Source organism: Protomyctophum parallelum (genome assembly GCF_964188405.1).
Source record: "Protomyctophum parallelum genome assembly, chromosome: 14".
NCBI lineage: Eukaryota > Metazoa > Chordata > Actinopteri > Myctophiformes > Myctophidae > Protomyctophum > Protomyctophum parallelum.
In genome coordinates this window covers 10,897,455-10,952,224 of record NC_139709.1, presented here as the reverse complement: position 1 = coordinate 10,952,224, position 54,770 = coordinate 10,897,455, and the positions used below count along the sequence as shown (strand labels likewise).

The window sequence follows — 54,770 nt, the reverse complement described above, 5'->3', positions numbered from 1 at the left end:
ATTTCTCATTTGTATTGTTCAGTCTTATGTATCACGCCTTTCTCTTGACAATACAACCTAGATTCTCTGTGGGGTTCAGGTCAGGCCAGTTGGCTGGTACGTTAAGCACAGTAATACCATGGTCAGTACACCAATTACTAGTAGTTTTGGCTCTGTGGGCAGGTGCCAAATCCAGCTGGAAAGTAAAAACCTGCACCTCTATAAAGCTTGTCAACATACTGAAGCACAAAGTGCTCTAAAACATCCTGATAGGTGTCTGTGTGGACTCTGGACTTGATACAACAGTGGACCAACACCAGCAGATATATTTAATTGTTTCATTATAAATGCATACATGAATTATGTGGAGCAGGCCAGGGCCAGGCCCACCCAAAACCTCAGGTCTGGCTTCTCGCCAATGATGACAAGGCAACCCAAATTGTCACTGACTGACTGTCAAGAGGAAGGCGTGAGACATAAGACTGAACAATACCATTTAATTCACGGCTGTTATCAAAGCAAACCTGAGCTCAACAGTGCCACACCCCATTGATACAATGGGCTACTTTGTTCAAAAGTAGCCCAGACCAAGTATTGACTGCATACATTAATATACTTTTCAGATTGTTTGAGATTTCTGGATTAAAACATTAAACAACTTTCTTTTAGTGCTCCTGTGAAATATTCTAATATTTTGATAGGATTTTGATTTCCATGAGCTGTAGCCTATGCCATAATCATCAAGATTAAAACAGGTTTTAAATACTTCACTTTATGCACAATGAATCGAGAATATATGAAAGTTTCACAACTGTTTTCTTTAATTTTGCACTGACCACCCATAGTTTCCTATCTAGGACAATAAAGTTTACCTTACTTGACATCAAATAAAATCAGTAGCTTATGACCTTTGGATAGTCCACACCTTAGACACACACACTCCATCTGTCTAATGTCATAGCTGTCAGAGCTGCACACAATGGGTGCTTTTAGAGAAATGAGTGGGTCAGGAGATCTGTCAGACATTTTCTAGCAGTTCAGACTAAGAATCAACACAAACTGATGCAAGGTGAGAAAGATCTCTTCATAAAAAGGTGCTTTTATTGTGACATGTCTGGAAGGAAATATGCAGCAAAATCTTGAATAACTCTGTAAAGATAAACTGCAAACAGGGCACAGTAACATCCCTCTCATGTCATTTATAGTACACAGCGAAGGATTCATGAAACTAATAACCGTGTAAGCCATGGTACAATGACCAGCGAACATCTGTATAAGCCATGGTACAATGACCAGCGAACATCTGTAGCCGATATACAAGTTCAGATTCACAGTCACATTGTGGTGCATTCTTGCGCTTGTAGATTATCCATTTCTGAAGAAATACAAAATAAATAAGAGATTTTGAAGATTTGCCCCCAAAATAGGGACGCAAGAGTGAATGTGGTTAATAATCACAGCAGCCTAGTGACGATCCTTTGGCCACAAAACAATAATTCACTACATGCATACAGTACAAAGCATGGTTTAAATGAACCCTTTTATTATGGTTGAAATAGAGCAGAGAAAGAAAGTGAAACTGGGAGGTCTGGGATGAAAACCTGAAGTCTGCATTTACAGTAAACAAAAGAGAACCAACAGAGAAAATAAAAGTTATGGAGAATAACTGCAATATGCAGGAAGACTCAAACACTTCGGTGTTAAAGTCACTACGTCTGATTATGAGTGGGGGGAGTAAAGGCTCATACATAATCTGGACTTTCGGTGGTTAGGTGACCACTGAACTACAACATGACGTCACGAGCCGCGGTGAAGAGCAAACCACCGCCACCGCTCCAGCCCTTCTCTCTGTTTTTACTCACCACCGCGCAACATTATTTCAGCTCCGGTGGTCAGCTCACCTCCGGAGCGGTGGTCACCTCACCACCGGAAATTCAGGCCTTAAAAAGAACACCCCAAACTGATCATGTTAGGGGAAACAGACACACATACTGCAAAAGGTCAAGTGGGCAGCATGGGACATATGGGCACCTTGATGTAAAATTGGATATGTTATCCAAAATGTTAAAAAGCTTTAATATTTGAAAAATTGTCTCAAGTAAAATAAAGTACACATGGTCAATATATGCTTAAAACATTCGACAATTAAGGTCTAACATTTCTACGATTGCTACAAATTGCTACAAAACCTGTATATCCATGTGTGTCATTTTGGGGCATAAAGTTGAAGGATAAAATTAAGTCTGATAATGAGGTATTGTGCAAGTTCACATCATGTATACATTACATTACTTAGGACTAAATGTCACATATTGTTTTAACATTTTGGACAAAATACCCAATTTTACATGAAGGTGGCCAGATGTCCAAGGTGACACTTGACCCGTGTCCACACATACACGTATACAAAAGCGTGCGCACGCACAGACACACCTAACAGGAAAGATGAGACCTGAATGAAAATTGCATTTTTTTTTGTAAGATTTTCTTTTTTTATCAAAAAGTTCAGTGAGAGGGACGTTACTGAGCTGAAAGAAAGAAAAAACACCAATCGGATACAATGGGTAATATGCAACTTTTCAAAACCAAATACTGACAAAGGTAACTAGAAAAATATCACAATACAAACAATGTCTTCAGAGAAAGGTTGTCAGAGAGGTTGAGAAGAGCAGGCCAAACGCTTCTTATAAAAAATGACATTGCATCAATTCCGTCACCATGAGATTAACGCTCACCCAAAAACAAATATTTTTTTAAAACATGTACGTATGTACTGTACGACGTCTGCCAAAGACACAAACTAAGTATGCATGAAAAGGAGCAGCAACATTATGTCTAAAAGAGCATCTTTGGAAGCATTCTTCCATGGAGCAATATTAGGCCTCTTTTTCTTTAGCTTCGTGATAATCAAAACAATAAAGCATGGAAAGTTCGTTGGACAACTTCCTAAAGGACTGCAGCCAAGCAGACTTTGTTTCATTACTTAATCACAAAGCCACAGCCAAAAACCCTCTGTGGTCATTTTACTGTGTGTACAAATGATGGAACATGGATATCTATTAGGGCTGTGAATCTTTGGGTGTCCCACCATTCGATTCAGATTCTTGGGGTCACGATTCGATTCAAAATGCAAAAACGTTTTTTAAATTCTAAAGATTTTTTTTCCCAGATTCAAAACGATTCTCTATTCAAAATTATTCTCGATTTTAATACATAGGATTTCATCACAATCTACTCCAGTCTTGAACTGAAGTGACTTGAGAATGACTGAAGACATGTCTACTCCAGTAGACTCCAGTCTTGAACTGAACTTGAAAATTACTGAAGACATGTTTACTGTGATTAGGGTAAGCTTCCATTTCATATCACAAACACCATGTAGTGAAAACCCCTGTAACTGTAACCAGAATTTCTTTTTGAGGAAATTATGAATCGATTTTGAATCGTTCATAACGGGAATTCGCGATTCTAATTCGAATCGAACATTTGTACACTAACAGTAAACTCAGCACTCAGGGTTTTAGTGTTCTGCACTGGATCCTATAGGGTTGTAAGAATAGGATGTCGCCACAGGCAGTAATAAGGCATCATTGCCGTGATGATGAGGTGACATTCGGTCGGTACGCGGTGCCCAACCGGGGCTGGCCCACACCGTTTCATTCACCAACACCGCCAATTAACTCTTAAAATGGCTGAAAAGGGGCCAGCCCTAGTTTGAACCAAACCTGTATAGCTAGCTAGGCATTATGAAGTGCTCCAGACTCCTAAAACTAAAAACTCAATACTGGGAATCTCCCCATGATCCGAACAAAGGTTATTGCCATGGTAACTAATGCTGCAGCGCTGTGCGTGCCCCTCTCAACATAATGATGCCTAATTTATGCTTCATTGTATGGCGGTGCCGCGCAATGAAAATGGCAGATCTACAAGATCACTGCGCGTCGCATCAAAGACGCGGTGAGCTCGTAGACGGGCTGTTTTCGGCATGCGACACCGACGTACTGTACAGCGAATTATAAATCAGGCTTTAGGCACTGAGGTGAAGAGCAGATAGGAGAGACTAGTACATGTTCCACTGGTGTTACACTAGACTGGCCGAGGCCAGGTCATCGCTGGTATTACCACTGGTATTACACTAGACTGGCCGAGGCCAGGTCATCGCTGTGAGGGTGTGTAAAATCAGAAACTCAGTCCATTACTATGCTATTCTATAGACTAAAATCAATTATAATTGGAAAAACTAAAACATGGCACTCTATCCATTTAGCTGTAAGATTCCACGCCATTTGAATCAACGAAAGGGATACCTTTGCAACCGTGTACAATGAACGAGTGACATTTGGAGGGAGATCACCCCCAACAGGTGAGATGACGACAACCTGCAACACTTGGAAAAGTGCCCGGCTAGAAAATGCTTCGCATACTGGCTAAAACAAGGATGAATAAAGAATTAGGACCTAGTCAGTCACATGAAAAAGAAGGCTTAATTTGATATCTAAAATCATAAAAACCCATACATTTCTATTACATTATACCTCTAATGAAAGCATTTAAAAATAAGACTTTTTGGGGGCTGAATTACATAAAAAATGTTGGGACTACCAAAACTGAAAGATCTAATTTGGCATATAATAACATGAGGAACAAAATAAATGGCACAATTTTATCAAATTAATTAATATCACAGATATGAACTTACTTGCAACGGGGGGCCAAACTTACACAATTGCAAACATATTCCTTTGCTTACACTATTCTATGTATAATGAATTCTGGCTAAAGAAAATTAAAAGAAAAAAACACTTCTAAAATGGCACAAGCAAAACTGGAAAAAAAACCCAATGGAGACGTGTACCCAGCATTTGATGAAAAAGAAAAAAAGATAAAATTAAACAGCCTTTCGATAAAGAGACCTCTGTGTGTGTTCACTTTAAAGCATACGATTTTGAAAAGTCTGAAGTAGTCCAGAAATATGCCATGTACAAAAGTTCTCTCCGTTTAAAAACGACATTCACACAAAGGCACTTCATTCAATATGAGAACAGAAGAGTCACAGTCCTTTTCCACTACCAGAAAACTGCCTGCATAGCAACAATACCAGGAACTAAATCTTCTCACTTTTGTGTTTAAAATCACAAAAGAAATTTCAAACAGTGAAAGAAATGTTGGGTTTATATATATATATATATTTTGGTTTTAAAATAAGCACTTCACCAAATAGTAAAACGGTTCTTTTTTTTTTAGTTTTTTAGTTTTTTGGGGGGGAGGGGGAAATAAAGACGAGCTCATTCCTCTTTGCATTTTGTCCCCCAAAATATTGCAACGCTCTGTACATTATTTCTGTTCGGTCGGTGCGGGTGATTTAATTTATTCCTTTTTTTTTGGTGAAACACAGTGACAGTGCTCCTGGGATATGGAGTGCCTTCTCTTCCCTCCTCTCCACTCCACCACTGTGGTCCGAAGGCTAGCCAGTCACCGGGCGTTCGGTGTGTGTGTGTGTGTGTGTGTGTGGGGGGGGGTGATACTTGGAAGGACGTTTCCACAGTGAGACTCCAAGACGCTGGAGGTTGAGGGAGGTTCTGCCTGAGTCCGAGAGATGTGGTCGTAAGAGGGGAGCGGAGAGCGATGTGGGAGAGGAGAGAGAGAACCGAGGCCACGGATTAGCAGCGGTGCTGCCGCTGCGTTCACTGCTACCTGCCTCTGAGGTTCTGCAGGACACCGTAGACCTCTTCCTCCTTGCTCAGTCCCTCAAAGAAAGGCAGCAGGTCGAGGAGCTCCGTGTCATTCATGTCGTCGAACCAGGACTGCACGGGGACCTACGTAATGGGGTCAGAGTGTCAATGATCTACCGGTTAAGTAACGGCTTCGGTAAGACTTCATCACCAGCATTGACGACACACCATATTCAAGTGTCGTCGAGTAATAATCGTTACAGCCTAAAAGGGCCTTACAAACTGGTAGAGATAAAACGCGCCTATAGTTCATTTTCAATGAGACCTGCGTTTTTGCTCTGAGAAGTCGCAGTGCGACAACGCAAGCGTATTTACGTGAGCGCGGACCCGTGAATTTGTTGCGAGCGTGCTCGTTACGTGCACTGCACACTACCCGCGACTCACCAGACTTGGATTCGGTTTAGCTTTTTTTTTTACGCTTGCGTTGTCGCGCCCCTCTTGAGCAGACCTGTAGCAGACCTGTCATTGATCCAGGCAACAACGTGTGCATTCCTCGCTCGCTGTTTGCAAGGCCCTTAAGATTCAAGACTTTATTGCCATGTCAACAGAGTTGATTGGAATTTGTACAAAAAGTACAAACATCATATGAGGGGGACCAATAAATAAGAAGAATGCAAAACTTTACAATTCATGTTGAATAAATAAATAGCAATTCATCGCAGTTCATCGTTTTACAACAGACAAATTAAAGCAAAGAGGCTCGGATACAAATGACTAATCTCACCTGACGTCATCTCTACACATTTTCTCAGTAAACTTACAGCATTTTCAGGGTGGAAAATGTAGGATGCCGGCGAGTTGTCAACGATGATGACGTTGTTGAGTTCTCTTCCCAGCCGGCTGAGGTCTTTGACGTAGTTCCCTCTGTGGAAAACGCAGGATTCTCGGAAAAGCCGGGCCCGGAACACCCCCCACTGGTCCAGCAGGTCGGCCACAGGGTCAGCATACTGTTCGGATCCACACGTTATAGACTTATATGATACTACCCGAATAGCCATGTCATACTATGGTCCACTATGAACAAACTAGAGATGTCCCGATACTGTATCGGTATCGGGAAAAGTATTATTTGTCATATCGGTATCAGCGAATATGCCAGTCTAACCACAGATCCAACACAGGGGTAAGGGGTTGACACTATGGCAGGTAAATACAATGTTGGGACATGTGGAGTTTGCTTTGGAGTTGCCCAAACTGCAAGTGCACATTTTAGTGAGGAGTCTGCTATAAACACAACACGAGATATAGCTATAAACACAACGCGAGATATAGCTATCGGGACATCCCTACTACAAACAATGCTTTAGATGTATCATGGCACATGATATCAATTAGAACAAATGCAACATGTTTGAACACTTGACATCTAGGTAGCTATCAAAACAATGTGCACGCAAACTAAAAACTACACAGGAGGAAGAGCACAGTTGATTGACCTAGAAGCAGAAATGCCGTGGGAACTAACAACTACAGGACATCACTTACTGCTAGCCTTTAGCTCACATGGACATCACTTACTGCTAGCCTCTAGCTCACATGGCAGTCTTCAAAATATTGGGGGCTTTAACATAACTACGGTTTTCTCTTCAGTCCGACTTACCCATGTTATCTGGGGTTTACTATGAAAAAGACAAGGGCGTGCGCCAGAACAGAAGGAAGTTGTGACATGTTAGCATAGCAAGACCACCAGACAACAGACCATGAACAAAATGCTACCTATTATGGCTGCCGAGGTGACCAGCGGCGTGTAGCCCAGTGTTGTTTTTTGGCAGCAAATTTTTATTTTAGTTTTAGTCATAGTCTCTTGAATAGTAATGTTTTAGTGTTACGTCTAGTTATAGTCGACTAAATATCATAAGATTTTAGTCGACTAAATCTACAGGTGATTTAGTCGAGGGCCTTGATGTCGTCGTAATGACTGTTTTTACACTTGCTGAAAATAGCCGATCTACAAGCTCGTGCTTGTAGATCTGCTATTTTCAGCATGCAACCAATTGTAAAATTAGTTATACTGGATTTCTTATCCACTAGCAGGGTTCCCCAATTAATTTTACTCAAGGGCCATATTTTGACTAGCGTACCAGGCTGGGGGCCGAGTCTGCACGCACGAGGTCGAGGTCTTGCCCTGAAAATTAATTTTCAGGGCAAGACCCCATTTGAAAAGGATGCCCAGTTTGACATGCATAGGCTACTGACCCCCATTTAATGCCATTTATATCTGGGACACTTAAAAAAACATTAAAAAAAACAAACATTTTTTTCTTTTTTTTTTGGAAATTATTTCATAGGCCACAAGGGTGCGCTCTGTGGGCCGCAAATGGCCCGCGGGCCGCCTATTGGGGAACCCTGCACTAGTCCCTTCCTAACATTTTAATCTAGTTTATATTTCTTGACGAAATTGTCAATATATTTAGTCTTAGTTTTAGTCATCATAGCTTCGTTTTCATTTAGTTTTCATCAGTGGAAAAAGGTAGTCGACGAACATTTTTCGTCTTAGTTTTAGTCGACGAAATCAACACTGGTGTAGCCAACGTGAATGCCAGAAGAGAAATTGCGTTAGACTTCAACAAACCTTGGCGAGGCTAGCCGTGAAGAGCACACATTCAAACAGCTCGCCCATCTTCTGAAGAAACTCGTCCACGAAGGGTCTCTTCAGCACATACACCTGGAGCAACGCAACAGGTTTTAGTTCAGGAAGCATAGAAAATAATAATAATAATAATAATAAAGCTTTATTTATATAGCACCTTTTAAGAACAAGGTCACAAAGAGCATAGAACATATCATACATCCAAAGGCAACAGCAAAAACACAGAACAATGACGTTAGAGACCAGTGGTTCTCAACCCGTTTTCCTTTTCTTACATCTGATAAACAGAGACCCTGCACACAGGTGCATCCACGCCGTTTTAAAATGAAAGCTTGCATGCGGTAAAACTTACCGCTAAATTAAAACACAGCACACAAGTGTCTTTCTTTTTCTATATGCACCAGTCGCGGTTGGTGCTGAGAAACGTGCTCTCTTGTGATTATAAAATAAAAACGAAGAAATGCCCAACGTCATGGACATGCGTTGTCTTTTTCCTCTGAGGTCCACGGCTGCCACCCAGTGCAAGTAATCATGAATAGGCCAACAGGGAATGCACACAGCCTATCCTGGATTACTTGAACAGGGTCACAGCCCAGTCGTCACTCTTCTAAATTCTAAAATATCATGACAGTTTTCAGATAAACCTACGTTTCTATGTCAGTGGTGCTCAACCTTTTTCCATGTCAAGAACCCCCAGAATTATATGTAATTGGCCCCCGGACCCCAATCTCAAAATATGTTGTTCCAGGGACCCCCAGAAACAAAGATTTTAGTTAAAAATGTTCGCTCTGAAATAATATAATATATATATTCAAAAGATTTGTGCCACATTCTCACGATTTTTCAAAAATAGCAGATCTACAAGGTTGCGTGGCACTCGGTGCCGCGCTATGAGCTTGTAGATCTGCTATTTTTTTCAAAAGCTAAAGTATAACATAATGCTTTAAACAAACAAACAAACAAACAAACAAAAGGGGTTCCCGTCCTGAATCATGGGTTTAAAAAAAAAAACATAACATAACCCCACGGGGTTCAGTTAATACGTTCAAAATGTACCTGGTGAACAGTACCGTCGATCTCCACAGGAACTATGAAGTCAGCATTGCTGATGGGCTGTGTGAAGGAATAAAAACAAAACAAAAACAACATGTCTTGTCAGTGTTGTCTCACAGCACCCACTGGTCCCACAGATGGTGAAATGCTGCAGCCGAACAGCAGAGGGCGCACATGCGTCACTGGTCTCACAGATGGTGAAATGCTGCAGCTGAACAGCAGAGGGCGCACATGCGTTAACCCCATACAAACGGCATGTCAATCTCACAGGGAAAAGAAACAAAATAATCCTAGTCTTTTCACCACCAAAACAAACCCCTCCTCCTCCTCCTCCTTCTCCCCACTCAACCTTTCTAGTAATCCAACAAGATGGCAGCCCTCAGAGAGAGGAGGAACTGGATGGGGGGGTGGAGCAGAAAGGAGGAGAGAAGGAGAGGAGGAGGAGGAGAGAAGGAGGAGGAGGAGTGGCAGAGGGAGCACTAAAATGACTTTCTGAGAGTTGTGACCCCAACCATTCAGAGAACTTTCACGTTCATGTAACAAAACATGAGGGGGGGGGGGGGGGGGGGTCATGTCCGACCCCGCACACCCACCCAGGCCACAGTCTTTTTGCCCCCGGCTTCCCTCAGGCAGGAGGTTTGCGTTCCCTAAAGACTGTGAAGGTCCGACATTCAAACTGCTTTTTCCCCCACGGCTATCCGGCTCTTCAATGCTGCTGGTGGTGTGTGTACCTCCCCCCCCCCCTGACCCCAATCTATCCCACTCAGAGTGACTTGTGCTCTGAACTGAACTGACCTGAACACTTGAACTCTCTGCACATTATATTTATTCACTATTCATTGCACCATTGTGTTGTTTTTGCACTTGTCTTGTCCTTGTTTTGCACTTTGTCCTAATGTTGTAACTGTACTCTGCTGTCCACTAAACCAAATTCCTAACATGTTTACATGTCATGGCAATAAAGGCTTCTGATTCTGAAGGGAAAAAAGCAGGGGGGGAAGTAAACAGTTACACCAACATTAGTTGGTCCTTGTTGATGAAAAGAATATGTATTAAATAAAGAGTCTTAAATACATAATTTGGGTATTGCCTGTCATTAATCCACTAAATTGACTTTGTTTACACAATGATTTAATGGTTTCGCTCTCTTGTATTTAGTTCACAAGTGAGTGGCAAAGTGATTGGTGAAGTGAGTTTAATGTCATATAATGTTGTTTAATGCAATCAGATAGGACTTTTCTGTTTGGTCGTATGGGCTGTCAAGGCCATAAAGTAGTTTTCTGACACTCAGTAGGCGTTCCCGCATAACTTACAGGTATGATGAGGATGTCATACGGTGCATAGCCTCTATTGGTGGGTCAAACAAAGGCTTATTTGGATGTCAATTTGTCAAATGACATCTTTAACATGATTGCTTACACTCCAACCTAAAATTGAAAGCAGTAGACTTAAGTACGTGGACGTGTTGCGATTTTCTTTGAGCGATGCAATTCAATATTAAGTTCATGACATGTAAATGTGCAACACAAACAATGGGCTTGTTTTTTTCTCTCCTGGAGCAGTAAATTGGAACTTCACTTTCAACTCAAGTGATTTTTGGCAAGGTGAAGAGAGTGACAGCCAGTGTGTGTGTGTGTGTGTGTGTGGTAACATGGCTTCAAGTGAAACGGTTATAGCCTCACAGTGGCTAGACGAGAATCTGCCGCTGGCAAAAACAATTGTGATATGAGTCTGTCTGGCTTAGTATCCAGTTAGTCTGGTGTCAATGCGACAGAGCAACACATTTACCATGATTCAAGCAATATTTTTAATATGCTCATTTGTATTGTGTCCAGTGTGTGAATGTGCCTTTAGACTTCGGGTTGTTGTTCCTTTTTGAGTGGCGCAACCACTCCAAGGAACAGCAATGTCCGTGACTCTGTGTCCGCCTATGTGACGTTAATGAGCACGAGTATGACTATTAGTACCAGTAGGGGCGCTGTTGTGAGAGAGAGAGAGAGAGAGAGAGAGAGGAGGGGGGGGAAAGAGAGAGGAGAGTTGCACCACTCAGTTCACACGGGTGTGATTTTTTACCTTGAACGAGCTATGGACGAGGGTCTCATCCAAGTCGATCACAATACACTTCTTGCCATAGTCGGATATGTGCATCTCTGGTAGGAGGTATTTGGCTGGAGGCTGCGGGGGGGCAGACAGAGTATGTCAGGTCAGAGAGGGCCAGGGAAGAGAGGCAGATGGTACATATGAGAGAGAGAGAGAGAGAGAGAGAGAGAGAGAGAGAGAGAGAGAGAGAGAGAGAGAGAGAGAGAAAAGATAAAGAGTGATAGGGTGAGAGGCATCTGACAGAAAGAGTGAGACCATGAGCAAGAGAGAGCAATAACAACGACATAATTTGATCGTATGAATTAACGTGAAATGCAGAGCAAATAAGCAAGCACCGTGTTAACTTGGTTGACCTTTACCGTCAACAGGGAAAGCCCCTAACTGAAATGCCGTCTTTAATCCCTCAGATTATTATAATTTTTTTTGTCTAATCTGCAGAGATTAAATAAATCACACATTCTCAGACAGGCGCCATGCGTCAAAAGTTAGCAGCTACTGTGGCTTTGTGGATATTCCCCCTGAATTTAACAATAACTACGTACAAACTACAAGCTCATAGCACGGCCGCGCTATAAGGTTGTAGGTCTGCTATTTTTGAAAAATCGTGAAAATGTGCCTCAAATCTTTTTTTTTTATATATATATATTTTATCCCACGATTTTGTAACCCATTTTTCACCCCTGTGTCAATCATCTAATGTGATCCTGGGCTCTACACACCCTCCGCCAACCTGGGGAGAGCAACGGACTTAACTCATGCTTCCTTCATGCTTGAGTGTCCAAGTTGCTCTTTTACACCTGACAGGGGGGAGTTTCCCTGGTTGGACGTATCGCGTGGAAGGAACACGTTATTCCAACCAGTTCCTTTCCCCTCCATCAGGCGCCCCGGCTGGCCAGGGGGAGGCAGTTTAGAGACCAGGATTACTGCATGTTTTTGTGAGGGTACCTACCCTAGGGGACACGGGGAGAACATGCAAACTCCACACAGAAAGGCCCTTTCGCCAACCCCGCCTTCGGGTATGGGCACTGATGACGCGGAGGAGGAGTGCCTCAAATCTTTGAATATATATTATTACAGAGTGAACATTTTAACTCAAATCTTTGCTTCTGGGGGGGGGGGGGTCCCTGGAACAACATATTTTCAGATGGGGGGGCAGAGTCATATTACATATAATTTTTGGGGTTCTTGACATAGAGAAACATAAGGTTTTTCAGAAAACTGTCAGGATTTTGAAGACATTTTCTAAATTTCGACCTCAGGCCAAAATGGGTTAAAGACCTTTAAGCCCCAGACAACGACAACTGGGCATGGGATCATGACAAATCATGACAATGAACAAATAGTTAGAAAGAAGGGGAAAAAAGGGCAGGGTAAAACACTACTTGTTTTTGCGTTTCTCTTCCTTCCAATTATTTGTCCGGCCCAAAACATTGTGTTTACTGTCATGAGTTGTCAGGAGCCGAGTTGGCTTTGTCCGAGGCTTTAAATAAATACTCTTTGAAACGTCTATGGACAAATTAATGGGACGGGGGCGCGGGACTGTCTGTGACAAGATAATTACACTTTTATTAACATTTGTTCTCGTTCACATGATGATGACTTGTTTGGCATGCAATAAGTGGCTGGCAGAGTACCCAAACGTTCCAGGCAGAGGCTAAATGTACCACCCTTTCAGCAGTAGATGGTGCCAACTTCCTAGTGAGGTTTTCAGCTGAGCAGAGACCGCGTCGAAACCATTTTATTTCAGCTGTGGCTAGACGGGGCATATTCATTCATCGGCTTTGCTTCTCATTTGCAAAACGGCAAAACTTTTATCGGTACCGTTTTAGAGGACCCCCTCTAAAACGAGATGATACATCTCAAGGGGCTATCCTCTACTACTGTTAGTGCCGAGGCGTTTTCTATAAAGATCCAATAGAGCGTTATTAATTATGAGTCATGCAGCTGAGGCAACACCTGAGGCAACACCTCCCATATATGGCTAATTGCATATTTACACCCAGCTGAAAATTTGCTGAAGTATAGCAATGGACAGTGGTGGAAAGTAACTAAGTACCTTGTACTTTACTTGAGTATTTCTAATTTCCAATACTTTTTACTTCTACTCCACTACATCTCGGATCCAAATATTGTACTTTTTCCTCCACTACATTCATTTGAAAAAAGTTAATAGTTACTTTTAAGAACATTTTGATACAAATACTTTGGTACTAAATTTTGAATTCTGTACTTTTTTACTTGTAACGGAGTACTTCTACATTGCAGTATTGGTACTTCTGCTTAAGTAAAGAATGCGAGTACTTTTTCCACCACTGGCAATGGACTGGGTTAAGCCGGAGCACCAGAGCCCACGTCAGGCAGGATGTGAGCCCACCAGTGGCCCAGTCGGGCCTGCAATGCATGCAGAGCAACAGGAGGGAGGAAAAAAAACAAGGCAATACATACACAAGGGACAGGGATGACCTCAACCTGGTCACACTACAACACCAAGAGACACACACACACACACACCACACACCACACACCACACACACAAACACACAAAGGGTCAGGAGGAGAGAGATAGAACAAAACACAAAGAGTCAGGAGGAGAAAAAAACACAAAAGAAAAGTGTCCAAAAAGACACCATCATTCACACTCATGGACAATTTACAACAGATGAAAACGTATAGTTAAAAGTTAACAGAGGATAATATATTTTTTTTTAATGACGGATGATGATGATGTGTTAAACTGAGTTACAGGTGAATGTTGTAACATGCAATTATCTTTCCGAGTGTCACTGTGAAAACACAGCTTGTTATGTTGACTCTATTCACGTTCAACGGGGGTACGTTCATACGTTGTGTGTTCTTTGTGGGGGGGAAGGGGGTACTCACCTTGGGAGGGGATCCATTCTCTTCCACAGGTGGAGGCAGGGGGCTGCTGGAGGTGGTGTGGGAGGTCGGCGTGTCCACATTGTAGTTGCGGAAGCAGCAGAAGAACGAGCTGAAGATGCTCCGACTCCTCTGTTTCTTTAGACTGCTGTTGGACTGATGCGACGCTGTGACAAAACAAGAGGAGGACGGGGTGTTTAGACTGCAGTGAATATCGTCGTTGTCTGCCTACTATGTCCAAAACTGTTACTTCTCAAGAAATGGGGGGGGGACCTGTGTTCCAAAATATCCATTATCTCTTAATGCTTTTCGTTCGTCCATATTTATATAAAAGCCACAGGCACAATGTACGGTATCACTTTCACTCGCAAAATGTTAAAAATAGCTGTCTGATCTACATGCTTGCAGGCTTGTAGTGCGGATATTTCCACCTTGTACGACAAAGTATTATGAAGAAACAAAAAAAGTTGAAATGTGGAGATACAAGGTTTTTGCAACAAACAGCAACGATATGCAGACCTGCACTCTTAATTAGACTGTAGGAATGAGCAGGCTAAAGCTGGGGTACTTCAAACGGCTTCTATTCCGGGCTGTGTTTTTTGGCATACTGATATACCTGTGCAGACTGTACTGTGGCTGATATGATACCTGTGCAGACTGTACTGTGGCTGATATGATACCTGTGCAGACTGTACTGTGGCTGATAGTTACCTGTGCAGACTGCACTCAACAGTCCTGTATCATACTGTAACATACTGTACTGTGGCTGATACCTGTGCAGACTGCACTCAACAGTCCAAATAAAGGAAGGACTAAACCACTCACGGTCATGTCCTTAGCTGTCACGTGAACTGATAATTCCTGTGACGAGCCAGAAGAGATAGCAGTCTACATTTATCACTGCAATATATTTAGACCTGAGGCAATATGGAATAAATTCTCCTTCTACAACACGGCCACCCAGGCGTGGCCTGACACCCTCCCTCAAAAAAATGCAGATCACTTACATATTTTAAATCGGCCCTGAAAATCCACCTTTCAGCAGGCCCAAGGGAGAGGAAATTATCCTTCCCCGATAACCCCACTCCCCTTTCATTTTTCCCCACTCTGTATCTTAGAGTATATATATTAATACTAGACACGGCACCCAGGGGAAACCCTGAGGCGAAATGAACTCGAGCCAACCAGGTAATAACTTTGGTGTCAACTCCGGGAGTGCTTGAGGGCTGAAGCACCCACTGACACAATAGCAAGCAAAATAGCACCCACTGACTGAAGGCTGAAGCTCCCCTCCCCCTAATTTTGTCACGTAGGCACACACCTTTACGGTGTTCACAGAACAGGTATTCAAATGCTAATACGGTGGCTTTGTTCCAGTGACACTACACTGACAGTCTGACACTGACAGCGGAGAGGCTGCTGTCTGTGTGCCGTCGGCCCGTCTGTAAAGAGCCATGAGCCATGAGCCGGGAGGGAGGGAGGGAGGGAAGGGAGGGGCAGCAACACCGCCGGGTAATCTCTTACTTGACAGAGCCATCAGACAGACAGAGCCATCTCAGCCAAAATATCCCAAAACAATGTCCGGGGAACAGAACAATTCATTTTCCTCAGACTACTTTTACTTTAATTAAAAGGTAAGTGCTGTGGCTGTAATTGGGTCAAGGATCTTGCTTTCGTGAGAAATGGTGTACGAGATTGGTAATAAATTGGTCAAATCATGATATTGTTAGACCATCTGGGGGAAATAAATAAATAAATCTGCGTCGTCGTCCCATGCAATTCTAGCCTACCTAAAGGTAAAATCCACCCACCGCTTATGGCTGAAATAATTTAATTATTTACTGTTGATCATTGATTATGCTGAAATGTTGAAACAAGATGCTGAAACAATTTAATGTGTTCGTTGTGAACTGAAAGCGCACCACTGTGTTTATTAGCAAACTGTAAATAAAGTACAAAAAAAAAACCCCGCTGCGGCAGGGGGGTGGGGGGCACCCACTGTCGTTATAAGAACCTTCCGCCACTGTCACCGATCACCCATAGTTCACAGAGCCCCCCCCCCCCCTTCATTCCAGGGACATAGTGCAGAGCCTAAATCAGACACTGGGCTTTTATTAATAGTGACAAGTTGAAAGCTGAATGCTCCTCCTCTCATTGACTCTTGTCCGTTGATTGGTTCAGCGGCTGCCTCCCTTTTGGAAGGCCGGCCTACGTCTCTTCCCTGCCTGGCTGCCGTGTTCCGGCTGGCAGGTAAAGCGAGTGAAGCAGCCTGGACATTCACACAGGGGAGGGGGGTCTACTCTGGAGGCATCCGGACCCCCTCTCAGCCTATACAAGGGCTGCATTCCTCCCACTGACATGACCCACCCAAGGCTCACTTTACCCCCCTCAGAACACAAAACCAGGCAGGCCGGGCGGCCTCCAGAAGACAACCGAAGACCTTCGCGAAAAACACAAAAGGAAACGTGGGATCATGTCCTGGACTCCTGGGCTGCATGAAAAGCTCTCTCTCTTTCTCTCTTCATCGACTTCCGGACTATCAAATTAATTACGGCCTCTTGCCAGTCCAATGGCAGGCTCTGTGCGGCTATATCAAGGTCGGCTATTTGGAGAAGAATAGTTACAAAAGTCCTGGACTGGAAGTTGGCAGAAAGCACTGGACTCAGGCAATGATCTAATGATCTAAAATCCCTTTATTTTAGTAATAGTACAACATAAACAATAAACATTACAGACTTTAGTTGTCACCGTATAATACTTTAAACAGTTGTCATGTTGCACACATGCCTAAAGTTGCTGATTGAAAACAATGTATTTAAAACTCCACCTAGTCACTGTCCAGTGCTGCATGAACAGCGAGTGCTGTTTTCTGCCCCCTCAATGAGGCCACTCTAAGGTCTACACCACTCTGTATCTGATCAGAGTACAATCTATGCTCAGTTCCAGACAGACTCACTGAGATACTGTGATGAACTAAATAAATGTGAATTATGCAAGGAATGTATTAAAAAATAAAAAAGGAACAAAAACTTGAGTCTGACCTGCCTTTTCATTTTCACAATGAAGTGCTGAAAACATGAAACAATAATATTCTAACAGCAGATGAAAGTTGAGTTGTATGTCAAGTGCAACAAATAGTTGTTGATGGTCATGGCAAACACTTCAACGGTCAACATGTGCCTACTTCTACTACTTCTACTACTCCTACTTCTGCACACGCAGAGAAGGGGAATAAAACAGGAAGTGTAGGAAATTCCTGACGCTGCCAAACGTTTCCGCAGTATAAAAAGACCACCATCTGATCCAATCCATTGGAAAATACCTAACTTGACAGATACCTGCAACAGCGGGGCATCGCATGGACAAAATCAAGTGTGAGCCCTTTGATTAACACCAGGTTAGAACATTTTAAAATGGTACTGTATCCAACGAACAAAGCCTATGGTCCTTGATTTGTTTTAGTGGGCACAAAGATGATTATGCTGCTTGCTAGTCTAGTCTATGTATGTATGAATTAATTTTTCCACCGACCACACACCGACCGCTCGGTGCCGCGGTTCTTGTATTCTTTATTTTGTTTTACTGAGAATAAGGTTAGAAATAAGTTTAGGGTTAGGCATAGTTTTACTGGGGTTACGTTTAGGCATAGGGTTAGGTGTAGGCATAGTTTTACTGGGGTTAAGGTTAGGAATAAGGTTAGGTTTAAGCATAATTTACTTCGGTTACTTTAGGAATACCAGGCCGCACAGTTCCGCCGGAGGTACGCCCGGGGCGAGTTGGTAAAGGGACGACTCGTCTGGTATTCGTTTCTTGTACTGTTGCCGTTTGCTCTGTCCTATAATAAAACCAGGAGACATTGAGGCAGTTGCCATTATTAAATGACTCATCATTACTAGAACTGGCAGCGTCTTCTACGGTATGTTGTTGATTCTCACACAAAAGACCCTTAAAGTCACGGTGAGTCACCCCGTAACAAGTTACAGGACCTAACATCTGCGGTTCATGGCTACAATATATTGATAATAGGTCCAACCTTGCTAATGCTGTAGTACTATAAGCTCCATGCTTTAGTGAACAAAGGATTTCAGAATGATTTTTATAATTCACATACCTAATATTACCTACTGTAGGGATGCACCGAATATTCGGCCACCGAAACTATTCGGCCGAATAGTGGCAAAAAAAAAGCATATTCGGCAATTTGGCCAATTGCTGCATCCCTATAAATCTACTGCTGCAGATGTCAAGACTTCACTACTAGCTAATACTTGACAAATTAATAGGTGCTTCTTTAGCTAATGATTTGGCATTGCAAAAATCCCCCCGGTCCCCTTCATGGTCTTTAGGTGTATGCAAGTCTGGTCAACTTTATGCAGCAGCAGGCTGTGAACACATGCACACTGATAAATCATTAGGGAGTAGGTGTGACAACACAACAACTGCAGCATGGGTCTTAACCAGGAAAAATGTGTTATTCCAGAGGCTCACCAGCCTCCCTCCCTGGCACAGGATTGTGTGCTGCGGCCCAGACTCGTGGGTGGGTTTGTGGCCGTTGTTGACACATCGTATAATTGTGTGCTTGTGTAAGATTCGGGATGCACTCCTCCTTGTCCACACAAGCTGGTCTTGTATGGTTTTGGCTGGACTGTGACTTCAGCACAGCACAGTAGGAAGCCTCATGGCTCCTACACCCTTCTTGGTAATGTTTATGCGCACTGAGCAGTGCAAGTGTTTCCGTTGGTGAACACCATGGTAGACTTGAGCAGTTAAGAGATGGCAGTGGCATCCCCTGAAAATTCCTGGGTTGTTTTGAATTAGTTAATAGTGTATTGATTCACAGCACCAGTCAGTGTGAACACAGGAATGCACAAATACATCTTAATATCTTATAAAGTCATAGTGTCTCGCACGGGATACAACTTCATTAACAACTTAATTAATAATCTTTATTTCAAACATGCAGGGTAAATGGGGTGCCAATGGCCTACTACAACCTTGATGCGTGTAACTACCCGTTTCCTGTTCACTCTATCCAAATAAAGCAGAAAAGCTTTTAACCCATTTAGGGCGGGAACCCCTTTTGGTGTTTAAAGCATTATGTTGTACTTTAGCTATTGAAAAATAGCAGATCTACAAGCTCATAGCGCGGCACAGAGTGCCGCACTACGAGCTTGTAGGTCTGCTATTTTTGAAAAATCTTGAAAATGTGGCGCAAATCTTTGAATTATCTTCTTTCAGAGTGAACGTTTTGAACTCAAATCTTTGCTTCATGGGAGGGGTCCCTGGAACAACATATTTTCAGATGGGGGTCAGCAGCCAATTACAGATATATTTTGGGGGTCCTTGACATGTTTGAGATAGACTGACATAGAAACAGGTTTTTCAAGAAAACTGTCATGATTTAGAAGACATTTGTTGAATCGTCAGTAAATAAGTTTGGCCTCAGGCCAAACTCTTTCAAAGACAGTAGATGGTGGGCCAGAACACAATCAATGGCTAATTTAGGACCTGGAACCGTACATACAATAATTGTGACTGTAGGTTGCAGATTACTATGAAAACCTGCAAGACCCGTCTGTCCGAGTGTCCGTCCATCCGTCAAGTCACGCCACTATATATGGCCGTCAGCCCATTACGCCTCGTGACACGTCACATTCCATATATGGCCCTCTCCATACATGAAGATCGTGACACTGACCTCATCAAACCCTGGATAACTATACATGGAGAAGACTGGATCATCACCTAGATCTGCATATATGGAGCCGGACTGGATCTGTGGATCCGGATCTTCAAATAGTATCGAGTATCATTCAGGGCCCGACTCTATTTCACAATTTCAATTATAAATTAGTTAAGTTAAGAATAATTTTCATTTTACCAAAAGGGAATTCATAGACGTAACTAGTAAGTATATGGTTTCCTTGGAGTGGGGATCTTCCCTCCAAAATAAATTTACATTTCTAGACTGAGTAGTTTGTCCAAAGAGTGTTTCCAAATATATTTCACAATTTCAGAGTAATACATAAATATAAAAGTTCATAGAAGTAACTGGTATTAAAGTACCGGTACTAAGTATATGGTTTCCTCAAGGCTTGGTGTGGAGATTTTCCCTCCAAAATAAATAAATAAACTTCAGGAAGCTGGTAAGATACAGTAGAGAATCGAGATCAGTGGTTTGTGTGTGTCTTAACTCCGAGTGTTGCAACTCTCTTACAACAGACAGTAGACAGACATACGGATGTGCCGATAAGACATTTTGGTCGATATCGATATAATTAATTGCTGATATAACCGATATTACCAATGTTGATATGATCTCATTCTGTATTCAAAAATTATAAAGGTTTTGTTTATTATGAAAAATACACGTAACAGGATATCTGTGCTGCAGGCTTTCAAATCTTTGTTTGAATATAAATTCTTTCAGAGCGAACGATTTTTTAATTCGACGTCAGGCCTAAATGGGTTAATCCGCTGCCAGACACAAACGGGGAATAAGCAGCTGAGAACAAATAATCCACAGATTGTAGTAAATAAAGCTATATTGCAAATGAAGTTCATTTAAGTTCAAATAAGCATAATGTAGTCATAACGTCATAATGTAGTCATTGGTTAGACATGGGTTAAGGTTAGGTTCAGGTGTGCTGCCCCATGAGAGGTCAGGTTTAGGGTGAGGGTTTGAGATAGGTTGTAGTAGTAGGACTAATGACTGGTCTAACCAATGACTAGTCTGAACCAAAAACTGTCTAAACTAAGTACTGCACCCAGTGAAATAGTCCGCTCTGGGCTGTGACTTGCGACTTGCGCTCGCTCACGCCGTGGTGGGTTCAATAGAGCACCGAAGTCCTGACGTCACTCGCTCATCCCCTGATTCACGGAAGTAATTTCTGTCTCTGCGATATTGTCAGTGTCTTGCACCCTCAACCGATATTGACGTCAAGACTTCGGTGCTCTATTAATCAATATAGAAATAATCGTATCGTAATCGTATTCCTTGCCGATAATCGTACCATATCAATAGTACGGCAGGAAATGCTGTGTGTGACGCGACTTTAAAACAAACAAACATCAGAATCCAGAGAAAAGGAGGCACTGGAGCAACTCAGACAGTTTAAGCCCTTATTTTATTATCAGGGTTATCAGTAAAAGCACCCCGTTAATAAAATGAGGGCTTAAACTGTCTCCTTTTTTCCTGTCCTGCCTCTGAGATGCACCAGACTGGCCTGCCACAGGCTAGAGGCGTGGTTGGAACTCCCTTCTGCTTTAACATCAGGATCAGTTTGTCTGAAAGTTACAATATCTATGATTAAATCTGTTGCATTGCAAATCCCAAATTGATTTGGGAACTTTTAACATTTCTGACAATACATTTGTGAAAACTTCGGCAATCGATGATCTAGGACTCTAGTATCGTGATCGATGATGAGGTTGTTGTCAATACACAGCCCTAATGGTTATTATTTGGAATTAACGTATAATCGATATATATATCGTATTGTGGCCTCTGTATCGTGATACATATCTATCATGAGGTTGCAGGCAATACCCACCTCTAGCCCATTTAGGCCTGACGTCGAAATAAAAAACAAGTCTTCTGAAAGAACGTATATTTAAAGATTTGTGCCGCATTTTCACGATTTTTCAAAAATAGCAGATATACAAGCTCATAGCGCACCACCAAGTGGTGCGCTACGAGCTTGTAGAGTTAAAGTATAACAAAATGTTTAGTTAAAACAGAATGGGCTAGCTCACGGATGGTGTGAGCAGCCCACTGTAGGTGCAGACGGAGACTTGGTCGGAGGCGGAGAGGTCACTTTTCAATTCATAAATTTGTATTCTGTCAGTCATCCAACTATGTATTGATAAAAACAAAATTAGTTTGATGCAAGAATGTGGATGCCATACAAATATGAACTACATGTGTTTTATTCTAAAGTAATATGTAAATCACAGACATGTGCGACAGTGGCAACACTAAATGAGAAGCAAAAGCTGTCAGGTTGAAATAAAGTCAAGCCGAAACACTGACAACAGCGCCCATCACACACACACAGCACTCCCATAAAACATTGTTCTGAGGCTCCACAACAGAGCAGTGAGTCACCGGCAGAGGGTAAAAAATACCATGTAAGAGGAGCCCATTCATCTCCGTGTCTAAATCAAGGCCCTAGCCAGCCCGACCCCGAGTAGAGTAGCTGCTTTAAATAACTGAAATCCCACTTCATCCATAAGAGACTCTTGCAAGTGCCCAACCAAAAACAAACAAAAAAGCTGCCAGCGTGCCACTACACAAGACTACATGCAGTAAGAAATATCTGAATACAAGTCACTCTCCAGCTATGCTCAGTCTTTATAACAAAGAAGAAAGAACCTTTACCTACCACGAGAGCCACACATTATATCTGCTGTTCATACACACAGTCACTACACAACACAACACTTTCAGCAAATAAAAACATCCAAGAAACATGCTAAAGCCACTAGCCTCTCCTGACTTCGAAGTGACAGATTCACAAAATATATTGCAACATATACAACAGCATGAAATAGGGATGGGTCCGATGAATCGATTATAGTTAATAGGACCCGAAATCGATTATGAAAATTAATAATCGATAATCGTTTTTTATTTTTATTTTATTAAAATCTGTTGGACAGGACAGGGCTATAGGCCTACCAAAGTGTGCCTGGGATGTGTCTGTGTAGCTGCATGACTGAGAGGAGTGTGAGTGGAGATTGATTCCAATCAAGTTACAGGTTTGGAGGATTTAGCAGGTGTTGGGAATTTACCTAATCCTAATACACAGACACACACACACAAACAGGTACGAGGACATTGCAAGCTCGTTGAAGGAGTGGTTGCACCACTCAAAAACCTCACCTTAAGGCAAGTGCTCTACCGACTGAGCTACCCGGACACAAGGCTTACACACAATGCACTTTACAAACGGCAATACACAAACTAAACATGAAAGATAAACCATTACAGTTTAACTCAGTTGGACAACTACAAACTATTGCAGAGTTTCTAAGTGACTGACAGCCAATGATACTTTTTTGCATATGCAGTCCAGGCACCTAGGCTGGTAATCCAGCCCGACAGCATGTCACAGGTTCGAGTCCCCGATCCCGACAACCTTTCCTGCGAGTCAGTCTTCCACCATCTCTCTCTCCGGGTTTCCTGTCAACCTACTGTGATCAATCACTAAAAAGGCCCCAAAACAATGTAAAGATGCCATCTCTGGTACAGGTTACATAATATAGCAATCATTTCCTGACCACATAATCTTTTAACCCATTTTGGGCGGGAACCCCTTTTGGTGTTAGCATTATGTTGTGCTTTAGCTATTGAAAAATAGCAGATCTACAAGCTCATAGTGCGCCACCGAGTGGCGCGCTACAAGCTTTTTTTTATAGAAAAATCAAAGACCCACTGACATAGAAACATAGCTTTTTCAGAAAACATGTTGCTGTGATGACCAGCATTGAAGCCTTGAAGGGTACAATCCTCCGTAGTGGAAAACTAAATCAAGTGAGTCGAGTCGGTACCAAGCAGAAATCCAGTAAGATCCACTAGCAATTTTTCACCTGAAAGGTCATGATACCACACAGTCAAAAAACTCCACATTAGTTGGAGAGTACTGAAATACAGAAGGCAACTGTCAACTTTGCAAGTAGTTATCCTGGGCCATGAGGTCAACAGAGCTGTGGCCAGCAGGCCAGTGCGACTATATTTAGGCCGCTGCCTGCCTGGCGGCTCAAACAGTGTGAAATGCAGGCACATGCTGGAGGACAGCCAGCAGAGGTACACCGAGGGCAAAGGTGCTCAATTCCTCAGACACTTTGAAGCCTGTTCAAGCAACAGGAGCCTAGCTACCTGTTAACCACTACTACCTATATACTTTGTTGTACAACAACAAAATTAGCACAAAGAGGTGGTTTAGAGTTGTCGCGATATAATTTTTTTCAGACAGAGTACAAATACAAGTACTTATTTTTTATACCGAGTACCAATACGAGTACTTTATTTTTGTTGAGTAACTACTTATTTTACCGCCTTAGATGCCTTAGATGCAGATTATCTCCGATCTACACTTGTCAGTTGTCATTTATGCTTGTAGATCGGCTGTTTTTGGCATTTTGCTGCAGTATTGGGTTAGACTAGTGTCAAAAAATTGGATGTTTTGGTACTCGGGTAAAATTATCGGGGCGGGTTCAGAGTACCGAGTACGAGTACTTGAGGGTGGTATCGGCCCGAGTAACCGATACCAGTATCGGTATAGGAACAACTCTAGTGTGGTTGATTAAATGTTTTGAGGGGCAGCTGTTGGGACGGGTTGCATTGTAAAATGTTGGCAAAGTCAATGACTTTTACAGTGAATGGAAGATTATAATGATAGCATCATGCCACCTGCCCTTCGCCTCAGTGTAATGGTCAGTAGCTGGGCCAGTCGTTGCAAATACGTTTCCAATCCAGGGATCCATCCATCCATCCCTCACAGTCCGTCTTTGTTTCTTCTACCAAAATACCCAGTCGAATCATGGCAGGGAAAGAAAGGCTGCAGTGCAGACACTGTCACACTGCCATACCATTCTTGTAATCATCATCATGGTAATGTTTGCATTGGCCCTGAGAGGAAAACTCTGACTCATGTGAAGGAGACTGGAAGAGAGAATGGTTCAGAAACAAAACAGCGACGCTGACAGCCTGCCACTTTACACAAGACTACATGCAGTAAGAAATATCTGAATATATGTCACTCTCCAGCTATGCTCAGTCTTTATAACAAAGAAGAAAGAACCTTTACTTACTACCACGAGAGCCACAAATTATATCTGCCGTTTATACACACAGTCACTAAACACTTACAGCAAATAAAAGAATGTGTGTGGGCACTCTTTCATTCACAAGAGGTATTGGGCCAACAGTAACATTAACACCACGAGCAATTCACACAGAAGTAGCTGTCAGAACACCCTCTCATGTGTTCATTTTCAAGCTTTAGTTAAAACGTTTTAATAACACATGCGCAAATGACAGTCATGAGACCTTTGTTATCCTTGTCTAGGTGTGCGCAAATTACATTAAGAGTAATCACATGTTGCGTTCTTGCAATATTATGATTACTACTAAAGAAATAAGATTTTCCCTGAATACAACGTTGATGATGTCTCAGAGACTAAAGGACATGTGGGGTGTAAACATGTCAACAAGGATCCAACTACAGGCCTGGGCCGTGGCTCAGCGGTCCAGGCACCTTGGCTGGTAATCCAGCCTGGCAGTGTGCCGCGGGTTCGACTCCCGATCCGACGGCCCTTACTGCATGTCACTCGCCCATCTCCTGTCAGCCTACTGTCTGTCCCTACGGCGAAAGCCGCAAAACAGATATCTGCCGATGTTGATATGTGCAATTATGCAGAGGGGTCTTTTTTGCCTTTATTGAAAAATGACAACCGACAACCATATCACTATAAATAATCTTTCATGCTTCATTGCTTGTGCCACCCCCTCTATCATGGACTCTACCTGCGATGCACAATGAACAGAACGCTAGAGATCATGGGGGTGGCACAAACAATGCCAACCTCGCTCTCCTCAACACCATTTATTAATAGTGCCTTTTGGTTTACTGACAACTTTTTATTTATTTTTTACACTTACTCATGAAGCCACAACGCATACAAGGCCACAAGTATAAAAAATAGTTAGATCAAGCAAACTGAAAAAGGTTCTCTTCTTGTTAATACAGGTTAGTCTTCTTTGAACATGTAACAACAAGACTTGCTTACTTGTTGCTGTGGCTAAACCAATAATCAGATAAAATAGCCAGCACAGATGAAGTGTGTTGTTCTTATTAGAATCTTAGGCATCCATGTTGATATTTAAGAAGTCTAAAGCCAGAATCATAGCCATGTAGGTTTTAGGTTATGGTTCAAATGTAATGAAATTCTCCCTCGACACCCACATAGGTCGGTCCACCCCATACATACCAGACCATGCCTAGAGATTCCATGAGAGTTGCAGAGGATGGGATCCCTTTGCTCCTTTCAGAGGAAAAGGCATTGTTCAGGATGAGAGACTTAAGGTCTCACATTACTAATGGTTTGTGGGGTGTAGCTTGAGACGTGATATTGATACACTACCCGTGGGTCTGAATGACCCGAAAGCCAGCCGCAGCGGCCACAACGCAAGGGGGGACGGGACAATATTATTATTAGCCATGGACTTGCAGATGAGGTTTAGATAAGTAACAGAAGAGAGATCAAAAGGGGTGTGTGGGCGGCAGAGAAAGAGTTTGTATACCATTTAAATAATCTTGAGGAAAACAATGCTGTCATTTGTCCCAAAGTTACTGCAAAAATATTGCTGCCATTTGTTTAAAAAAAGCTTTATACCCTGAATAACATGTATATAAAGACGCAATGTGACATAGCTCTGTTTACAAAGTATCTGTTCCAATTGCATTTACTTTACCCATTTTCAACGTTTATGATATTTTTTTATTTACACACACTTGCTTTGGCAATGTAAACGTATGTTTTCCCATGCCAATTAATAAAGCTCCTTTGAATTGAGTCAAGAACTGAACTGATTCTGTTTTGACAAACCCAATAACCCATACCTGGCTTCAATTCAAGCACAAGTCTGGCTGTTAATCCGTTGCCCATTAAGTACTGAGTTTACTTGTCAAAACAGAGTATGGGCATGCCATTATCTGCAGAGTCTAGAATCAGACTCAGAATCAGATTTATGGTCACATACTCCACATACTTCAACCAATGAGGTCCAAATTTTTAATGCACTTCTTGCACATGACTTTGTGCAAGCAATTCAATTCATTGAGTGTTGTCATTTACTTAACTGAATAAATACTACAGTGGACACACTGTATGGTCACAGGCATGATGCAGAGTCAATACAAAAGGCTCGCGTCTAAAAATAGAATGCAACTACAAGTCAGCTGTACATTTTGCATGCCGCTTCCCACACACGCAGTTTTCCCCAGCATGTTGGTTCAGCCAAGGCAGCTCTCCTCCAGAACTTCTCACTACTACAACCTCCCACACACACCCTTGAACTGAAGAAAAATAGAACTTGTTGAATTTCTTAAAGTCCTCTTTATAATTCACGGCCAGTGTTTATGCTTTACATTCTTAAAGTACATGCATAGCCATATCGCATAAAGCATACAGGTACTGGACTGACAATGGGCAAAGATGTTACTCCTACACACTGGTTGACAGACACCACAACACAAAAGCAATAAGCGCTAAGCTGACAGAAGGCCTCCATCACCAATAAACTAGTTGGAGGCAGGAGACTGACTAATCTTTATCTATAGTGCTGTTTTAAGGCCCTATAACACTACAACATACACAGGCAACCAGTGTACTTAGTTACTAGCTAACCAGTTAGCACAAGGCTAAATGCTAGTTTAGAATATATACTTGGTCGAGCGACCCCGAGACACTCAAACAAAAATGACGTAGTAGTATGTGCCTAAATAAGTGTCGACGAGAGACTCATAACAACCAATGTGACAATGTTTTTTTATCTAAAATGATGGCACTGTTGTAGAAAACACGCCATGTGTGTTACTGACTGTGTATGCAAGAAAGCTAAAAGCTCCCGCGAGAAAGGGAAAAAAAACCCATTTAAAGAAAGTACAACTCTTAACACTATTGCCCCTTTAACTTACCTTTCTCCTGGTTAAAGGACAGAATTTCCTCCTCCTTGGGATTGGAAACTTGCGTTATTATGGACGTGTGGTCCATTTAGACAGATGGGGTTATTCCTCTTTGAGTTTCCCGACTTTGTTTGTATTCCTTCCTTCCACTGCCAGCGAAGCCTTTTGCTTGCTTCGTTGGCGAGCTTTAAAAAAACGTTCAGGTTACTATTAGCCCACAGAGCTAACAACGGCTAACGTCCGAGGAGGAGGAGGAGGAGGAGGGAGCCAGTTAAGGGTTGGCATTTAGGGCTTTGGGGGAAGAAAAAAATCAAAAAGGCAAAAAAAAACCCCCAATGCTATCGCTTTATCGCGATATCTGCACATTAATTAATCCAAGGACAAAGCGTAAAAACATAAAAGAAAAAAAACAATCCCAAAAAAACCAACGGCGAAATGATTCACAAGTTAGCCAGTTAGCCGCTAAGCTAGCTGCTACTAGCCAGAAGCTTTTTTAGCTAATGACCGATCTCCCCGCACACACACACAGAAATGTGACGAGCGCTCGAGCCGAAAGCACCGACGCTCGAGGAGGAGGAGAATTTCAATGGCTCTGAGAAGAAGCAGCCTACAGACAGGCAGGATCCCGCTCGCTCGCGCCGTACGTCGCTCGAGCGAGTCCCCCGTCCCCCCGCCCCCGAAAAATTACAAATAAAAAAATAAAATAAAATAAAACCCCAAAACAAATGGCTTTATTGTTTATACAACAAACCCGCCACGAGACATGTTGATTTATTATACCATGTTGTTATTGTTATTCTGTAATTCTGTATAGGCCTAACATACTATAATATATAACACGACTTTCCCCAAACAGGCAGACACTAGTCGAATCGAATTATTTATAATAATAATAATCATGGCTTATCCTGGGTGGGGGTCCTCCTCGGCCGCCGATGCATGCTCTCCCTCCCTCCCTGCTGTGCAACATGGACGCTTTATGTATTTGGACTCGGAGTCGGGTCGGAGACGCGGCACACACACACACACACACACACACACACACACACACACACACACACACACACACACACACACACACACACACACACACACACACACACACACACACACACACACACACACACACACACACACACACACACACACACACGCAAGTGAAAGTGGGAGGTGTCGCTGGCCAATAAGTACTGATCTACAAACGAACATTGATTGTAGCTTGTATTTTAATGTTTGTCTTTCAATATTTTTATTATAGTATTTTTGTTATTTTTTGTTTTTTTGCGAGCCACACCGCTAGCCTTATATAATATTTATATTTGGGTACATTCTTACTTGTTCCCTAATGTTCTTTATTCTATTAACATTGTGTATGTATATTCAGTTAATTAATAAGTAATAAAAAATGCACGAAATGTGTAATAACAAACAAATACGTCAAGGTAGTCCCTTCCTTTTGAGGAAAAAGATCGTTGACGCCATCTAGTGGTGGACGCGTGAAAAGAAATCTTCGAGCATGTCACGTCTTCACATTTGGCAATGCCCCCCAGTGCCCACACAGGGGACAGGCCAGACTCGAGAGTAGAAGAATTCAAATATAAAAGTTGAATTCTTTGGTTAAAATAAGTGTTAAAAAACTCTATATTGTGATAGTACTCGATCATTGCTATAGAGTGTTTGTTCTAGGAGTCTCCATGTCTCTCCAGCTTTTTATTAAACAGAAAATGCAGAAACTGAAACGGAAACTGGGATACCACTATTATCCATCCATCCATCTTCAACCGCTTATCTGTAGTCGGGTCGCGGGGGCAACAGGTCCACCAGACCAGAGAGCTCCAGACTTCCCTCTCCAGAGCATGCAACATTAGTGACTTCCTCCTGGGGGATCCGGAGACGTTCCAAGGCCAGTGAGTCGATGTAATCCCTCCATCTGCGCCTTGGTCTGCCCCGGGGTCTCCTCCCAGTGGGACGTGCTTCGAGGACCTCCCTATAGGGAGACGCCCGAGAGGCATCCTAACTAGATGCCCGAACCACCTAAGCTGGCTCCTTTCCAGGCGAAGGAGCAGCGGTTCTATTCTGAGTCTCTCTTGTGTGACTGAACTTCTCACCCTATCTCTAAGGGACAGCCACCCGTTGGAGAAAACTCATTTCGGCCGCTTTATTCACAACCTTATTCTTTCGGTCATGACCCACACTTCATGACCATAGATGAGAGCAGGAACGAAAATTGCTTGGTAGACGGAGAGCTTTGCCTTCTGGCTCAAGTTGCTCAACTCTCTTTTATCCACTTTTATCCATCAGGATAAAGAAGTCAGTCAGGATACAGATTAGATTAAACAAGTGGAATTGTACGTGATGACACAAAGAACTGAGCAGACAAAATTGGAACTGGAACACTATAAAGAATTAAGCTCATAAATACTCTCTCCTGATTGGCTGACATTTTCACCTACATGAAAATGAATTTTCTGTTTAATAAATAAAAATCACACCGTGTGAACTGAGGGTTGCAACTCCCCCCCCCCCCCCCCCCCCCTCTCTCTCTCTCATTAGCAGGCAACAGTGCAACACTATCTCTCTCTCTCTGTTTCTGGCACAACCGCGCCACTTTTGCTCCTACTGGTACTCAAACATAAACAAAATAATCACTATAGGTTGGGACGGACATTGCTGTTCTTTGGAGTGGTTGCACCACTCAAAAAGTGTGTATGTGTGCGCGTGTGTGCGTGCGTGTGTGTGTGTGTGTGTGTGTGTGTGTGTGTGTGTGTGTGTGTGTGTGTGTGTGTGTGTGTGTGTGTGTGTGTGTGTGTGTGTTTGTGTGTGTGTGTAAAGCCGTGCATATCCACGGAAGAAATGCCAGTTTTCAAATCAGCCTCATGGTGGCGCTACAACAGGCCAAGTTGTGTCTCACACACACACGACGAGTGTGTGTGTGTGTGTGTGTGTGTGTGTGTGTGTGTGTGTGTGTGTGTGTGTGTGTGTGTGTGTGTGTGTGTGTGTGTGTGTGTGTGTGTGCGTGCGTGCGTGCGTGCGTGCGTGCGTGTGTGCGTGTGCTCGCTCGCTCCTCTTTGGGAATCGAAGTTCTAATCTACTCACTCACTGAGTGAGTAGATTAGAACTACTCTTAAGGCTACTGTTAAGGCTACTGAGTGACACTCAGTAGCCTAACAGTAGCCTACACTGTTAATTAAAGGCTTATTAGTATTTGACAATTGACATAATTTGTTCAATGACACAATGTTGACAAGGTCCTATATCAATCTTTATATTTAGTATTACAACAAATATATAGCTGCAGTGTACAATACATGCACTGACTTTGTTCAAAAGGGTTTCAGGCGAAGATGTAATAATCCTCGTCCTAATTAAGATAACAGTAGTCAGTAACACCAACCTAACCAGTCGGAACAGTTATGATCAGGATTCAGGATGTAGCCTATTCTGCGAACGAGAATGGCGAGTCTGTCTGTGAAATGTGAGCTGAACACTATAGTACACAACAGCCTATAGATATTGGTGCACTGCAGAGGGTAGAACGAAGCTATAGCCTAGTGTAGGACCTGTAGGGTATTGATTTATATAAGAGCTTCATGCTCTTGTATCGATTTTAACCGTTTACATGCCGCAGCACTAAGTAGTCAGTCAGTGCCAAAAGTGTTTTGTCGCGCGTCAGTGTGTGTGCGTGTGTGTGTGCGTGTGTGTGTGTGCGTGTGTGTGTGTGTGTGTGTGTGTGTGTGTGTGTGTGTGTGTGTGTGTGTGTGTGTGTGTGTGTGTGTTTGTGCGCCACTGTGCGGCCGCGGAACAGAACGTCCATCGCTGTTTGATGGACACAACACACTGGACCGGGACGGGACCACCCCACCCCTCCTCAATGCGGATGAGGTCTTCACAGATAAATATATCTTGTGCCCCCCCCCCACCCCTTCCCCCCCCCTCCTCCTCCTCCTCCCCCCGTTGGGTTCCCAACATCCACCAACTGGCTGCAGCAGCAGCGCCAAGCCCACTGCACTGTATAGCAGGGAACGCGGATGAATTAGAAACCTGCCTGTCAATACAACTCCTTCTCTTTTCATTTTACATCTTTGAGGAGTGAGGAGGCTGCGAAAACTCTTTATATGTCCATCATCTTGACAGAGTGAAACGGATACGACACAAGGTTAGTGAACTGAAAAAAGCAAGTGCTTTCTTATTGAAACCATATTGGTTTGAGTAAGTAAACACACATCAAATCAAAGGCTCATTCATTTTTTTACTTTATTTTATTTTATTTTATTTATTTTAGTAAGGATTCTTCGCATGAACAATGCCCCGCAGCATCTAGCACTTAATTTGTATGCTATGCACACCGCTGGTGTTCTCCATATGGGCTTGACAACTTCTTGGCATGGGGGGGCGACCACTAGGATTGCTTGTTCAACTCCCAGAACTTCAAATGATACTGCGACAAACCTATACGGTAGACATTTCCACACTGTAAATGAACAAATGTGAAGTTATTCCGCGTCCAGAGTTGAGAGACTAATATAAAACTCAAGTGATTTTTATTGGTTATATACCGATGCACCATTCTTGGTCATTCCAGGCACTGCAGTCTGCAGGCCAGGCAGTGCAGCTAATTATGCTCTGAAGTGGGTCCCTGGACGTTTTTTGTGTAGATCACATAGCAGTGCAGCTGCCCCGCTAAGGCCAACCAACTGCACAGGCAGGGCTAAAATAGGAAGAAGAGGTTGGGTTGCGCAGCTGACGGTGGCGATTCCGAGGAGAGGGAGACGGAGCGTTGCAATCCTATATTTAAAGTCCCCATGCATGGCCGCCCTGTCGCTTAGAAATGTCACTCAATTAAAGAGTTTTGGGCCAGTTGCTCTAACTTTAATTAAGGCCATTAGGCCAACATATTCATGGGACTGTACTGTATAGGGGACATTGAAATCAAGCATGAAGAAAAGAAAACGTGTCATGCAGTGGGCTAAATTAATTGTTTGGGGACTTTATGATCTTTAAATTATATGTATATTGAAATATTTATTTTCCCTAGCAGACCCTATGGTGCATGATTTGTATACACATGGGTTAAGTAATTTGATTTAATAAATGTGTGGATACAACTATTTAGCAAAGCAATGAAGGCATGCAAGGCAACACAACAAAACACAACACAATCTTCAATGTAATATTATAATTTATTGTTGTATTGCTTTGCTTTATTAATCAAATGGATAGAGGCTATAAAGTAATTTATATTAAGTATAAACTAATGCCTAGATCCAAATAAAACCATTTGTTATGGACACAGAATGTCTGAACATATAGCTACAAAGTCAGTATCAAAAGGCTTTTTCTTAAACAATGATAATATAATGATAATGCAGTAACATTGTAAACATACTTTAATATTTAGTCATGTCTTACAGATTGTACAAACAGGTTCCTGTCTATACTACTAGTGTGTTTGTCCTGTGTGCCTAATACTACTGTGTGTATTCTGTCAGGCCTAATATTGGCTTTTCATCCCAGGGCTGCTGAATAGAGTTGGAGAGTCAAAATGGGGATCAAGGCTGCTCTCCCCAAATATGAGCTGTATCTCTACACGGCTGTACTCTTCGGGGCCTTGACATGGGCAGGGAGTTGGATATTGGAAGCCTCAAGTGGTGAGTGGATGACACACATATACAGAATTCCTTTATTCCTGAAAGACCTGTTCCGGTATAGTGCAACTTTTTAGTACAACTGTCACCTAAAGGAATAGTTTGGGGTGGGGGAGTACACCCCAAACCATGCCAAGCCTATAACCACAGTACAATGAAAGCTAATAATAACTGCCCGGTCCAATTAGTGGCTTATCATATAAGCCGCTTATATGATCATTCTATGAGAATGAAAACATTACTGGAGAATTAGTTTTAGAGAACGTGTTTCATAGGCTGCGGATCGCAAACAGTCCTATATTATATGTGGACTATACTCTACCCAGCATTTACCCACATTTCGCATAATTCTGACAGTAAAACACTGCATGCCGCCAGGCTCTTCAAGGACTGAATCTGATTTACATGAAAGATGAATTATGTAAGCCAGTAGGAGGTGGATCTGGTTGCCACAGACAGAGTGCTGACAGAGAGGCTTACAGCACTGCAGGGAGGATCAAATTGTCATTGGTTTTTACTATTATGTCATTGCCGTCCAGGGGAAACCTTGTATGTAAAACAATAATTGATCCAATGTAGTTATTATTTAACCCATTTTGGACTGAGGGCGATTAAAAAAAAGGCTTCTAAATCCTAAAAAGAAATCTGAAAAACCCATGTTTCTATGTCAGTGGTGCTCAACCTTTTTCATGTCAAGGACCCCCAGAATTATCTCTATTGGGCCACGGACCTCCATCTCAAAATATGTAGTTTCAGGGACCCCCAGAAGCCAATATTTTAGTTAAAAATGTTCTCTCTGAAATATATATTCAAAGATTTGCGCCACATTTTCACGACATTTCAAAAATAGCAGATCTACAAGCTTGTATATCTGCTATTTTTCAATAGCTAAAGTATAACATAATGCTTAAAACACCAACAGGGGTTCCCGTTCAGAATGGGTTAAATAAATATAACTGTAAATCATGCACTTACTATAGTGCCTTTAATCCAAAGCGCTTTACAGTGTGAATTATATTCACCCATTCACACTCCAGGGCAATCAACCTGCTCATTGCAGTTATACGCTATTTTGTGCCTTGCTCAAAGGCCACTTCGACAAGGACACTTCGACACTATACAGCCAGGGATCGGACCAGGGACTTTCCGATTCCCATGCAGAACAAGTGCTTTTGTATAGATTTATTATTTGGTATTGTGCTCTGTTTACAGTGTCTGGGTTAGTGAATAAAAATGTCACAACACAGTGGGAAGTAATATATGCGGTGCTTCACACACCCATTTGTTGCAAATACTGTGTGTTAAAGATCATGACATGGCTGCTGTCTCTATTCCTCTCAATTAAATTAGTGGAATTCGTTGCAGCTGTGTACAGCTGTCCATGCCATATACTGTACATGCATATACATAGTACATACATACATTACATACATACATACACACACACAAACAAACAAAGTCAGACGTAGAAGCGACTGGTGCATTTAGGAATCAGACTGCAGTCTAAATAGCCATTTGGGTTGCTATGAATGCATTTTCTGTACACAGTGCACACCTGTGGAAAGGTTGTACATAATGTACAGGGACAACAACACAAACCTAGGAATGTATTTGTCTCTCTAATTGCTGCCTTACCTGTTCCAGTAGCTTACAGTTCAATCAGTTCAGTAGGGGATGATATCGTGATGTCACTATATCACTGTTTTTTTCTTTGGCACGTTTGACTGTCAAGGTTTCAGCCTCCAGGAAGAAACCCTAAATACAAAGGGAAGACATCATTGCACATAACAACCACACCGAGGGCTCTAATGAAGTACTGTCACCTCATGAACACATGAAAAACTGGAAAAATATAAAAATCTTCTAAACCATCTTTAACATTAACACAAGAGTGTTGCCAAACATGAACATAGCAACTACTAAGCCTCACATCATCAATAGATCCTACTGCTATAAGTTAACAAATGATAACATTTTATTGACTGTACGTTTAATATTAATATATAATATTTGTTAGTTATTCTGTAAAATCTTTCTCCTTACAGAGAACCTAAACAGGAAGGCCTTCAAAGAGCACGTGAAACCAGGATGGCATTATTTTGGCAGAAAGATGGCATGTAGCTCTTTTACCTTGTTCGTGTTTCTCTTTGTACTTTTCAATTAATTCCCAATGTCTTTTACTTCTGTTGTCACGTATATTATATTATGCGACGTATGCCTTTCACAGGATGTGTCCGACTTCGAATGGGCGATGTGGTTCTCTACATTCCGCAATCATATCCTTTTCGCTCTCGCGGGTCATGTGATTTTTGCCAAGATCTTCAGCCTGATTGCTACCAAGGTACGTGTGTGCATGAGTGTGGGACTATTTATAACACACACACACACACACACACACACACACACACACACACACACACACACACACACACACACACAATAATATATATTGTATAATGTATCTATCTGCATGTCTGTACATTTCTCCAATGAAAGTTAAAACACAGGTTCTGTGTGATGTGTTGTGTGTTGCATAATGCATGCATTGTGAAGTAGTGGACTATAGTTTATATAGAAGCATCTTTATCAACATTAGGCCAAGGAGTGCACAATAAATCATGAGAAGAGTCTATGTTGTATACTGCAATCAGGACATTATTTGTGTTCCAAATTCCTAATGTATTTAAAAAGAAAAGTACTCCATAGGGTAATGAGTCAGAGTTACTGCATAGTATCGCTGGCCTTATGGATAAACATGTAATAAAGTATCCATATCCCAAATGATTTTGCATTAACAATGTTTGGTTAAATAATAATACAAAATTGTGCCGTCCTTGCCCTAACACCTTTTGACTTGACGCATGTCATAGAAATATTTAAATGCAAAATGTGTATGTTCTTATGCTTTAACCAGCTAGTCCGGCTAGTCTGGCTATACAAAGCAGGCTCTACTGTTGGCCGTTATTTAGATTATTGGGAGAATATTCACTCCCTGCCCTGACCTGTCTTCCTCTCTACTCCCTCAAAGCATATAGATGTCTAGATCCCAACTGCTGATTAGTGATTAGAAGTTAAGATAACTCTGAGGCAGAGTGTGATTATTGTGGACATACTTGTTTGTGGAGATAGAAAAAGTACACGCGAGAGAGATGGGAGAAAGGGAGTTCTTAGGAGGCCCTCAGAGAGGAACTTTTACAGTAGAAAATGTCATTTTTATATAACATGCACGAGTTTATGATATAGAGTTAATGATGTAGAATAGATCAGCGGTTCCCAAACCTTTTTGGCCGTGCACCCCCTGTTACCTCCCGACCTAGCTGACGCACCCCCCACATGGAAATATAAATTGCATAAGCTATATAGAGACATATATTTCCTATTTATCCACATATATGCACAAATATGAACCTCAATATGGCATATATGCAGCATAGGCTATATTCTGCACATACTTGCCATATATTGGCATAATATGTTAATATATTTAAAATAAAATCATAGCACCACCATTAGCCTTTTCAGGTCGCTCACCCCCTAGAAGGCGCTCGCGCACCACAAGGGGTGCACGCACAACAGTTTGGGAACCACTGATATAGATGATCTATATTGCTGAGTGTGCCAATAATAACCTTTCAATAAATATGTGTGCATATTTAAAACAGTTCAAAATGTTTTAAACGTGTTTTCTGTCTTGTTTCATGATTGCAATGAAGATATTCAATATTGATGGATGTAAGGTAACATCAATAAACGTCATATGCATTTCTGTAACCCATACCATGATACATTATCATCTTTCTAACTAAAGCATTGATACATGGAAGGTATATTACTTTGTAACATTACACTAATCTGCTGTTCATCCTGGACCGACTCATCGCAGTAGTTGTAGTACTAACATCACTCACTGTTTGTAGTTCTGCAGTATGGATATATATATTGTATGGTACAAACGATGATTGTTCAAACACTACATTGACGTCGGCTCCTACTCACCCACAGCACAGACCCTTGATCTTCGGTCTGTACGGCGCTCTGGCCGTCCTGGTCACGATGGGCTGGACGTACGTGGCCCTGGTGCTGTCTCACTGCATCATACTCTACAGCGTCGCCCTGGTCAAGTCCAAGTGGATGTGCTTCGCTGCAGGCATGGCCACTTTGGCTTCCATCAAGCTAGAGCCATATAACGCCTGGCAGGTAGGTTAGCTCCTTGTGGTGGAATCCCAGTAAGCCTACGCTGAGCGTCGCAGTCCTGCCCCCTTTCATGACAACACCAGGCCCAGGAAATGAATCCCAATGCATTTTTCCCATAGACATTTCAAAACGTATTTATTTAAAGACCTTTTAAGCGTCGTACGAAGCCAACTCTTGTCGTGACAAATCATGACAACACACACAATATTTTGGACCAAACAAATAATTACAAAGAAGAAAAACAACAAAAAAAGTGTTGTAACCTGCCGTTTTTTTCTATTTTCTAATTATTTGTTTGGCCCGAAAAATGGTGTTTGTGTCATGATTTGTGACGACAAGAGTTGGCTTTGTCCAGCGTAAGCGTAAACGTCTTTAAATAAATACTTTCTGAAAAGTCTATGAGGAAAATGAACGGGGATTTATTTTCCGGGTCTCTCGAGGGGGCTGGACTGCGACGCTCTATACTTATGAACAGATTGCTGTTGTTACCTTTTGAAATTAAAGACTGGAAGACCGAAGCAACAAATTAAGCTGCTAGCTGTAGCCTTTTAATAGCATCTGTCGGCTAGATGTGGGTTGAAACTCGAAGTTGAATTCTATCTAGAGTGTCTGTACGATAGACGTTGAACATCTTCCTGTTTGATGTCTCTGGATCCATCTGTAGGAAGCCTTGGTGACCGGTTCGTTTGGCCTGCAAGATGTCCTGTTCTATGGAGGTCTTGGTTTCTCCATCTTTCGCGGTATGAGCTTTGCTTTGGAGAACTGCGAGAAGAAGGACGGCAACTACACCCTGGGTGACCTGCTCAAGTACAACTTCTACCTCCCTTTCTTCTTCTTTGGGCCCATCATGACGTTTGACCAGTTCCACGCTCAGGTGAGTTTTCCCCTCAAGGATTATGTTGAGGAATTGAAACTCATGCCGTCACTTTTCCTCACATCATGATAAGATGACACTACTGTAATCCATGCTTAGTCGGCCGTGTGTTTTAGCTGTGAGGTCATTTTTAAGGCAGCTGGCCAATACAGTATTTATAACGTGGTGACGGCTGACACACATTAAGATACCGTCACATTCTCTGCTCATATAAAGTGCAAACGGAGTCAGAGGACCGATCTTTAAAATCTAAAGGGTAAATTTAACTTGGTTTAGAACTTTAGTACAAATAAATAAAAGTTTAATAGCATATGTTGGCTTCCATGCTCTCTCTCTCTCAATCTCACTCTCTACTCTGAATTCTCTATAGTCTACATTATGGTGAAATTGAGTAGATTTCTATTTGTTTTATTTATCAGAGCATAGATAAGTATAAAATTAGCAGTAATTCAACGTTCTTTGTCCTCCCAGACTAACGTCCCCAAGCTGGCTCGTAAGGACAGGGAATTGTGGAACATCACCTCCTCGGCCTTGTTGCACCTGGGAGTCATTCTGCTGGTGGACGTGTTCTTCCATTACCTCTACATCCTGACCATCCCCAGTGACATGAAGCTGGTCAAACAGCTGTCTGACTGGTCCCTGGGTCAGTGTGATGTTATTAACCCATTTAGACCATGGGTTTTCAACCACTGGTGGTCCGTGAAGGTATTGCATGTGGTCCCTGACCATGTATTTAGTAATGTAGGAAAGGGAAGATTTGTATTTTAATTTATTGTATTGACCACAAGTTGAGAAACAATGCAGTAAATGACGTGGTGACGCATACGATGACGCTTGATCGATGTTGTCAGTTACTGGGAAGTCGGACGTCAAGAACTTCCACAGAAAAGGGAGATAGAATCTCAAAGGAAACTGTACCGGTTTGCCTGGTTGAGTCACCATTATAAGGAAATGTGCCCATAATTAATTGCATGCGTCTGCTCGCTCATACATACAGTAAGTTACAATGAACAGCAACATGATTTTAATATGGAAGGTTAATTTTCCCCCCACACCACACCCATATCCCCCCTCCCAACACAACAGTGGTCCCCAGGTTGATTCTCAGTCAGGGTGGTGGTCCCTGGTTCATAATCAGTTGAAAACCCCTGATTTAGACCATCCCCAGTGACATGAAGCTGGTCAAACAGCTGTCTGACTGGTCCCTGGGTAGTGTGATGTTATTAACCCATATAGACCATGAAGCTGGTCAAACAGCTGTCTGACTGGTCCCTGGGTAGTGTGATGTTATTAACCCATATAGACCATGAAGCTGGTCAAACAGCTGTCTGACTGGTCCCTGGGTAGTGTGATGTTATTAACCCATATAGACCATGAAGCTGGTCAAACAGCTGTCTGACTGGTCCCTGGGTAGTGTGATGTTATTAACCCATATAGACCATGAAGCTGGTCAAACAGCTGTCTGACTGGTCCCTGGGTCAGTGTGAAATGTCTAGGAATAATTACTGTGTGGTTCTTAGCCACCGGACGTGTTTATGGCAGAATAGCAATCTTGACTTCCAAAACTAGGACTCAGGTTGTAATAGACTGTAAAAGTGTGCCGGGCCGTTACTTGTGACCCAGATGAAGCATCATGAGACTTGTAGGAACACAGAGAAGAGATAAAGGTGTTCATCATATCATAAATATTGTTGTTTCTATAGAATATAATAACTATCAACCGAACAGCACGTCAAAATCATGATATCTGTAAAAGTTTTATCAGGCATAGAATTTTACAGCTATAATATTGAAGTAAGGAAACACTATAAAGAGTGACGCTGTACCTTCCTTCATTAAGGTTTCATGGAGCAAAATAGAAAATTCAGGGCTTAAAGCCAAAAAAGAAATCCCATGACTGAACAAGATTTTTTGCAAATCTGCACTGATCTCGTTAAATGACCCCTATGAAATCCGTCCCCAGGACTGACAACTTTAAGCCCTGAAAATTACATGGATAAATTATTTAGATTTTTTAGAAATCACACTTGTGTGAAGTGAGGGGCGCTCTTACATCATCGTACAATACATCATCATACATCAAATTCCGTGCTCAGCCAATCAAATCATCTCAATTTACAATTTACAATTCAGGCATTTAGCAGACAGTCTTAATCCAGAGCGATTTACATTAAGCAAGAACAAAAAGCATGGCAATACATTACATAAATAAAAAGTTATCATGAAACATGCGTAAGCTAAGAACGTAACAGTGGAATATCTATATAATCAAACTATACATATAATAATAAACTATACATATATACTATACTATGCTATACATATGTACTATGAAGTGCTATATGACTACATACAAAGTACATACATACATGCTATAAGTCTGTATCAAATGCTATCTAAGTCTACAAAAAGTGCTATCTAAGGGGGTAGGGTAAGTGCTATGGGCCATGGTGGAGTCTGAAGAGGTGGGTTTTCTGACTACGGCGGAAGATTGGGATCAAATGTGGTACACTCGAACACACAAAGCTGGGCATAGGAGGGGCTGGCACTCCTCAAAAACAAAAAAGGTACAAAAGGAAGTTATGGTAAATAAAAAACAGCAACATAATTCAGTCTTTGTCTCATTATGACAGGTGGTCTGGCCTACTCCAACCTGGTGTATGACTGGGTGAAGGCGGCGGTCATGTTCGGCATCATTAACACCGTGTCCAGACTGGACCACCTAGACCCCCCTCAGCCTCCCAAGTGTATCACCATGCTCTACGTCTTCGCTGAAACGTAAGTGTCCATGGGAACCAATTAAGAGTAATTGATTTAGTATGATAATGGATCTGTTTTTTTTTACATATTTTCCGATGGGGGTTGCCCTACACATATAATTCTGTGGGTCCTTGACATGAAAATGTTTGAGAACCACTGACAGAGACATAGGGTTTTTCCGAAAACTGTCAGGATTTAGAAGACATTTGTAGAATCGTCCTCAGGTCTAAATGGGTTCTTAACTACTTTCAAACTGGTGTCCTTATTTCGGGTCATGTCATTGTAGGCGATAATGTTCAAAGGTTTTCAAAAATGTTCAAAGAAAAGTGGTTAAGAATACATGCTAACGCCGGTAGATGTTTTCCTGAATCCATAACACTGAAATTCTGTCATGACATTAACAACATTATGTGTTCCTCTTATAGGCACTTTGACAGGGGTATCAACGAGTGGCTGTGCAAGTGAGTGTTTGATTGAACTGAACAACAGATATTACATTCTCAAATTGACATTGAAAGCGAATAGTGATGCTTCTTCGTTAAATTGATTCCTCCCAGTTTGGTTGAGTATATGTTCCCTTGTTGTTTTGTTCAACAGATATGTCTACGATTACATCGGCGGTAATCATGACCAGATCTTCAAGGAGCTGCTGGCAACCATCGGAACATTTGCTGTCACCACCCTGTGGCTCGGACCGTGTGAACTGGTGTACCTCTGGTCCTTCTTCAACTGCTTTGGTCTCAACTTTGAGCTGTGGGTGGCCAAGCTTTTCTCCTTTCCTCCATTCTCCTCTATTGAGGTGAGCAATGCATCATAAAAAAATCAAATGAAAAAAGGCATATTTCGTGTGTGGGTGCGGGCAGGCGTGCATGTCTCTGTGTCTGTGAATCTGCAGCTAATCTTTCTAAACTGCTGCTGGACTGATCAGTCCAAAGTTCTTCAACATAATGTTTTATACTTTTTGAAATATTTATCTTACATTTTATAATGGAACATGTTCAACATGGAAGTCAATGGGACTCTGATCGGGCTGAAAACCTGCTTAGATTTGGGGCAATACGTCAACAATTATGTCATAGTAGATGTCTGTCGTCAAGATACATATAATTTGTTTAACTCTTGAAAGTGTAAAATGAAACCAAATGGACCCATAATGGTTTCCTTTTTCACTCTCAAGAATTAAACATCTAATAGGGTCCATTTGGTTACAAACTCTCCTTCCTTTAGCTGGGGGCCACTTGGAACCCCCTCAAGGACCACTGGTTGAAAACCACTGGAATCTATACACACTGTTCAATACAATGTATTCAATTCTCCTGTCTCTCATCTGTCTTCAGAATCTGATGGGTGAAGGCATGTCACGCAGAATCAGGGGTGTGTTCAACGCTGGCAACTTCTGGCTAATTATCCTGTTCAACGTACTGTCTCTCAACAGTCTGGAGTTTGCCAAATTAGTGGCAAAGAGGCTTCTTTTCAAAGGTGAGAAACTCGTTGGATATAGTGAACAGGGACAAGGTTTCTATTCAGAGTCAATGAAAGTTTATCGCCGGGTATTCAAGTTACTTGATTCAATACTTAGACGACGTGTCATATTGTTATATTGTCATATTGACACATCCCCTAATAGCTCCTATATAATTTCATTCAACTTCAAATTGCACAATTTCCAGTCTATAAGATTAACCATGTTAGATTCATTGAAAACATGTTCCTAGTTCTGGTGATTGATTGATTGATTGATTGACATTGTCGATCTAATACATGAGGACAATTCCATTTTGAGTGGTGCAACCACTCCTACAACCAGCAATGTCCGTGTCCGCCTATGTGTATCTGAGCACGAGTACTATGTGTATCTGAGCACGAGTATATGACTATTTAGTACCAGTAGGGGCGCTGTTTGCCAGAAACACAGAACAGTGCACAGATGGTTTAGTGCACTGTTCCGTGGAAGAAAATACAAACTCTTCACTTTGCTACATTACTAAATGCATGGTCAGGGACCACATGCAATACCTCCACGGACCACCAGTGGTCCACGGATCACCTGTTGAAAACCCCTGGACTAGATGCAAACATTACATGACAGAAATATTAACATAATAAAATAACGAATCAAGAAATGACGGTCTCCTCCTCGTTTTGCGGTAACGCTCACTGAGTGGCAAAAAACTACTTTCTGGCCTTGACAGCCCATTCATCCAAACAGAAAAGTCCTGTCTGATTGCAACAATGTTAAACTCACCAACATTGCAGCTGTACGAAAAGCTTGAATTATCCTCTATCTGCAAAGTTTTTGTTTCATAAAAATCCACCATAGAAACGTTATGAGCTACTTTCTGTCAAGAATTTCCCTGCATTTGATTATTATTTTTGTATCAGAGTTTGGAAGTGCTGTTTTCAATAACACAACATTTTGCTGCCTCCTGCATTATGTGACATTTAGAAACAGGTGGTACGCAAGACGGTTGAGTGATTTCCAACGAGCGCTTCCAAACTCCAACACTCCATCCATGCTGCTCAATGTTTTGCCACTCAGTCTAGATGAGGGGGGCGTGTCCTGATGGGAAAAGCATGCATGTGCATACTCTCTAACTCTATATCAGTCTCCAGAAGCCAGGGGCATGTCAATTAGCACTCAAAAGCCCAAATAAATGTCCTCATTGTCCTGAAATGCCACCACCTCTTCGGTTCCACCCAGGGTCGGACCTTACATAAGGGCAATTTGGGCACGTGCCCAGGGGACCTTGGGCATCAGGGGGCCCTCCAAAAAAACAATCCAACCATTTTGTTATCTATTCAAAATGAGTCAAAATGTGTGTTTTGATGATGAGAATGCAGCTGGAAAGTACAATTGTGTGTAAAGCAGCAACAATGTGCTACTGTTGTTCAAGGTGGGTGGGCCACACTGGGCCGTGTGAGGTCGGGTGACAGACAGGTGGAGAGGTGATTCTGTTTGTTACTGCCTGGCTAGCTGTCACTCTGGGGTGGGGAGGCGGCCGGGAATAGGCCAGAGAAACGACCCAAAAAAAAAAACCCTGCACAAAACCGCAAAAGATTTCGCGCACGGGTCCACGCGTGCGGGGGCCCTTCGAGCTTCAGCGCCATGGGGCCCTTCAGAGGTGCTAAACCCAGCCATGAAGATCCACCACTTCCATCTTCTTCTTCCCTCTCTCCAGGTTTCCCCGTGTCGACCCTGTCCGTGTTATTCGTGACCTACTGTGGTGTGCAGCTGGTGAAGGAACGAGAGAGAACCCTGGCCCTGCAGGAAGAGGCCGAGGCGGAGGCGGCGAAGCCGATAGACGTTGCCAAAGAGAAGGCAGAGTAAAGAAATGAAATGAAACGGAGGTTGAAAGACTTTAACTACAGTATACGACAGCCTGGTCCTCGGAATTGGACTGAAACCAGATGACTAAGTCTTGCTTACAAGTCCACATTTGTTGCTTTTGTTTGTCAGAAGCAAAGGGTTTTGAACTGTGAAATGTCCTGAAGTGCCCTTGCTGTGGATTAGCCGCCACATGTTCTTTGGCACAAAGCCCACTAATGGTGCATTTTGTATGTTATGGTGTAATGGTAATGGTATCATTTATAATGTATCCAAAAACAGATATTTGATTATCAGATCATAGGCATGGAAAATATATTTTTAAGACAGAGATAATAATATATTGATGATGACGATGCAGTACTGTAATGGAACTCCTACTAGGTCCTTTTTCGATTGTTGTTTTTTGAATCTATTTTTAATGTACTCAAATTATGAGGATGTTCATACTTTCTTTTTGAGTTGAGGGTGCCTCAATTTTTACCTCAGACAATTAAACCCAAGTATTACAACTCTTATATTTTCAAAAAAGGTTTTAAACTTGAATAAACTCTAAACAAAGGTGACACTTTCACATATTATTGCATAATCACATAGCGTTTTCTGCTCAGACGACTGTCCGCCCACCATAATTTATCGTCTGTCGGCTACTGCGTCGTATCTTTGCTCTACTGTTTCAAAAAGCAGAAATGCAAATCCTGCTGCATATGTTAACCTGTTACGCCCCAGGTGGGTCCAGGGGGAAAATCTGCAGAATCAACAATTGAAATTGCAGATTAATTACGTCTCTATTGATTTATTGAGTGCTGTTCAGAGGTAAACAGCCATTGCCCTCGCCGGCAGTGCACTTTGAACTTGATATAGAACATACTGACACTGAGTGATGTTTCCATTTAGTGATGTTTCCATTCAAAATTGAATTCAGCTCAGCTGAAGCACTGAGACCCACACTGAACACAGCATGGCTCTCTCTCTCTCTCTCCGAATGAGAGAGAGAGAGAGAGCGCATGGCTGCTTTACGCCGACTATCGTTATCTCGTACAAGAGATTGGGTGTGACTGACATTTCTGCATTATCTACCCCCTCTCACATGAGATGGAAACGTACATACATGCCACTGAGGCCGGGGCAACTGGGTTTGTTGTTAAAGGTAACAGCCACAGCATAGCAGGGAATAATATGGCCATTTATGGGCCAGCTGCACTCTGCCTGTGTCCTAAAAAGTCTGCTGTGTGTCTTCCACAGACACACAAAGAAATCCCTGCTGACAGCTATTACTTTTTTTTTCTTTCTTTTTTTTCTCTCCTTTTTTCCAGGTTTCTATTTTTAAACACATTTAACACATCAATCATCACTTCAAAAGAGAATGTTTTGGTTCTGATGGGTTCCATTTGTTACAATCCCACATGGAAAGAAAATATATGTACATATATATTTTTTTAAATATATGCCACCTATATGTACCAACATATATGCACATATCTACATATATGTCTCTCAACATATATGTGGCATATATTGGCATATATGTTCATATATTTCCTTTCCATCTGGGAAGATGAAAGAATTAAAAACCTGTTGGAATAACAATGTCTGAGTAATTGTTTTACACGTAGACTGAATTGTCAGTGTCTCAATATCGCTAACAAATAGCATAAAAGGTTTGCTGTACTCAAAAGTTGTTTAATGGCAAAAAACTAAATCCACAGGAATGTTTGTATCTTAGGCCTATAACAAAAGTGAAATAATATTACCGTATTATAGGGTCAAGCCCGAAGGGCGTAGACCCCTTATTGTTTCCGTACAGATTCCACCATTTATAGCAGTTTTGGCAGTTCTGTGCTGTCGTTTTCCATGAAATTCGGCAATATGGTGGAATCCCTCAGGAACTGAAGCTCACAGTCATTCGTCAAAAGAGTCCCCCCAATGAGTACATTTTATGATTTTCTCGATCCACTATTTCGAATGTTAAAAAAAGCGACGTCAAAGAATTTCGTGGCCTTGGTAACCACTCCCCTTGAAATCGTATCTCCATTTATGCAAGAGGAGTCTGGACTCTGGTTACTTGCAGGACTTTGATTGATTGATAATTGATTGATAATTTTATTAGACAATAAGATGCAAACAGTACAGGGTACAGTCAAGCACAGCATTGGTCCAAAAGGACAGCACCGAAGAAAGACCTTGCGGTCTTGTTTCCATTCGGGTCCCATGCATTCATTCACAATGACTACAGCGTTGACAGACAACCTCTTCAGCCAATCAGCATAGCAAAAAAAGCTGACGTCACCTCCAGTCTCCAGTCCCAATCATGCCAATCATGCCACATCACAAACTCAAGAACAGCTATACAACCCCATATTGTTCGTTATTTAATGTAGAAAGCATTTACATGTATGTTTATTTATTCTATATTCTTTCCTGTTGTGGAGATGTTTAACTCAATATTGCGTATAGCTTTTCCATACATGTGAATGGAGTCTGACTACAGTGTTGACAAACAACCCTTTCAGCCAATCAGCGTATAACCAAAAAATAAACTGACGTCACCACAGAATCGTCAACCACAGAATCTAGTTTAGAATCTAATTAAAACCCACATGGGAAAGCCCATTTGTGAAGATTTGATTGGCTGAGCACGGAATATGATGGTAAAGAGCACCACTCACTTCACACAAGTGTGATTAGCCTACTTGTCAATTTCAGTCATCAATGTTTATAGAAGATCATTGTGTATATTTATTTTTTCTTTTTGGGCATGACCCCGTCTTATAGATGCTTGCAGCTATATTTATTATTATCATTAATCATAATAGTAATAATATAAACAACATTAATATAGGCTAAACGCTACAGAATGACAGAAGACATTTTTAATAAACTTTGTCCTCTATTGAAAGTGTTGGAAAAAGTACTCAATTGTTTTACTTAAGTAAAAGTACCAATACTCCATACATTAGAACTACTTAGTTACAAGTAAAAGTACGGAATTGAAAATGTACTAAAAGTAAAAGTACTCATATTGCAGAATGTCCCATTTCACAAGTTCAAAATGTGTAGAAAAATCTATTGAAAATAGCCGGATCTACAAGCTCTCAATACGTCGCAACATTATGCATTGAGAGCTTGTAGATCGGCTATTTTCAAATGGCCAAAATGTATGGCATTGAAGTGGTTAATGTATATCAAAATTTAAATCGCCAAAGTAACTGGTAACTAAAGTTGTCGTGTAGTGTCATGTAGTGGAGTAGAAGTATTGGAAATTGGAAATACTCAAGTAAAGTACAAAATACAAATACCTCAAAACTGTACTTAAGTACAGTATACACCTTGGAGATCCACACATTGAAAGGGGTGAAAGTGAGAGAAATGTAATGGTTTTCATCTCACATTCCTGAAACATGTTGGACTAGACTGGTGTCAGGGCCCGTCGATGTTTAATTTATTATGTGTCTACAATTAAATGACTCCAGTGATTTGTTATAGTGTTATAGTGTTTCCCAACATGGGGTCCCAGCCCCCCCAACCCCCAAAGATCACAGGGGGTGTTGAGCCTTTGAGTGTGAGTCTTTAAATTTAGGCCTGATATATTCTGAAAGAATATATATTCAAAGATCTGTGCCGCATTTTCACGATCTTTCAAAAATAGCAGACCTACAAGCTAAAGTATAACATAATGCTTAGTTAAAACACCAAAACGGGTTCCCATCCAGAATGGGTTAAAGTTGCATGGCAATTGTTTGGAGATATAGTCCAAAAATGTTAAACATGTTGCACAAAATCATAGCTAATTCCTATTTGTAACATCATTGTGAACTAAGTAATACCATTGTTTAAAAAAAAGTTCCTCTAAAGTTTTTCTTTTAAATAGCAATTTTTTTATACAAAAGTCGACTAGCTCACAACACAAGCCATTTTCACTATTAGGCTAAATAGTGAGAGTAAGAGTTTCCACTCCAGATTAGTGAGAGAGAGACAGAGAGAGAGAGAGAGACATGGAGGTGGAGTGAATATTTCATCAAAGTAACAGGACCCGGCCATGCAGGCTGAATGGTGAGAGGATGTGGTGGATTTAACATGCTGACACCTACCGGTGCACTTGGCTATTCATTCAGCTGTCTGCGGGGGACCGTCCTGTGCTGGAGTGGGACTGCAGGCCATCTTCCCTATCCACCAAAATGGATTCCTCAGCTTTGTGAGGACCCAGGTCTATAAATACCCTCTGACTTGCAGTGTGACTGACGTCCAGAGACAGCTGCGGCTATAGCAGCCTGCCGGCGGAGAGTAGTAGCCACAGTATAATCCAGCTCTGTGAATAGAGGCAGTCGTGTTCTGGCGTGGGGTTCGAGTAGGGTGCCCCTCTTCCAAAAAGCTCTCCCTCCCAGAAACCGCAACCCGGGTTAAGCAGACAGGACAAAATGGCGGCCATGACCATAGACCCGATAGAGCAGCCACGGATGTACCAGCAGACCCTGCTTCAGGACGGGCTCTGTGACCTCTTGGAGAACGAGAAGTTTGTGGACTGTGTTCTCAAGATCCAGGACAAGGAGTTTCCCTGCCACCGTTTGGTGCTGGCTGCCAGTAGCCCCTTCTTCAAGGCCATGTTTCTGTCAGAGCTGGAGGAAAGCAAGAAGCGTGAGTGTGTCCTCAAAGACGTGGAACCGGACGTTATGGGCCCGATCCTGCGATACTTATACACTTCTGACATCAATCTCACAGAGGAGAATGTCCAGGACATCTTCATGGTGGCAAACATGTACCAGATCCCCTCCCTCTTCACGGCCTGTGTGTCCTTCCTCCAGGAGAAGCTGGTGCTGGGCAACTGCTTGGCAATCTTCAGGCTCGGCCTGCTGCTCGACTGCCCCAGGCTCGCCGTGGACGCCAGGGACTTCATCTGCGAACGCTACCAGGTTATCGTCAGGGACCAGGACTTTCTCCAACTCGGCCCGGCTGAGTTGGCCGCCATCATCACCTTGGACATATTGAACGTGGACCGGGAGGAGGTGGTGTTCGAGTCCCTGATGGAGTGGGTTTCATACGACGAGAAAGAGCGAATGGCTGACCTGCCCGAGTTGTTGCACTGCGTCCGTTTCCGGCTGGTGCCCGAGGATTACTTCCAAACCAAAGTAGAGTGCCACAAACACATAAAGTTAAACCAGGACGTCAAGAAGGAACTTGAGCTCATCAAGAACGCATACAACGGTCTCCTCCCGAAGCCCACGAAACCTCTGAGGAGCGAGGGGGCGTTGGGGGGCAGCAGCGAGGAGGAGGATGAAGATGAGGGTCTGCTTCCTGGCATCCTCAACAACAACCCGCGGTTCGGCATGTTTGAGACGGACCTGGTGCTGATGATCAGTGACTCGGGTACTGTGGCCTATGACCCGGTGGCAAACGAGTGCTTCGTGGCCTCAGAGTCCACAGAGATTCCCAAGAACCACTGCAGCTTAGTGACCAAACACAACCAGGTGTTTGTGGCCGGAGGACTCATCTACAACGAGGAGGACAAAGATGAGCCATACACCTCCTACTTCCTACAGGTGAATATATAATATGAGGATTAGTAGTATATTATATGTTTAACCCATTCTGACCTGAGATCAGATTAAAAAAAAATCTTCTACATCAGGACAGTTTTCTGAAAAAGCTATGTTTCTATGTCAGTCGTTCTTCGATTTTTCAAAAAATAGCAGACCTACAAGCTTGTAGATCTGCTATCTTTCAATAGCTGAAGCATAACATAATGCTAACACCAAAAGGGGTTCCCGCCCAAAATGGGTTTTAATCCAACATCCCCGTCATAACCGATCCAGTGTATAATAATGTGAGAACAAAATGATGTTGATGATCAATGAAATTGGACGATTACGTGTCCATTTGGGTAAGTATTTACACTCTCTGAGTTAAACAAAGCTATATACAGTTATTTGTTTTGCATATTATGGAAAGAAAATAGATTTCAATTTGAAAATAATGATTCAGTTCTGTGTTCTTCCTTTGATCCCAGTTTGACCCAGTGAGTTCTGAATGGCTGGGGATGCCCTCTCTACCCAACCCCCGGTGTCTGTTTGGGCTGACTGAAGCAGAAAACTCCATCTTTGTCGTGGGTGGCAAGGAACTGAAGGAGGGAGACCATGTTTTAGACTCCGTTATGATCTATGACAGACAGTAAGTACAGTAGAATAGTGTTTGTCACCATCCATCCATTGCCTGAAATGGAAAGTGACATCAGGTTGTTGTTCTCATTTTGTCCTTGTATAACAACAGTTGGTTTAGACTTTTCTATTTCAACAGTACATGATTAGTCAGTCAGATGACTGGAAGAGCAACTGTACACAGTCATCACTCATGACTCATGATGAGGCTATATTCTATTCTTTTCACAGGTCATTCAAATGGGGGGAGTCGGACCCTCTACCGTACGCTGTGTACGGACATGGAACTGTGTCACACAATGGTCTTGTGTACGTCATGGGAGGAAAGTCAGAGAGCAAGTATGTGGCACTTATTGACATAAGTGTTGATTACGGCTTTAAGTTGAATTACAATCTCCGTTATTTTTCTACTCTCAATCAGCTTCGTTGTCACCGAGTTGTCAACAGCTTCATATTTCATTTGTTACTATTTTGTCAACTTAAAGGACCAACAATGGCTTTATTTCTGACCAACTGACCAACTGATTACTGGGATCTTCATCAGGTTCCTTTAGTTTATCAATGTATTTTAAGTTACCTACAGCATTATACTCTGTGTTAAATGGTTTTCAATTGTTTGTTTTGTTTTGTCGTCCATACATTGGATATCTTATTCCAAAACACAGACTCTACAAGTCTTACATTATCATGATGAGTGACCTTCAACTGTTTTCCATTCTATCCCTCCATCGTTCTGTCCTTTGCAGAAAATGCATGAAGAGGGTGTGTGTCTACAACCCCACAAAGTTTGAGTGGAAGGACCTGGCTCCTATGAAGACGGCGCGCTCCCTGTTCGGCATCACTGTACACGAGGACCAGATCTATGTGGTGACAGGCGTCACAGATTCTGGTCTAACAAGTACAGTGGAGGTCTACGACATCGCCAACAACAAGTGAGACTCTTCCGTTTTATAAAATAAAAAAAGGGGTATCTTCCCAGGGTGGGTGCTTACTTACATTACTCACATGCATCTACCTGGAAGATAGAGGGTATGCGCATGCATGAAGTGAGTTTAACGTAGCCTAGTTTAATGTCATTTAATGCAATCAATCTTTTCTGTTTGGATGTATGGGCCGTCAAGGACAGAAAGTCGTTTTTTTGCCACTAAGTAAGCGTTCCCGCATAACTTCCGGGTATGATGATGATGTCACGCGAATACTCTCTATAGCTGATCTACAAGCTCTCAATGCTGTGCATTGCAAAGCATTGTGAGCTTGTAGATATGAGCATCGTGCCTATCACAGACATGCGCAGAGCAAGTTCAGTCAGGAAACTCAGTGCAGTTTGCTGCCGTCCGTTAATTGCCTCAGCATCACGTTCTCATTCACCTCGATTCACTCAGCCAATCACACACTCACTCCATCTTCATACTGGCTATTTAAACTGGAAGTTTTGCACTGCTCTTCCCGCTTGCTTACTTGCTGCTGCTCTGATTCTGCTGTATGCTAAACTTTAGCTGCTCACCCTCCTCCACCCCAGCTACCACCTGTCATTTTGGATCTGCTGTTTAGGGGGTCCGAATCAATATGCCGACGGTCCATTGGTCCGATCGACAACCTACCTCAAACCCTCACCCTAACCCTAACCTCCCCCGGGGCAGACACCTAAACCTAACCCCAACCCTCTCCCGACCCCCAGCGCACCTCGGACCAATGCTCCTTCGGAGCAATGGTCCGTCGGATCATAGGGTGCTTCCCCTGTTTAGGTACGGGTGATTCGGAGTCCCTATGGTCCCAATCTGTGTGATTCCAAAATCTAATATTGTCCATTCATAGACTAGTTGATATAGGCTAGCTATGAAACAATCATATTATAACGTATGCATGCCGATATAATTTAGAAAGCACTGGTTCCTTATTCAATATTCATCATCTATGTGGTGTGTGTGTGTTTGTGTCATTCTACAGGTGGTCTGAGTTTACAGAGTTTCCACAGGAGCGCAGCTCCCTCAACCTGATCTCCATGGGGGGTCACCTGTACGCTATAGGGGGTTTCGCCATGATGCCCAGTGAAGGGAAACCAGAGCTGGTCCCCACAGAGATGAACGACATCTGGAGGTGAGAGCTGCTGTTATTGGCATGTGGTGGACAAAGTACATGAACCCCAGTGCTTGAGTCAAAGTATAGATACTTAGGATAGATATCCTATACTTTGATACCTTATCTATTACTGGCACAAAGTTTGAACCTTTTTAGGTCTTCATCAGGCAAATATCGATATTGACCTAAAGACCTAAAGCCCTAAGAACACCAAAGAGTCACCATGCAACTCCAAACGCTTGCAAGGAGTTAACCCTAAAACCGTCTCGACCCTTTGGTGTGGTTTGGGGCCGTTGAATTCCATGCGTTGGATCACTAGGGTCAACGTGGGTCAACGTGCAACAAGACATATCACACCGCAGGGACAACGCTAAAACCGTCTTGACCCTTTGGTGTGGTTAGGTCAAAACGTTACGCCAGTAATAAACTACGTTTTATTCTTTTCTTTTAGCCATACAATATTAGAACATGCTCTTCTAATCTCCCATAGGTACGATGAATCAGACACCTGCTGGAACGGGATTTTGAGAGAGATTCGCTACGCAGAGGGAGCAACAACTCTTCCTGTCCGTCTCAATACGCTGCGTCTAACCAAGTTGTAACTGAGCTGTGGGGCATTTCATCATCATGCTATACATCTCAACAACTACACGTCTTCATAGCCACACGTGTGGTTGATTTTCCATGGATATTCACTGCTTTTGTTGTTTTGAATTTGAATTCCTATAAGAATCCCAAATGACTGAAGTGCTAAGTAACCAAGTGAGCCTTTTGTGAATTTACATGCTTCAGAAAGCAGCTTTTTGGGGTGAGATGCCTCTTTAAAACATCACCATTACCATAATATGTATAGGCTAATATTTGTGCTAATTTCATAGGCCCAAACTAGCAACATCAAGGGTACATTTATTTGGCCTCTGTTGGCGCAGTGTAGTGTTATGCATACAGATTGCATTATTTTACCACTATATGCAACGAGAGAACAAAAAGGTAATTCCTCAAGTACAGTGTTGTTAAACTATGTATTTCTTGTACAAAAAGCTAAACTGTACCTGGACCCGAGTCGTATTTGTATATCATTTTTGTTACATATTTTGTCCTTTTTTTCTTCTTGATGAACCGTTTGATTTACATGAGGTAGAAATAAAGATGATGGGCTGCTTTTCTTTCAGTGTTGATGTGCAATTACTGTTTGCTGTTCAATTACTGTTCAATTACTGTTTGCTGTTCAATTACTGTTTGCTGTTCAATTACTGTTCAATTACTGTTTGCTGTTCAATTACTGTTTGCTGTTCAATTACTGTTCAATTACTGTTTGCTGTTGCGGTTGGAGCCACATACAAATGAGGAGCTTCACACAGGGATTCTGACTGCTTGTGTGCTATCTATTGGAATTGATTGATTGATTATGTTATTAACAGATTGCAAAATAAGTTTTTGTAACACATTTTCACCCCTGTGTCAATCATCTAATGTGATCCTGGGCTCTTCACACCCTCCGCCAACCTAGTCCCCATACATAGGGGACATGGGGAGAGCAACGGACTTGAACTCATGCTTCCATATAAGTTTTACTTTTAACGCCTTTGTGGTAGGCTACTAGAGCCTACCATGAGGTGCATGCATAGTCCAGATGACTTTGTATTAGTGCTCCAGCTCCAGTCATGTGCTATGAAATTATACATCTCTGCTGTCGGGAGGAAACCTCATAACTCCAAA

General features: G+C 42.2%; 3 protein-coding genes and 1 long non-coding RNA gene across 6 annotated transcripts; 3 read left to right on the top strand and 1 right to left on the bottom strand.

Annotated features, from left to right (window-relative positions):
• The first annotated feature begins 3,956 nt into the window (after window positions 1–3,956).
• On the top strand, window positions 3,957–4,619 carry LOC310871409. Its single transcript, XR_014570301.1, has 2 exons — window positions 3,957–4,084; window positions 4,134–4,619. It is a non-coding gene; the product is annotated as an uncharacterized lncRNA (long non-coding RNA).
• Window positions 4,620–5,468: 849 nt separating this feature from the next.
• ctdsplb (CTD (carboxy-terminal domain, RNA polymerase II, polypeptide A) small phosphatase-like b) lies at window positions 5,469–28,969 on the bottom strand. Of its 2 annotated transcripts, XM_083782895.1 has the most exons (8): window positions 28,035–28,969; window positions 14,335–14,498; window positions 13,900–13,932; window positions 11,428–11,529; window positions 9,358–9,414; window positions 8,284–8,376; window positions 6,473–6,658; window positions 5,469–5,795 (listed from the first exon to the last, which is right to left on the bottom strand). In XM_083782895.1, exons 1-8 carry the CDS (start codon window positions 28,108–28,110, stop codon window positions 5,670–5,672), a joined length of 837 nt encoding a protein of 278 aa, XP_083639021.1. In that variant the 5' UTR covers window positions 28,111–28,969; the 3' UTR covers window positions 5,469–5,669. The 2 variants fall into 2 exon arrangements, with proteins under 2 accessions (XP_083639021.1, XP_083639022.1); XM_083782896.1 differs by lacking the exon at window positions 13,900–13,932.
• A 3,032-nt stretch (window positions 28,970–32,001) lies between these two features.
• On the top strand, window positions 32,002–45,386 carry hhatla (hedgehog acyltransferase like, a). 2 transcript variants are annotated; one of them, XM_083782889.1, is made up of 12 exons: window positions 32,002–32,178; window positions 33,537–33,670; window positions 35,713–35,780; window positions 35,895–36,008; window positions 37,670–37,864; window positions 38,526–38,735; window positions 39,207–39,378; window positions 41,369–41,513; window positions 41,921–41,956; window positions 42,093–42,294; window positions 42,833–42,974; window positions 44,675–45,386. In XM_083782889.1, the coding sequence occupies exons 2-12, from the start codon at window positions 33,565–33,567 to the stop codon at window positions 44,821–44,823; spliced, it is 1,539 nt and encodes a 512-aa protein (XP_083639015.1). In that variant the 5' UTR covers window positions 32,002–32,178; window positions 33,537–33,564; the 3' UTR covers window positions 44,824–45,386. The 2 variants fall into 2 exon arrangements, with proteins under 2 accessions (XP_083639015.1, XP_083639014.1); XM_083782888.1 differs by having other exon boundaries at window positions 33,512–33,670.
• Window positions 45,387–49,094: 3,708 nt separating this feature from the next.
• On the top strand, window positions 49,095–54,217 carry klhl40a (kelch-like family member 40a). The gene is made up of 6 exons (XM_083782884.1): window positions 49,095–50,357; window positions 50,825–50,985; window positions 51,204–51,311; window positions 51,719–51,904; window positions 52,920–53,069; window positions 53,542–54,217. The coding sequence occupies exons 1-6, from the start codon at window positions 49,239–49,241 to the stop codon at window positions 53,651–53,653; spliced, it is 1,836 nt and encodes a 611-aa protein (XP_083639010.1). The 5' UTR covers window positions 49,095–49,238; the 3' UTR covers window positions 53,654–54,217.
• Window positions 54,218–54,770: the final 553 nt, after the last annotated feature.

Bases quoted from the DNA above. Each gene is read 5' to 3' on its own strand.
- ctdsplb (XM_083782895.1), bottom strand. From the start codon at position 28,110: ATGGACCACACGTCCATAATAACGCAAGTTTCCAATCCCAAGGAGGAG. The intron at 14,499-28,034 runs GTAAGTTAAAGG...GTTTTGTCACAG, and splicing joins GTCCTTTAACCAGGAGAAAG to CGTCGCATCAGTCCAACAGC. The intron at 5,796-6,472 runs GTAAGTTTACTG...CCCATTACGTAG, and splicing joins TTTTCCACCCTGAAAATGCT to GTCCCCGTGCAGTCCTGGTT.
- hhatla (XM_083782889.1), top strand. From the start codon at position 33,565: ATGGGGATCAAGGCTGCTCTCCCCAAATATGAGCTGTATCTCTACACG. The intron at 36,009-37,669 runs GTACGTGTGTGC...ACTCACCCACAG, and splicing joins TCAGCCTGATTGCTACCAAG to CACAGACCCTTGATCTTCGG. The intron at 42,975-44,674 runs GTGAGAAACTCG...CCCTCTCTCCAG, and splicing joins AAAGAGGCTTCTTTTCAAAG to GTTTCCCCGTGTCGACCCTG.
- klhl40a (XM_083782884.1), top strand. From the start codon at position 49,239: ATGGCGGCCATGACCATAGACCCGATAGAGCAGCCACGGATGTACCAG. The intron at 50,986-51,203 runs GTAAGTACAGTA...TTCTTTTCACAG, and splicing joins GTTATGATCTATGACAGACA to GTCATTCAAATGGGGGGAGT. The intron at 51,905-52,919 runs GTGAGACTCTTC...GTCATTCTACAG, and splicing joins TACGACATCGCCAACAACAA to GTGGTCTGAGTTTACAGAGT.